Source organism: Melospiza melodia, chromosome 17 (genome assembly GCF_035770615.1).
Source record: "Melospiza melodia melodia isolate bMelMel2 chromosome 17, bMelMel2.pri, whole genome shotgun sequence".
Classification (NCBI taxonomy): domain Eukaryota; kingdom Metazoa; phylum Chordata; class Aves; order Passeriformes; family Passerellidae; genus Melospiza; species Melospiza melodia.
The window spans coordinates 11848061-11919019 of record NC_086210.1 but is presented as its reverse complement, the minus strand read 5'-3'; the positions used below and the strand labels follow the sequence as shown (position 1 = coordinate 11919019).

The 70959-nt window shown below is 52.7% G+C and overlaps 1 protein-coding gene across 1 annotated transcript; it reads left to right on the top strand.

The window, feature by feature from the left end:
• Window positions 1–39438: 39438 nt before the first annotated feature.
• LOC134425999 (A.superbus venom factor 1-like) lies at window positions 39439–67518 on the top strand. Its single transcript, XM_063170993.1, has 40 exons — window positions 39439–39556; window positions 40594–40786; window positions 41753–41912; window positions 42889–42959; window positions 43042–43136; window positions 43220–43302; window positions 43413–43503; window positions 43902–44004; window positions 44368–44488; window positions 44847–44962; window positions 45521–45667; window positions 47688–47900; window positions 48235–48429; window positions 49432–49590; window positions 50351–50480; window positions 50887–50958; window positions 51588–51788; window positions 52614–52728; window positions 53289–53374; window positions 53795–53934; window positions 54016–54228; window positions 54918–54984; window positions 55401–55487; window positions 55572–55775; window positions 57073–57148; window positions 57228–57387; window positions 58114–58209; window positions 58298–58448; window positions 59387–59550; window positions 59951–60109; window positions 60794–60944; window positions 61060–61111; window positions 62015–62102; window positions 62449–62535; window positions 63394–63499; window positions 64247–64336; window positions 65136–65222; window positions 65848–65931; window positions 66193–66328; window positions 67221–67518. The coding sequence occupies exons 1-40, from the start codon at window positions 39459–39461 to the stop codon at window positions 67360–67362; spliced, it is 4989 nt and encodes a 1662-aa protein (XP_063027063.1). The 5' UTR covers window positions 39439–39458; the 3' UTR covers window positions 67363–67518.
• The last annotated feature ends 3441 nt before the right edge of the window (window positions 67519–70959 follow it).

Genomic DNA, 70959 nt, shown 5'->3' with positions numbered 1-70959 from the left:
AAGAAAGAAGATCCCTCTGGAGTAGTACAATTCATCAGCAACCTCCAAGTGGCTGAGGATCCATCCCCATCAGAGCAGCAATCAACAGAAATGGGCACAGCTTTGTGGCTGCCACAGCTTTGGCATGGGCCCTGGGCCTGGAGAAGGAGTAGGCCTTGAGGGGCCCAAGGTTGGGGCTCTTGTGCTGCCCTGGGCAGATGGGATGGCAGCAGGGGCTGCAGAGCTCTCAGCACCTCAGCCCGAGGGGAGCAGGGCAGCCAGGAAGCCTCCTTTGGCCTTGGCCAAGCACCTTCCCCCATGGCTGGGGCTGAGCTCTGTGGCAGCTGCAGCTGCTGCTGTGCCCTTGCCAGGGGCTGAGACCGTGAGGCAGTGCACAGAGCAACCTGGCCGGAGCAGAGTTGTGGGGCCAGAGCCAGCTGGGCTGGTCTGGGGAGAGGCCCTTCGTGCTGCCCAGAGCTCAGGACAGCTGGCAGAGCTTGCAGGGAGCTGGGCTGGACTCAGAGAGCCTGGCCCAGAAACCATCAGTGTCCATCTCAGCCTGGCTGAGCGTGCAGGGGAAGGACTCAGGCCAGGCCTTGTGGGGCAGGGCCCGCACCTGTGCAAGGCATTGAAAACAGGCAAGTGGCCCAGAGAGGAGGCTGCTCTGTGCCCTTGGTGGCATGGACAGAGCAGAGAGGGAGCCCAGGACATTTGTCAGTGCCAGCCTCTGTCCCCATGTGTTGGCAGCCCTGGCTGCTGAGCCCAGCTTTGGCCTGGGCTGAGTTTGGCTGTGGCCAAGTTCCATCCTCCTGCGGGGCTCAGGGTCTGTTCCCAGCCATGGCCAGCCCTGACTGCCTCTCTGCTGGTCCAGAGCCCGACAGAGCCTGGGGCAGGACTGTCTGTGCAGCCACACAGCCACGGGCTCTGCAGGAGCTGGCAGAGGCTGCCCAGCAGGGAGGCCATGGGGCACAGAGCCCCAAGGCTGCTGTGGGCACCACAGCACAGGGGCCATTCCCAGCCGCAATGCTCCTGGGCTGGGCCTGCACAGGGGCTGGGCCACCATGGCTGGGCCAGCACAGGGCAGGGCAAGGCTGGACCTGCCTCTTCATCCTCTCTCACACATGAAATGTTTCAAGCCAAGAATCTCCTCCAGTCTGTCACGACAGGCAGTGTTGGAGGTGAAATCCCACTTCTGGCCATGGGCACCTGGAGGACAAGGACAGTTCTTTTCCATAGGAAGAAAAGCAGAGACCCCCAGTGTTTGGAAGGCAGGTGAGAGCCTCACTAGGCCAGCCAGACTTGTCAGAAATGGCAGATTTTGTCTGGGAGCAGAGTTTGGATTTCAAGAATTTTTGAGGTGGAACCCCAATATCACCCATGGGCTCCTGGAGAAGCGGGACAGTTCCTTCCTATGGGAAGGAATGTACGGAGCCTTTCCCAATGTTTTGGGGACAGATGGGAGGTGACCCTTGTGAAACTACTGCAAGACAGTCTTGTCCTGGCAATATTCCTATGGGAACAATCCCTGGATATAAGGAAATTTGGAGGTGAAGTCCTAATTCTGGACATGGGCGCCTGGAGAGGAAGGAGAGGTTTTTTTCCATAGCAAGGAAAGATCGGAGCCCCTGTGTTTCAATAGCAGATGAGAAGAGACCCTCAGCCTGCCAAGGTCAGCTGGAAAAGTCAGGCAGCTCACAGGAAGCCAAACCAGCCAGACCTGTTCCATGTTCCCTTGGTTTTATGGGGTCCAGCAGTGTCACAATGGACCCTTGGTACAATGGAGTCCCACAATGTCACAATGGCCTCCAGGCTCCACAAGGCCCTGAAGTGTCACAAAGGTCCCACTGATTCCATTAGACCTTGCAGTGTCACAATGGTCTCTGTGGTTCCCCAGGCCCCACAATGTCTCATGACTCTTCTGTTCCATGAGCCCTGCAATGTCCCAATGGACTTCTGGACCCTGGGGGTTTGCGGTGCCACAATGGTCTCCTTTGGTTTCTCAGTGTCAAAGTGGTCTGCAGATGACACCAGGCCCTGCAGTGTCACAACGGACCTTTGGTTCCATGCAGCCCTGCAGTGTCACAAAGCCCTCTTGTTTTCACCAGGCCCCACAATATCACAATGGTCCTCTTTGTTCTGTGGGGACCCCCAGGGTCACAATGGTCTCACTGGTTCCATGAGGCCTCACAGTGTCACAGTGCTTTGCTTTTTCCATGGGACCTCATAGTATCACAATGGTCTCCACGATTCCATGGTGCCCCTCAGTGTCACAATGGTCCCTTGGTACCATGAGGCTGTGAAGTGCCTTAATTGTCTTTGCATGGTTCCATGAGGCCTTGCAATGTCACAATAGACCTTTGGCTCCATGGGGTCTTGCAATGCCACAATAGCCCCTTGGTTCCATGACACCCCAAAGTGTCACAATGGTCTCCACGGTTCCATGAGGCCCCGCAGTGTCACAATGGACCCTTGGTTTGATGGGGCCTCTCAGTGTCACAATGATCTCTATATTCCTTGGAGCTACGGTCCCCTACGGAGTCAGTATGGTCCCCTTGGTTCCATGAGGCCCAGCAATGACACAGTGCTCTCCATGATTCCATGAGGCCCCACAGTGTCACAATGGTCCCTTGGTCTCACAGGGCCCCACAGTGTCACAATGGTCCCTTGGTTCCATGGCCCCGTGCTGCTGCGTTCCCCCTTCCCCTTCTCAGGCTACCCTGCCAGCTGAGAAATGCTTCTTGGGCCTCGCCCTTGGCCAGCAGCCCCTGGGCTCAGCTCCTCTGCAGCTCATCACAAACACTGTCTGCTCCAGGCACTGCTGCTGCCCAAGCAGCTCCTGCTTTCTGTAGGAGCAGCCCTGGGAACTGTTTTTGTTCCCTCGGTGGCACAACGTCACTGTTCTCACACTGCCAAAGAAAGCTGTTGATGCCAAGGGCAGCAGGATGAACCATTGCTGGGACTGAAGCCTCTCTCATGGGGCCCTACAAACAGCGCTCCAAAAGGAGCCCCTTGTAGTGCTCCAAAAGGAGCCCCTTGGAACTCTCAGAGGCCAGTGACTGCCTCTGAGTGGGGCCTCTCCCAGCTGGGAACTCTCCCGTTTGCTGCACTCAGGGATTCTTAACAACAACGGAGCTTGGGCCGATCCCCCCACTCCTCCATGCTCAACCCTTCACCTGCTGGGGAGATGCCAAAGGATCCACAGGGAGCATTTCCTGCCCTCAGAGGAATTTCTCCCAGGTGCCTTGCACTGACTCTTGTGTCTGTGTGCACACAGGAGTGCCTGTGCTGGGGAAATGTGGCAGAAATGCTGCTCTCTGAGGGGTATGAGTGCCTTGGATAGCTGTGTCAGTCAGATATCCAGATATCAGTAAGATTAAGTCACGAGGTCTAAGCTAAGTTAAATGCTCCTAAGAGTTGTTCTTTTGCTAAGTTGTTACATTTAATTTAAGTTATTACCTAAGTTAAATATTGTTAAATGTTATTCCTCTGTTAAATTGCTAAGTCATAGGTTTTAAGATAGGTTAAATACTGTTAAGAGCTGGTTTTGGTTAAATTGTGACTTTTAAGGTATCAGTTAAGGTTAAGGTATAAGTTAAGTCCCGTTAAGCTTGAGCTCTGTTGAGCTTTTAGGCCGTATATGTTTTATCCTTGCCCTCACTGACCTGTTGTCACACACACACACAGAGAGACACGGACAGTTCTCAGTTCATTTCTGGTTTGATTGCCTGGATTTGGTTTGCTTTTGTTGTTGCTTTGTTTCCTTGGTGTGCCTGAAGTGTCCAGTCAGGAGCAGAGTGACTCTTGCCAAGGAACTTTGTGCTGCTGTCACTTAATATTAAATCTGGTTTTTGCTGATCCCTTGCTGGGAATTTTTTCAATGCTTTCAAGGCCTGGTTCGTAACAGGGTGAAGGAGCCCTGGCCCAGGCTCTGGCCCTGGGGGACATGGGGATGCTGCCAGGGGGTCCCTGTCCCCCTGTGCCACCCCCAGGGCCCCGGCCCCCTGTCCCCGTGTCAGGCACTGGGGTCGATCTCATGGAACATCCTCTGGGGGAGACCGCGGCACCAGGGGCGAGGGGACCCAGGGGGACAGGGGACCCCACTGTGCATGAGCAGCATTGGACTTCTCTGGGGGGAACTGTGAGGGGGGCTGGGGCAGAGTGACCTCCCCAGTGACCTCACACAGCCCCCATGATGTCACACAGCCCCCGTGATGTCACAGAGCCCCTGTGATATCACACCCCCTGTAATGTCACACAGTCTCTGGTGGTATCATACAGTCCCTGTGATGTCACACAACCAACTCTATGATGTCACACAGCTCTTGTGATGTCACACAGCCACCTGTTATGTCACACAGCCCTTGTGATGTCACAGAGCCAATTCTATGAAGGCACCCTGTGATGTCATACAGCAGTTCTGTGATGTCACAGAAAACGGTAATGTCGCAAAATCACCCTGTGACATCACAATCTGTTCTGTGATGTCACAGCCTGCTCTACGATGTTACACAGCCACCCAGTGATGTCACAACCCATTCTCTGATGCCACAGAGCCACCCTCTATGATGGCAGAGTCTGCTATATGGTCTCACATCTTGCTCTGTGATGTCACAGCCAGCTCTGTCATGTCACAAAACTCTCAAGAAATCAGTTACATTGAACACTGAAGTTTCTTGTACTTTGAAGAGATCCCTGTCAGGGACACAACTGAGAAAGTGTCCCCAGGTTCCAGCTAGAGCAGAACACTGGAGGCAGTGATGACAGGTGGGGACAAGCAAGGCAAAGGTGTCTCTGGTGCTGAGCAAACCTGGATGTGTTTCAGGAATGCAAAGGGCCAAGGCCTGAGCCCCAGCCCCTGGCCAGGCAGATCCTGTCCCTCCCTCAGTGCTCAGGGCTCTTCCCGGGATGGGCACTGGGATGTGGGGATGTGCAATGCCAAAGGCAGGACCATGGGGAGGCCCCTGCCAGGCTGCTGAGCAGGGACAAGGAGGCAATGAGGCCCCCGGCCTGCAAGGGTCACTTGTCTCCTGCTCCTGCCTCAGGCCCAGGGCCAGCAGCCATGGCCAAAGTGCTGCCCAAGTTGGCTCTGGCAGGGCTGCCTTGCAGCTGCTGCCCATCCCTGTGCCCTGTGCAGCCCAGGCTGTCCCCCGGTGTCCCTGCCCTGTGCCTCTGTCCCTGCAGGCTGTCAGAATCCCCCGGCTGCCCCATCTGGCTGGGCCCTTCCTTTGCTGACAGCTCTGTCTCCTGCCTGCCTCTGCCTGCCCACACAAAGCCTTGGGCTGATGCCAAAAGGGTTAATTCAATTTTTACTGTGCCTGTGAACTTTTAGCACAGGAACAAGGCATGCAGGGGCTGCTTTCCCAGCAAGGATGGTCGGAAGAGAAGACATCTGGCTCAAGAATGCATTGATAGAAAAAAGAAGGACTAAATCTGGGAACTTGGGGCTGGTTTTATGGTAATGCATAAATTGTAATACACGTTTTGTGGTGCTGGTAGAATTACATGTCCACATAAGATTAGGAGTTATCCCTCACTAAACCTCAGGCCTGAATAAATGATTCCCTCTTAAATAGCAAAGTAGTGTTAAGGAGCCTTATTCTGATATTTCAGAGACTTGGTGACAGCGAGGCCTCACAGAACCAAGGAGTCAGCTGTGACAATGAGCAAACTCATGGAACAAGGGTCCATTGTGACACAGTGGAACCCCATGGAACCAAAATCCATTTTGTCACACTGGGGCCACATTGAACCAATGGTCATTGTGATACTGCAGATCCAAGGAGACCAAGGAGACCATTGTGAATTTGAGAAAACTCTTGGTGACCATTCTGATCCAACAAGGCCTTGTGGAAAAAAGGGTCTGTTGTTAAACTATGTGGCCTCATGGAACCATGAGCCATTGTGGCACAGCATGGCCACATGGAGCCAAGGGGCCACTGTGACACTGGATCCAAGGAGACCATTGTGACTGAGGAACCTCATGGAACCAAGAGTCCATCGTCACACTGTGGGGCCCTGTGGAGCCAAGGGGACCACAGTGACTTTGTGGGGCCTCATGGAACAATGGAGACTGTTCTGACACTTTGGGACCCACTGGAACCAAGGAGCCATACCAGCATGGCAGGGCCTCATGGAATCAAGGGGACTACAGTGAACACTGTGGGTCTCCATGGGATGAAGGTTCCAGTGGAATCAAGGGTACCATTGTGACACTTTGGGGCTGCATGGAACCAAAGGTCTATTGTGACGCAGCAGGGCCTCATGAAACCATGGAGGCCATTTTTACACTTTGAGGCCTTGTGGAACAAAAGGGTCATTTCAGAACCCTCTGGAGCCAAGGGGACCAGAGTGACACTGTGGGGTTCAGTGAAACCAATGGTCTGTTGTGACACTGCAAGGCCTTATGGAATCATGGAGACCATTGTGACGCCTAAGGCCTCAGTGATCCATGGGGCCATTGTGAAACTACAAGGCCTCATGGAAGCAAGGAATTATTGTGGCACCATGGAGCACTGGCAGGCCAAATGGCAGTTGTCACACTGTGTGGCACCAAGGAGCCCATTTTGACATTACAGGGCCCCATGGAACTAAGGATTTGTGGAACAGTGCTGGAACATACGGAACCAAAGGTCCATTGTGACATTGAGGGGCCTCATGGAATCCTGGAGGCCATTATGATACTTTGAGGCCTTCTTGAATCAAGGGGCTCTGCAGGGCCTCATGGAACCAAGGAGACCCTTCTGACATTGTGGGTCCCCATGGAACCAAGGGTCCGGTGTGACACCATGGAACCAAGGAGACTGTTGTTGGCCGTTGTTGGCAGTACAAAAGCTTATGGAACCAAAAGTCCTTTGTGACATTGTGGGGCCTCATAGAACCATGGAGATTGATATGACACTTGGGGACCCACTGGAACCAAGGGGCCACTGTAACACCACAGGGTCTCGTATAACCAAAGCAGCCACTGTGACACTGCACAGCCTCATGGAGGCAAGGGACCATTGTGTCACTGTGGGCCCCCATGGAAGCACAGGGTCGGTGTAACACATCCAGGCCTGGTGGAACCAAGGGGCCATTGTGATCCTGGGGAGCCCAAGAGAACCAAGGGGCCAATTTGAGATTCTGTGGTCTCATGGAACCAATGGGCCATTGTGGCATTGCACAGTCCCATGGAAACAAGGAAACCATTTTGACACTGCAAGGCCTCATGGAAGCAAGGGGCCATTGTACCACTGTGGAGCCAAGGAGACTACTGTTATGTCACTGGGCCTCATGGAAAAAAAGATCTGCTGTGATCCTACAGGTTCTCATGGAACCAAGGGGTTATTGTGATGCTGCAGGACCCCAAGGATCCAAGAACGTGGAACAGGTCTGTCTGGCTGGGCCTCCTGGGGGCTGCCTGACTGGTCCAGCTGACCTTGGCATATTGAAGGTTGTGGCAAACAGACGTAACACACATACAGTCTTTTGGACGGCATAAATATGTTCATGTGAGTGTAGATACCTTTTCTGGAGCGGTCTATGCTTCTGCCCACACAGGAGAATCATCTATTGATGCTATTAAGCACCTCTTACAGGCTTTTTCTTTCATGGGCATCACCAAGGAGCTGAAAACTGATAATGGGCCTACTTACAAATCCAAGGAATTCGGGAGCTTCCTGCAGCAATGAGGAGTAGAGCACAAAACTGGCATCCCTTACTCCCCTACAGGTCAAGCCATTGTAGAAAGAACTCACCGTGATATTAAAAGGGTCCTGGACCAGCAACAACAGGTTCTGAAGGTGGAACCTCCCCACATCCGGTTATCCAGGGCGCTATTCACAATCAATTTTCTGAATTGTTCTTTTGACATCCTGAACCCACCCATCCTACGCCACTTTGGGGGGAGCAATCATAGGTTAATGAAAGAAAAACCTCCAGTTTTAGTAAAGGACCCTGAGACTTGGAAAATGGTGGGACCCTACAAATTGGTTACTTGGGGACGTGGATACGCCTGTGTTTCCACCCCCTCTGGTTTAACGTGGGTTCCTTCCAAATGGGTAAAGCCCTATGTTCCCAAGGTCTCAGAGAAATCTACAGAAGCACCCCAGGTTGCTCATGCTGCCTGGAGAAGAAAACGCCGCACGTGTTCTCTGGAGGAAATTCCATTTAAGCCTCCTATCTGGAATAGTTTATAATATATGTTTGTTTCAAGTTTTTGTACCAGTTTAGATCCCACTGTTCGTGTGTAGCCTCGAGACGCCATGAGACCGAGCCTGCTTCTCGTCCTACTCGTGATCATCCCACCTGCGATCTCCTGCATAGTCCCTCAGCCCAAACCACATATGGACTACCTTGACAACGGCTCTCAGACATCAACAGAGAAACTGACAACTGGCTGAATGGACTGTTCAAAGGCTGGGGACTCTCAGGCTGGTTGGGATCTATTCTGAAAGCTGTGTTTTTAGTGCTGTTTATTTTAGTTATAGTTATTGTAGTTTTTAGCATTGTTTTTGGACTAATCAAATGCATGGTGCTCAAGTTAATTTCAAGCTCATCTCCCCCTCCTGAAGTCTACCATTTGGAAGCCCTCAGTGCTCCAATGGATGACCTGGAAGCCTCAGTGGAAAACACTGACCCTCCTGTAGAGGAAGAACTGATTTACCAACCATGGTTTGGCAATCATTCTGCACCACAAACACAGTCCTCTTCTTTTTAAACAAAACTAGGGGGAGATGTTGTGGTGTGCTGTAATGTCCCATTTTAGACTTCCAGGTCACTTCCCCAGGTGTGCCTATACCTCTCTCCCTTCCCCCTTGCCCCCATGCTGAGTGAGTCCTGTCAATCAGGCTTAACATTCCAGCAAGGCGTCGTGTGGTTGGTCAAGTTCAAAGGATGCCCCTATACCCAGAGGTCATTGGCCTATCTGGGTGTCATCTTCCCCTGAGACCCTGCCCCTCTCACATGGTTGGTGGCTCACCTGTACCTCCCCTCCCCCTGCCCCTGAGCTTAAAAGGTGAATGAGACCATGCGGTCAGGATTCTGTTGGAGCAGTTGCTCATGTTCAGACCTCTGTAACCATGGAATAAACCTCTGGACATTAAACCCTCCAGCAGAAACCATCTCCTTTTTCTCTTCACCATCGCCTGAAGCCATTCCTCCTGAGGTAAACAGGGTTCCTAACAAGCCTGGACTTGTTCAGTGCCCAGCTGCAATCTCCGGCAAGCCAAGGTATCTCTGGGGTGATACACCGCAGTTGCTGCCTTTGGCCCAGCAGCAAGGGTCAGACTGGCCCAGGCACAATCTAACTGGTAATATTGTGATTCCTTTTCCAATATTTGGCGTCCCTGGGTGGGCTAAGCAACTCTGCAGCCTGAGACGGACTTGCAGTACTTCGGTGAAGCTTCTGGCAGCCGTGCATCCAGCTGAAAGGGGCTTTGGTTGCATCTACCTCAGCTAGAGACTTAGGGAATATTCCCAGAAGAAGTTTCGTGGACTGTTCGGTGCCTCTGGAAAGCCCAGCTCCTTTCTGGTGAGCAGATTTTCCAGAGGGAGGACAGGGGAGCCTCTCTTGCCCATAGAGAGGTCCTGTTCCGGTGAGGAGACCTGCCTGTACCCAGCCAGCTACAGTTTCCATTTCGGGTGAGTATCTCTGCTCTCGGTAGAGCAGGAGCTCAAAAACAGACTCTGCTGTGAGTTCTGTTCCTTTTTTTGCCTTTGCATTTTTGGCTGCGCAGCCTCACAGACAGGAATTCATTGCGTTCTAGCTTTTAGCTTTCTGCTGCATGTGTTACTCTCTTTTGGAATTCGCGCCGGAGTGGGAGCTCTCTGCCCTTCCCCCCGGCTCTGCAGCACAGCGTGCTCGGCTCTCTCCACGTGGCCGGGGGTTCTCTCTCTCTCTGTGCGGGGGAGGGGGGGCTCTCCACGTGGCCAGGGGATCTCTCTCTCTGTGTGGGGGAGGGAGGGGCTCCCCACGTGGCCGGGGGATCTCTCTCTCTGTGCGGGGGAGGGAGGGGCTCTCCACGTGGCCAGGGGATCTCTCTCTCTCTGTGTGGGGGGGGGGGTGTTCTCTGCACACGCAGCGCAGGGGGGCCCCGGTTTCGGCTTGCCACGTGGCGTGGCTGCTCTCTCTGCTCCGTGGGGAGGCTGCATTCCACGGCAGGGGAGGCTTTGTTTCTGCCTCAGCTCGGCAGGGCGTGCCCTACTGCTGCTGCCCGGGAATTTTAAAAGCAGTATATACAGCTGCATTGTGAAGCTTTTGTCTGCTCGTTATCGCTTTCCCATCTGTGTTTTTTTTTAGAAATCGGTAGCTGATTTTAGCTTTTTTTTGGTCAGGCGGGATTTAGTACTTTGCTTTTTTACATCTAACATGGGTTCGAAACTCAGCATTGTACAAAAAGGGATGTATTATAATATTGTTAGCATTTTAGACAGTGGTAATGTTAAGTTCCCAAAGGGAAAATTGAAACAGTTTATAAGATGGCTTTTCCTCCACTTCCCAAAAATCTCCCCTGAAGAAATCCACAATATTCAATTCTGGGATAAAGTTGGGAATGAATAGATAACCTTAGGACAATCTGGCAATGCACCCTCCGCTAAATTTGTGTTTTGGAGTTTACAAATTTGAACAGCATTGCTCAAACAAAAGGAAACGGAGAAAAAGCCAAATGTAAAGCCATGTACCTCTGCTCTCCCTGCGTCTCCCTCTCCTAGCTCTAAAACCCCTAAACCTCTTACCCCAAAACTTGGTATTTTAAAGAGAGGACACTCATTGGGAAGTCGACTCCCAGAGTCTGCTAAAATGCCTGAGTTGCCCTGTCCACAAGGCCCTGGCCAGGCTGCATGGAACTTTTCCCAATCCAGTGTCCCCTCCTCTGAAACCCACAGAACGTGTCAGCTTTCCAGAGAGCAGTGATGCCCAAAATGGCCCCCAGTCCCTAGGGGGTCCACAAGATGGTGGATGCCACGTGGCATCTTCCCAAACCTGGTCTTCTTCTTCCCAAAATCCTCTTAAGCATCCCGAAACTCCAGCCCCATCCCCCTCTCCTCCTGTTCCTTGTGACACCTTCCCCCCTCCCCCTCCCTTTCCTGCAATACCCTCAGCTCTGCCCCTCTACTCCTCCCAGGGGGCGTCTGCTGATGTGATGTCACCAGGTGTCCCCGCCCCCTGCTTGCCCCCTGACCCCGCCCCCTGTACCCGTTGCGTCCCCACCCCCTCCCCAGGTTCCCACGGTGGGGACACACCCACTGCCATTCCCCAAACCTGTATCTGTGATCCCAATGCTTCCAATTCAAGGGATACAGAGCAGGGAACAGCAGATTCAATACATAGTCCCATGTTGTCACTGGCTCCTGTTACCTTTCAGCCTGGTGCTCAGGGGGGAGCAGCTCCAACTGCTAATTGGAGTTCTTTTGGACGACAATTGATTAAAGAGATCTGTAAATCTCATTAAGAATATGGTCCACACAGTCCATATTTCCATGGCCTTTTAAATTCTGAATTGAGTAGGACTGTAGTGATTCCACATGATTTAAAACAGCTTTTTTCTTGTCTCATGACCTCCACGGAATTTAAATTATGGGAAATAGCATGGAAACAAATGCTAAAAGATGCTCTCCCAGGCTTGCATGCTGATCCAAACACAGCCAAAGACAACAGTGGCAACCCTATCACCATTGAGCACCTCTGTGGTGAGGGCCAATGATCTTCTCCCTCAATCCAAGCTACTGCAATTCCTGCAGAAACACTCGAGAAAGTAAAAGAAGCAGCTGAAAAAGCGTTCTTTTCCCTACAACCTGAGGGGCCTTTTGAGCCCTATAGTAAAATGAAACAGCTACCATCAGAGCCTTTTTTGAAATTTGTAGAAAGGTTAACTAGAGCCATTGAAATACAAGTTAAAAAAGAGAATGCTAGGGAAGCAATTTTAGAGGAAATGGCATTTACAAATGCAGATAAACCGTGTCAAGCGGCAATCCTGAGCCTTCCTATAGAACCTCCCGCCACCCTAAAAGATATGCTTCTAGTCTGTAACAGGAAAGTGCCTCTGATGAGTGTGGCTGAAGACACCAGACCAAGGCTGCTGCCAAGACCACCTCTGTGTGTCGCTGTTGCCAGCCCTGCACCTTTCCTCTCAGCACATCAGTACCCTGGGCAGTAGCGGAGACCAGCAATGGCTGAGCCCACAAAACCATGCCTGCTTTGTAACAACCTAGGGCACTGGAGTAACCAGTGCCCCCTGAAAAGGGAATTTGATGAATTTAGAAATGGCAGGGGAGGAGAACTACAAGCCCTCCCTGGGGGTCAACAACAACAAAAAAACTGAAAAGGGAGCGCCCGCCTGCCAGGCGTGCAGACACAAAAAGAGCAGGCCAAGGGAATAAGGGTAGCACAACAAATCAAGCGTGCGACAATATTAATGTTTGTGTAAGTGAAGCAGGTGCTTCAAAGACTGTATGATTTAGGTGATCCTGTGTTAACCATGTCATCTGTCAATGAGCCTTACAGGTTGCAGCTGACAGAGTCACTCCACCTGGAGGACACTGACTGGCATTTTGTCTCTGTCAATCCTGAACAGAAGGGTACTTGGAACCAAATTCATTGTAAGTACATCGTCATTGGGGACACCAAACACACACCACAAGAGATCGAAATTGCTCCAGGAATGACAACATCAGATCCTGAGCAATTTGTTCTCGGCCTGCATTGTTTCCACCCACCCCTGTTTCTTCCGAAGGGACAAATTGTTGCACAAGCTATCCCTGTGCCATCTTTACCTGAAAATATCAAAAAACAAGGGCCCACAGTCGCCCGGGTCCAAGTTATTGGGAAAGACAAACCCAAATTATGGTGTAATGTCAGTGGGGGTGGGGAGTCTAAACGCATTGAGATGCTTGTAGACACAGGTGCAGACTGCACAGTGATTCCAGTACAAGACTGGCCAGCACATTGGCCTTTGCAAAATGTTGCCGGTCACCTTCAAGGTGTAGGAGGTCTGCAATTGGCAAGACAATCCAAAAGCATTATTCAATTTGAGGGACCAAACGGACAATTGGCAAATATCCATCCATTTGTATTGGATTATTCAGAACCTTTGTTAGGGAGAGATTTAATGGCCCAGTGGGGTGTCACAATTGATATTCCAGACTCTCCACAGCATATTTGTGCAGCAGTCATTGAACAACAGCACCCCACCCAAAAACTGAAGTGGAAAACAGACAAACCAGTTGATGTGAAACAGTGGCCGCTCAGTAAACAAAAAATAAAGGTGCTTCAGGAACTAGTAGAAGAGCAACTAAAAAAGGGCCACATTGTGGAGACCATGTCCCCATGGAACTCTCCAGTGTTTGTCATCCAAAAAGCTGACAAAAAGAGATGGCGACTTCTTCACGACCTCCGACAAATTAATAATGTAATTGAAGATATGAGTTCTCCCCAACCTGGTATGCCATCCCCAACAATGCTTCCCCAAGATTGGAAATTAGCTGTTATTGATATTAAAGATTGTTTTTTCCAAATCCCCTTGCACCCTGAAGATGCACCGCGTTTTGCATTCTCTGTCCTTTCCATTAATATGGAATCACCTATGAAAAGGTACCATTGGACTGTTCTTCCTCAGGGATTAAAGGTCTCTCCAGCAATCTGCCAGTGGTATGTCTCTTCCCTGCTTTCCCCAGTACGTGCAGCCGCAGAGAAGGCCATCATCTATCATTATATGGATGATATCCTTGTGTGTGCCCCCAATGATGATTTAATCACACATGCGCTTGACCTAATGATCGATGCATTGATTGTTGCAGGGTTCGAGCTCCAGGAAAAGAAAATTCAAAAGATGCCACCTTGGAAGTATTTGGGCTTAGCAATTGGAAATAGGACCATTGTTCCTCAAAAACTAGAAATCAATCCAAGGATTAAGACCCTTGCGGATGTCCACAAGTTGTGTGGGTCTTTGAATTGGATAAGGCTGTGGCTCGGTCTGACTAACAAAGACCTTGCCCCTCTTTTCAATTTATTGAAAGGGGGAGAGGACCTGGGTGCTCCTAGGTCCATTACCCCAGAGGCACGGAAAGCTCTAGAAAAGGTTCAGATTGCAATGTCCACAAGACAGGCCAACCGATGCCGGCCTGACCTGCCATTCACATTTATCATCCTAGGTAAGTTGCCACACCTCCATGGAATTATTTTCCAGTGGGAGGAAAAACAAACACCTAAGGCAAAGGACACACCAAAAAAGGACCGGGACCAGAGGGACCCTCTCTTGATCATAGAATGGGTTTTCCTCAGTCACAAAAGGTCCAAGAGACTGACAAAGCCTCAGGAGCTGGTAGCGGAACTGATCCGAAAAGCAAGGACCCGGATCAGGGAGTTAGCAGGATGTGATTTTAAGTGCATTCACATTCCAGTTGAGTTAAAATCAGGTCAAAATACTATGAAAATACTGGAACAATTGTTTCAAGAAAATGAAGTGTTGCAGTTTGCTCTGGATTCCTACTCAGGACAAATTTCGGTAGCACGGCCCGCTCACAAATTGTTCGAACAAGATGTTCAATTTACCTTAAAACTGAGAAGTGCTCTAAGTAGGAGACCTTTAAAAAGGGCTCTAACTGTCTGCACAGATGCATCCGGGAGGTCCCACAAGTCTGTTATGACTTGGAAGGATCCTCAAACCCAGCAGTGGGAGACAGACATTGCTGAGGTGGAAGGTTCACCTCAGGTTGCTGAATTGGCTGCGGTTGTTAGGGCCTTTGAAAGGTTCTCAGAACCATTTAATCTGATTACAGACTCTGCATATGTGGCAGGAGTAGTATCCAGGGCAGATCAAGCAATACTGCAAGATGTGTCTAACATCACACTTTTTGAATTGCTCTCAAAACTGGTAAAGTTAGTGACTCACCGAGAGCAACCATTTTATGTGATGCATGTCAGGGCACACACTGACTTGCCAGGGTTTATCGCTGAAGGCAACCGAAGGGCAGATGCTCTTGCTGCACCTGCAGTGATGGCCACTCTCCCAAATGTTTTTGAACAGGCAAAAGTCAGCCACCAGCTTTTCCACCAAAATGCACCTGGCCTGGTTCGTCAGTTTAGCATCACTCGAGAACAGGCCAAAGCGATTGTGGCCACATGCCCAAATTGCCAACATGGACTCCCTACAGTGAGTACGGGAGCAAACCCAAGGGGACTGAACAGTTGTGAACTGTGGCAAACAGACGTAACACACATACAGTCTTTTGGACGGCATAAATATGTTCATGTGAGTGTAGATACCTTTTCTGGAGCGGTCTATGCTTCTGCCCACACAGGAGAATCATCTATTGATGCTATTAAGCACCTCTTACGGGCTTTTTCTTTCATGGGCATCCCCAAGGAGCTGAAAACTGATAATGGGCCTGCTTATAAATCCAAGGAATTCGGGAACTTCCTGCAGCAATGAGGAGTAGAGCACAAAACTGGCATCCCTTACTCCCCTACAGGTCAAGCCATTGTAGAAAGAACTCACCGTGATATTAAAAGGGTCCTGGACCAGCAACAACAGGTTCTGAAGGTGGAACCTCCCCACATCCGGTTATCCAGGGCGCTATTCACAATCAATTTTCTGAATTGTTCTTTTGACAGCCTGAACCCACCCATCCTACGCCACTTTGGGGGGAGCAATCATAGGTTAATGAAAGAAAAACCTCCAGTTTTAGTAAAGGACCCTGAGACTTGGAAAATGGTGGGACCCTACAAATTGGTTACTTGGGGACGTGGATACGCCTGTGTGTCCACCCCCTCTGGTTTAACGTGGGTTCCTTCCAAATGGGTAAAGCCCTATGTTCCCAAGGTCTCAGAGAAATCTACAGAAGCACCCCAGGTTGCTCATGCTGCCTGGAGAAGAAAACGCCGCACGTGTTCTCTGGAGGAAATTCCATTTAAGCCTCCTATCTGGAATAGTTTATAATATATGTTTGTTTCAAGTTTTTGTACCAGTTTAGATCCCACTGTTCGTGTGTAGCCTCGAGACGCCATGAGACCGAGCCTGCTTCTCGTCCTACTCGTGATCATCCCACCTGTGATCTCCTGCATAGTCCCTCAGCCCAAATCACATATGGACTACATTGACAAAGGCTCTCGGACATCAACAGAGAAACTGACAACTGGCTGAATGGACTGTTCAAAGGCTGGGGACTCTAAGGCTGGTTGGGATCTATTCTGAAAACTGTGTTTTTAGTGCTGTTTATCTTAGTTATAGTTAATGTAGTTTCTAGCATTGTTTTTGGACTAATCAAACGCATGGTTCTCAAGTTAATTTCAAGCTCATCTCCCCCTCCTGAAGTCTACCATTTAGAAGCCCTCAGTGCTCCAATGGATGACCTGGAAGCCTCAGTGGAAAACACTGACCCTCCTGTAGAGGAAGAACTGATTTACCAACCATGGTTTGGCAATCATTCTGCACCACAAACACAGTCCTCTTCTTTTTAAACAAAACTAGGGGGAGATGTTGTAGTGTGCTGTAATGTCCCATTTTGGCCTTCCAGGTCATTCCCCCAGGTGTGCCTATACCTCTCTCCCTTCCCCCTTGCCCCCATGCTGAGTGAGTCCTGTCAATCAAACTTAACATTCCAGCAAGGCGTCGTGTGGTTGGTCAAGTTCAAAGGATGCCCCTATGCCCAGAGGTCATTGGCCTATCTGGGTGTCATCTTCCCCTGAGACCCTGCCCCTCTCACATGGTTGGTGGCTCACCTGTACCTCCCCTCCCCCTGCCCCTGAGCTTAAAAGGTGAATGAGACCATGCGGTCGAGATTCTGTTGGAGCAGTTGCTCATGTTCAGACCTCTGTAACCATGGAATAAACCTCTGGACATTAAACCCTCCAGCAGAAACCATCTCCTTTTTCTCTTCACCATCGCCTGAAGCCATTCCTCCTGAGGTAAACGGGGTTCCTAACAAGCCTGGACTTGTTCAGTGCCCAGCTGCAATCTCCGGCAAGCCAAGGTATCTCTGGGGTGATACACCGCAGTTGCTGCCTTTGGCCCAGCAGCAAGGGTCAGACTGGCCCAGGCACAATCTAACTGGTAATATTGGGAGCCTTTTTCCAATATCCATCTTTCTGCATTACGCACCAAGTATAATCAGGTCCTTGAGCTAAAACAATTCCATGGATAGGTGTGCCTTTGCCTGAGGTGGGAGTAATCCAAACAGTCTTTCCTAAAATACCTTTCATGTTTACAACAGAGAGTTTATCTCCGTCCACTGTGTGCAGTGGTTCAGACTGGGCAGGACTGGCTCTATTTATGGACCCTCTGGTGTTGACCATCCAGGTGACTTTTGCTAGGTTCATTTCCCAATTTCTACAAGTCCTCCCCCATGAGGGACTTTAGGGTAGTTTTAAGTAGTTCATTGCATTGTTCAACTTTTCCAGCAGCTGGTGCATGGTAGGGGGATATGATATACCCATTCAATACCATGTTCCCTGGTCCAGGTGTTGATAAGGCCATTCTTAAAATGGGTCCCGTTGTCTGACTCAGTCCTCTCAGGGGTGCCATGTCTCCACAGGATTTGTTTTTCAAGGCCCAGGATGGTGTTCCAGGCAGTAGCATGAGGCACTGGGTAGGTCTCCAACCATCCAGTGGTGGCTTCCACCATGGTCAGCACGTAGTGCTTGCCTTGGCATGTCTGGGGCAGTGTGATGTAGTCAATCTGTCAGGCCTCCCCATACTTGTTCTTGGACCAACACCCACCGTACCAGAGGGGCTTCACTGGCTTGGCCTGCTTGATGGCAGAACACGTCTCACAGTCATGGATAACCTGAGAAATACTGTCCATGGTTAAATCCACCCCTCGGTCTCGTGCCCACTTATAGGTGGCATCTCTGCCCTGATGGCCTGAGGCATCATAGCCCATTGAGCTAGGAACAACTCCCCCTTGTGTTTCCAATCTAAGTCTATCTTTGACACCTCTATTTTTGCTGCCTGGTCTACCTGCTCATTGTTCCAGTGGTTCCTCATTAGCCCAACTCTTGGGGACATGGGCATCTACATGGTGGACTTTCACAGGTAGTTTCTCTAACCGAGCAGCAAACCTTTCCATTCATCAGCAGCCCAGATTGGTTTTCCTCTATGCTGCCAGTTGGCCTTTTTCCACCGTTCCAGCCAGCCCCACAGAGCATTGGCTACCATCCATGAATAAATGTAGCGGTAGAGCTTTGGCCATTCTCTCATTCTGCAATGTCCAGGGCCAGCTGAACAGCTTTGAGTTGAGCAAGTTGACTTGATCCACCTTCTCCTTTGGTAGTTTGTGCAACCTGTAATGTGGGGCTTCATACGGCTGCTTTCCAAATCCAATTCATCCCTATGATGTGACAGGAATCGTTAGTGAAAAGAGTGTATTGTGTTTCCTCTGGTGGTATTGGTTATATGGAGAAGCTTCTTCAGCACGTGTCACTGGTTCTGGTTTCTTTTCATCAGTGAGACCAAAGTTCTCGCCTTCCAGCCAGTTTGTAATTATCTCTAAAATCCCAGGGCGATTCAGGTTTCCAATATGGGTGCACTGTGTGATGAGGGCAATCCCTTTGCTCCATGTGGCCTCAGTGGCATGGTGAGTAGTGGGAACCTTTCCTTTAAACATCCACCCCAGCACCGGTTGTCGGGGTGCCAGGAGGAGTTGTGCTTCCGTGCCTATTACCTCTGAGGCAGCCTGGACTCCTTCATAGGCAGCCATGATTTCCTTCTCTCCGGGAGTGGAGTTGGCTTCAGAGCCTCTGTAGCTTCAACTCCAGAATCCCAGTGGTCGGCGCCGAGGCTCCCCAGGCACCTTCTGCCAAAGGCTCCAGGACAAGCCATTGTATCCAGCTGCAGAGTAGAGCATGTGCTTCACCTCTGCTCCTGTCCTGACTGGGACAAGGACAACTCCACGAGCAATCTCCTGCTTGATCTAGGCAAAGGCTTGTTGCTGTTCAGGGCCTCAGTGGAAATCATTCTTCTTGGGGGTGACCGGATAAAGAGGGCTCACAATCTGACTGTCTTCGGGAATGTGCATCCTCCAAAAATCTATGGCACCCAGGAAAGCTGGTGTTTCCTTCTTTCTGGTTGGTGTAGACATCACGGTGATTTTGTTGATGACCTCAGTGGGAATCTGACACCATCCATCTTGCCCCTTTACTCCCAGGAACTGGATCTCTCAGGCAGGTCCTTTGACTTTACTCTTCTTGATAGTGAAGCCGGCTTCTAGCAGAATCCTGATGATCCTCTCTCCTTTCTCAAATACTTCCATTGCTGTGTTCCCTCACACAATGATGTCATCCATGTACTGCAGGTGTTCTGGAGCTTCACCCTTTTCCAGTGCAGCCTGGATCAGTCCATGGCAGATGGTGGCGCTGTGTTTCCACACCTGGGGCAGTTGGTTCCAGGTGTACTGCAAGCCCCTCCTGGTGAAAGCAAACTGAGGCCTGCATTCTGCTGCCAGAGGAATGAAGAGAAACGTGTTAGCAATGTCAGCAGTGGCATACCACTCTATTGCCTTGGACTCCAGCTCGTACTGGAGTTCCAGCATGTCCGGCCCAGGAGTGCTCAGTGGTGGAGTCTCTTCATTCAAGGCACGACAGTCGACAGTCAATCTCCATTCTCTGTCAGAATTGCACACAGGCCAGATGGGGCTGTTGAAGGGTGAGTGGGTCTTGGTGACCACCCCTTGACTCTCCAGCTCACAGATCATTTTGCGGATGGGGATCACGGCATCGTGATTCGTTTGATACTGCTGGCGGTGCACTGTCGAGGTGGCAATTGGCACTCATTGCTTTTCCACCTTCAGGAGTCCTACTGCAGATGGTCTTTCTGATAGTCCAGTCAAAGTGTTCAGCTGCTTGATGTTTTCTGCAGCTATTCCAAAGGCCCATCTGAGTCCCTTTGGGTCTTTGTAATAGCCGTTCTGGAGGAAATCTATGCCCAGAATACACAGGGCCTCAGGGCCAGTCACAATAGGGTGTTTTTTCCACTCCTTCCCAGTCAGGGTCCCTTCAGCTTCCCACAGGGTCAATGGAAACAGGTTCTGTCCCCATGGTATCAGGGTACGCTGAGCACCAGTATCAACTAAGGTGTCATATTTCTGTGGCTCTGATGTGCCAGGCCATCAGATCCATACTGTCCAAAAGACCCGTATTTCCCATGCCTCTTCCTGGATAGAGGCAGGGCCCCTCTAGCCCTGGTTATAATTTCTTTCCTGGGCATACATACTAGAGGTTCTTTCAAGGGGATCTGACAGATCATACTCTGTAGCTGACCCAGAGCCTACAAGGGCTCCCTGGTGTTCAGAAGCCTAAGACAGGAAATGCCAAGTCATGATGACTGGATCTTAGAATCCCCCCTCTTCTGCCTTCAGACCCCTTGCTTATCTCTCTGTAAGACTATAGGTCACTTTCCTTTACTGTGTCCCTTACTAGTGGACATTTTCCAAAACCCCTGTACCCTATATAAAGAGCTACTTTTGCCCAGCTTGGCAGAAGAGCTGTCCCTGAGACCTTCGCAGAAGATTCAATAAAGACATCGCTGTGGAACCTCATAGAGCTTTCTCCTCTCTCTCCCTGCATCTTCCTGCCTGCAGCACCTAGCAAGCTAAGAACTGAAATCACAATGAGCTGATAATCACTAAAAGAGCTGATATCACTTAAGCTTGCTAAGGTTGCCTGCAGCAAAGAACTGCTTGGGAACTCAGACAGGTGGACAGGCTTGTGCCGGGCAGGACTGCGCTATGCGGACCCCATTGCAGCTCACTGGGGACACCTCAAAGCCCAGCAAGGGCCATATTAATACTCAGCAGCTCGGTTATGGAAGGTTGAGGCTACCTTCACTTTAGTGGAGTTCCCTTGGTAGTGTTTCCCTCCTTGAGTTGATGCACCCGTGCTGCCCGGACAGAAGTGGGTTTCCCATCCCACCTCCCCATGTCTTCCCCATGGTCACACAGAAAAAAACATAGGTTAGCCTGTGGTGTGTACCCTAGCTCTCTAGCTGGGGGATGTTTGGCTCTGACTCTGTGATTCGCACTGGAGCTGTATGGGAACTGTTCTTCCTCACCTCCTCCCTCATCTGCCTCATCTCCTCTTTGAGTTCTTGGACCATGACAGAGACATGAGCCTGCACTGGGCCATTGATCATACTTTCACAATTCCTAAGCTTGTTGGCAACTGAACCCACTGTCTCTCAGTTGGTATTGACATTAATCATTGCAATGAATGTGATGGCCCCAGAGATGGCCCCAGATTTGCCAGACTCCACAACATTTGCCCTGTGCACCTGGCCTTGTCAGGGTCATTATCATGCTGTCCATCCCTCCCAAAGAGTACCTCCAATACTGCCACTTCTCTCAGCTGTTGGATCCCTTCTTCAAAGGTCTTCCAGTGCATTCTATGATGGTGCTCCTGCATTTTCTCTCTGTGGACAAACCTCTCTCTGACACTCATTAAAAGCTGCTCCCAGAGGGAAAGGGACCCTGGCTCCCCTACTGTTGGAAAAGAAATGAAATTTAGCAAAATATTTAATTATAGTGAGTTGTGTGTGAACTGGTTTGTTAAAAAGTAGTTTTGTAGCCGTTGAAAAGTGTGTTGAGTTTTGTGTGTAACCTAGCAGGTAGTCTTAGGGATTTAATAAATAATTAAACTAGTGCAGGAAAGTAAGAATGCTAACCTGTCTGGAGGCAGCATGCAATGCTCTTAGAATAAGATAAGCAGAGGATTAATGATCTTGTTTGTGAACCAAGGAATGTATCACAAGGGGTCTGTGACTAGGCAAGGGGAACGGGAAACTGTTTCTTGGAGACTTTGTTGTGAATCGCATGTATAAGAGGGAAGCATCCATACGTGAATTTGGGGGCTCGGACTTTGGGACATGAGTCCCCCAAGCTCCCCGGGCCCTTAATAAAGCACCCACAAAACTTATCCGAGTTTTGTGTCATTTATCAATCGGGCAACAGTTTTCTGGCGACCGCGGCAGGACTCCAAAGGCTGCTGGGGCGGTTCGCGTCCCGATCCACTCCAAGCCAGCACCGAGCACTTCTTGGGGAGTAATCGGTCGTGCCCGAAACCCCCTGCCTGTTGGACAACTGCCAAGGTAAGCCCAAAGGTGCTTTATATTGGAAAAAGGTGATAATTGGATTTGGATTTGGTGGTTGGTAAAAAGCCTAGGCTCCGGCCATAAGACGTCTAAGGACGCAGGACCGGAACTCGCCTCCTGTATGTTTAAGGGAAGGACGGCGAGAAGGTATATTGGTTTAAGGTATATTGGTTTATTTGGATTAATAGTGGAATTAAAGGTTGTAATATGATGTCTTTTAAAACTTTTAAAACCTTAGTGCAAGCCAATGGTAAAATACCTGGAAATATACCATTAGGTTGTATATTGAAACAGTGGAAAAGTGAGGGGTATTATCAAGAATTGGATAAAAGCAAAATGATAGATTATTGTAATCATTGGTGGCCTGAATATGAGATTGGGGAAGCAGGATGGCAGGTGAATGGTACACTGGAATTGGGGATAATGGAATCTTTGATGCAATTTTTAAGGAGAAATGAGAAATGGGATGAAATACCATATTTGGATTTGTTTTTTTGTTTTATATCGGAAAGAGGAATGGCAAAAGGAATGTGGTATCTTGGTTTTAGAAGTGAATGATGAAAGGGAGTGTGTGGGATGTAAAGAAAGAAAGGAGCGTAATTTGTATCCTTCAGTCGAGGAAGATTTGTCTTATTGTATAGCACCTCCGAGGGTTCCGGTTGCTCCTAATGTGCCCCCTGCTCCCCCTGCGGATATAGCTATAAAAATGGGATCTAGTGAGAGTGATAGTGATGGTGGTGATGGTGAAAAGAATGAGAGTGTTAAAAGAACTCCGTTAGCAGGGCGGACTCGCAAGGGAAGGAAGGGGCAGAAGGGGCCACAGTTAATTGCGCCGTTAAGGGAAGCTGTGGGACCACAGGGAGAAAGGATACTTATAAAGGTGCCTTTCTCCCCCAGGGATTTGATAATATGGAAGCAATCAGCGGGGAGTTATCGGGAGGATCCTGAAAGGGTGGCAAGGGTGGTTAAAATGGTAATAAAGACTCAGAATCCGGACTGGAATGATTTACAGGTATTATTAGATACTATAATGGATTCCATGGAAAAGGAAATGGTTATTAGAGCCACTAGAGAAAAGGCTCGTGAGGAAATTCGGTTGAGACAACTAAATGAGACAGTTGATGAATTGGTACCAAGTGAGGAACCTAAGTGGGACCCAAACTCTACAGGAGGAATAAGGGCTGTAAAACGATATCAGGAATTGTTGGTGGAAGGAATTAGGACAGGAATACCTAAGACTATGAACTGGTCTAAGTTGTATTCAGTCAAGCAGGACAAGAATGAGTCTCCGTCTGCCTTTTTAGAACGATTAAAAGACATGGCTCGGAAGTTTACTTATTTAGATGTAGAGGATCAATCAGGAAAACTTCAATTGGCATAGTTGTTTATGGGGCAATCACAAGAGGATATTAGGAAAAAGTTACAAAAGCTGGAAGGAGAGGATACTAGGAGTCTGGAGAAAATGCTGGAGGTAGCGCGGAAGGTTTACAACAACAGGGAAAAAGAAACTGCAAAAAGACAACAAGCTAGTATTCTGGCTGTAATGCAACAGACAGGGGCAGGAGGAAGACCCATTAGGGGTCGAGGTCGGGGAGGAGCTAATCGTGGACAGAGGGGGTTGCCAAGAGGTCAGGGAGGATTTGGGTTTGCACCTAACATGGGGAGGTTGGATCCAAACCAGTGTGCGTTTTGCCGACAATTGGGACACTGGAAAAATGAATGCCCGGTTAGAGGAGGTATGGGCATGGGAAACATGGGATTAAGGACAGGTCCAATGGGGAATGCTCCTGTGGGAGGACTCACGGGAGGACCAGCAGAAGTCGCTCAAGCACTAGTTTTGGGAAACTATCAGAATCAAAGCTGACTAGAAAAGGATTTAAGGGTAGTTTTAGAAATAGATGGAAAGGATCAAGAATTTATGGTAGACACTGGAGCTACTTATTCTGTACTCAATAGACGATTGGGACCTTTGAGTGACACAAGGTACAGGTGGTGGGGGCAACAGGGAAGCTAGAGGAACAACCATTTTTACAACCTTTAAATCTTAGGTTTGGGGGGAAGGAATTAGATCACCAATTTTTGTATATGCCAAACTGCCCCACACCCCTTCTTGGCAGAGACCTGTTGTCCCGACTTAATGTGAAAATAATATTTGAAGGGGGAAGGGTGAAATTGGAAATACCTGAGGAACAAATAGCAGGCATTTTTGTGATCAAGGAAGTGGATGCCTCTCCTATTCCAGAAGAAATTGAGCAGGCTGTAGTACCCTGGGTATGGGAGTCAGGAGTCCCCGGAAAATCTAAAGCTGCGCAGCCAGTAAAGGTGGAACTAAAGGAAGGGGCCCGACCAGTGAGGATAAAGCAATACCCCTTGAAGCTTGAGGCAAGGAGGGGAGTAGCCCCGTTAATTAAACAATTTTTGGTTCAAGGAATATTACAGGAAGGTGAATCGGAGTATAATACTCCAATTTTTCCAGTAAAGAAACCTAATGGTAAGTACCGTTTGGTACAGGACTTAAAGGCTATTAATGAAATAGTGAAAGACATACATCCAGTTGTTGCTAATCCTTACACCTTGTTAACATCTGTATCGGAGGAGTTTAAATGGTTCTCAGTGATTGACCTTAAAGATGCCTTCTTCTGCATCCCACTGGCAGTAGAGAGTAGGAAATATTTTGCCTTCGAGTGGGAGAGTCCTGATTTTGGGAGAAAGAAGCAGCTTACGTGGACCAGAATCCCACAGGGATTTAAAAACAGCCCTACTATTTTTGGAAACCAACTGGCCAAGGAGCTGGAGGAATGGAAGATAACCCAGGTAACAATATCCCCATCCTTGTATGTAGTCCTGCAGTACGTGGACGACATTTTTCTGGCTACTAAGGAAAGGGAAATGTGTGTGGAATTAACAATTAAATTACTCAACATGCTTGGCCAAGCAGGGTATCGGGTTTCTAAGGAAAAAGCTCAATTGGTCAAAAATAGCGTTATTTACCTCGGTTGTGAGATCACACAAGGGCAGAGACTTTTGGGAGTAAACCGAATAGAGGCAATATGTGCTATTCCTTTGCCTCGTAACCATCAGGAATTGAGATCTTTTCTAGGAATGGTGGGATGGTGTCGACTGTGGATCATGAATTTCGGTCTCCTAGCCAAGCCACTGTATGAGGCCTTGAAGCAGCATCGGTTGGAGTGGACGACACAGCAAAAGAAGGCCTTCCAGGAATTGAAGCAGGCACTAAAGGAGGCCCCAGCCCTAGGACTCCCTGACCTGACCAAGGAATTCCAGTTGTACGTGAATGAGAGGCAAAAACTGGCATTGGGGGTCCTCACCCAGAAGGTAGGATCCTGGAAGAGGCCAGTGGGATACTTCTCTAAACAACTGGATTTGGTAAGTTCCGGGTGGCCCTCGTGTTTACGAGCCGTGGCGGCAACAATAATTCTTATTCAAGAGGCCCGGAAATTGACTTTGGGGGCAAAAATGAAAGTGTTTGTTCCCCATATGGTCATGGCCGTTTTGGAGCAAAAGGGGGGTCACTGGCTATCATCCAGTCGAATGTTGCAATACCAGGCTATCCTGAGAGAACAGGATGATATTGAAATAAGGACTACTAATCATGTTAATCCAGCAGAGTTTTTACGCAGTGACCAGGAGGCTGGGGGACTGGTGCACGATTGCGTAGAGGTAATTGAACAAGTATATGCCAGCAGACCCGACCTAAAGGATGAACCATTGGAAGAACCTGAATGGGAACTATACACTGATGGATCCAGTTTTGTCGAGAATGGGACTCGCTATGCCGGGTATGCAGTGGTAACATTAGATCAGGTAATAGAGGCAAAGGCTTTGTTACCTGGAACTTCGGCCCAGAAGGCAGAGGTGATTGGACTCACCAGAGCCCTGTATTTGAGCAAGGACAAAAGGGTTAATATCTGGACAGTTTCTAAATATGCTTTTGGTGTGGTTCATGTACATGGGGCATTATGGAAGGAAAGGGGGCTTTTGAATTCACAGGGAACCAACATCAAGCACTGGGAAGAAGTGCTACAGCTACTGGATGCGGTACACAGTCCCAAAGCAGTTGCAGTAATGCATGTTAGAGGACATCAGACTGCGGAAGGAGACATTTACAGAGGAAATCGATTTGCTGATGTTACAGCACGGCAAGTGGCACAGGAAGTATGGACTCAAATGGCATTGGTACCGGTAAGAACAAATCCGGCTACCCCATACCTGGATCAGGAGCCCAAATATTCAATAGAAGATGGAAAACTAATAAACTTGCTAGGGGCACAGAAGAATCAACTTGGGTGGTACGTTACACCAATGGGACAAATAGTGGTACCTACCTGCATAATGAAATTTATTTTGGAATCAGAACATAATAAATGTCATTGGGGGGCAGAAGTATTGGTAAATTTTTTGAAAATGAGATAATCTCTAATCAGATGTTAACAATGGCAAAAAGAGTTAATGCAATGTGTCCGGTATGTTTGAAAAATAATCCAGTAGTTAGGAGACAAATACAAATGGGAAAGTTGCAAGTCGGGCCACAACCAGGAGATTACTGGCAAGTTGATTTTTCTGAATTGCCTAGGGCACAGGGATACAGATACTTGTTAGTGTACGTATGTACGTTCTCAGGGTGGCCGGAAGATTTTCCATGTAGAACTAATCAGGCTAAGGAGGTGGTAAAAACCTTGTTAAAAGAAATAATACCAAGATTTGGAGTACCTTTAGGATTGTCATCAGATAGGGGTCCGCATTTTATAGCCGGGGTAGTGCAGGAATTAGCACGAATGTTAGATATAACCTGGAATTTGCATACCCCCTGGAGACCTCAGTCTAGTGGGCAGGTGGAAAGGATGAATCAAACCCTGAAAGGACAAATCAAAAAGATTTGCCAGGAAGCTAAACTGCACTGGCCTCAAGCTTTGCCTTTGGCCCTACTCAGGATTCGAATTAAACCAAGGGAAAAGGTAGGCGTAAGTCCATATGAGATATTATATGGCAAACCATATCATGCAACTGTATTAAAAGGGGAGGTACATGTGAGTGGGGACCAGGCGATTGCAGAATATGTTATGTCACTTAATAAGATCTTGAATTCTTTAAGAAATACGTTACAGTGGAATAGACCGCTCACGCTGGAGAATTCTGTCCACGACATCCAGCCTGGGGACCAGGTGTACGTCAAGAAGTGGATCACGGATCCGCTACGGGAATCATGGAGCGGACCCCACCAGGTGATGATGACGACCTACATGGCGGTGAAGGTCCAGGGGATGGATGCTTGGATCCATTACACCAGGGTAAAGAAGGCACCATTCCAATGGGAAACCCAGATAGTGTCTCCAACCCGGATGATCTTCCGCGCAAAGCCGCCTTCTTAATTATATTACTGCTAGTTATCATGAGACTATTACCCGTTCAAGGGTCTACTCTAGTACACGTTGAAGAAACAAAGGTTACAGTCATGGAAGGGATGGATGTTCAATTAACTTGTGTTATCTTTGACAGCCAGAAAGTTGAGGCCGGTGAAGTTATTGCAATATGGCAACGGGGGGCTGAAAGAAGCCGAGGCAAGATAGGAGTCAGTTGGGATCAGGATAAACAACAAGGAAACACGGTACTGAATCTTACCAAGGTAACCACAAACGATACGGGAGAATATACATGTTTGGTCAAAATACGGGATAGTTTTGATTACAAAAGAGTGAGTATGAGGGTTTTGCCATGGACAGGGAATCGTGCTGAAAGCATAAAGGTTAATCCAGTATCAATGGCAGTGGACATGTGGGATGGGCCACCTCTCAGAATAAATTGTTCCTTCCTAGTAAGATCAAGATATCAAAGGAACCTTTGGGTCAAATGGTGGAAGCAAAATAGGGAACTGACCTGGGACAGAATAGAGGAAGGGACCAGTTGGTGGGAGAAGGAAGGCAAAGGTTGTGGGTGGTCGAGTGTCACTAATCCTAGAATAGGAAATGCATGGTGGAGGCATGACAGAATGATGTTATCCTTACAGAGACATGGTAGAAGGAGTAGACAGGAGGTTAATGATACAATAGAACGAAATACTGAGCAGGAAAACTTAGTGGTAGGATTAATCAGAGATTTTGGGATCATGCAGAATGTGACTAAAATAACAGCTTGCCTGCCATTACCACAGGCTGCAGGTGAACCAATTCCCTGGAGAATAATACCAGTAACCAAAATGCCTGAAACATTCAAGAATGTTTCATGGTCCTGCCAGTCAGTTCCCAAACCAGTAGAGGTATGGAAGGATTTGTGTATGACCATTCGGGCTATGACTAGAGAGGAATGTGAAAAGAAATCCAATCATTATGGTTGGATTCAAAATACCAGGAGGTGTTTAATTGCAACCCCAATAGATGAGCCATGCAATACAGTACGAATAAGAACGAAATCCCAGCGAAATGAGATGAGTTGTCAGAATGTCACACGGAATTTTGACACCTGGAATAGTTGGAAGACATTATGGGGGCCTAGTGTTTTGGAACACTATAATTACCTTGGGGAAGTACAATGGTGCATCCAATGGTCAGGAGTAAAGAATCAGTCACATTATAGGGCCCTTATCACGTCTACATCTTCCCGAGAGTTCAGACCGCAGAAAGAGGATTGGAATTGTACTGAGGTTTTTACATGTGATACCCCGGAAGACCGTATCGGATTGGTACCGGTGAAAATGGCATTAAAGTGGGGATGCGAGTGTAGGGGGTATGATCACACGGTTAGCAGAGAGTCCATGGATGGACCTATAGATTGCAGATATACTACTGTGCATAGCCCTGGAAATTTATTCTGGGTGTTGGGACACGGACAGTGGACCACACATTTACCTCTAGATGGATCAGTAACACAAATCACCCTAGGGGTTCCCACATTGTGTCCATACTGGAAACAGAATAGATTGATCCAAAGGAAAGGACTCAGAAAGAGGGAAGAATCCCTAGAGGAGCAGTGGCATGAGCCTGGCTCAGGAGTACAATTTGGATGGATATTAGAGTCATTATTCCCTCCGGTAGCGACATATCAAAACAGGGAAATGTTCAACAATTTGTTAGGACAGACAGAAAGGTTGGCAGCAGCTACTAAGAAGGGATTTAAAGATCTAAATTTGCAATTGCAAGCTACATCAAGAATGACCCTACAAAACAGAATGGCATTGGATTTGCTACTGTTAAAGGAACATGGAGTTTGTGGTTACCTGTCGGTTTCTCAGCTGTTTAGGTGGCCCAGGGTGGCCTTGGACAGCCCGGCACTTCAAAGGACGAGAAGAGACTTCTGATCTTTTCTCGGTCTCGGTGTTTATTAATTGTTTATCTAAAAGATTTTCTTTCGGCCCAACAGAGGGGCCAGCACAGCAAGCCAGCCATGAGCACACTGCAAGCCCCCGGGGCGGTCACTTATCTTTATACCCGAAGTTACGTATACAATATTTATAATTTTTCCCCAATACCTTCTACCCTTATTAACCGGTGCACTTCTAGTAATAACCAATCCCAAAGTGCCACCATCACCACAGAAGATGGAGGCCAAGAAGAAGAAGAAGAAGAACAGGACACGCCCCAATTCCTCCATCTTACTTCTTTAGACCCCCCTGTACAGAAATCCTAAACCCTGTGTTTTACACTCTAATTAGCTTATCCCTTCACCATTCACCCAGTGAATTCCTCCTATCCTCATACAGGTGTCGTCTCCTGTGTAGGATCAAAGTCCTGCCACCAGACACTTCTGGCAACATTCCAGGACTCCCGAGCCCCCCAAGGGTGGTCTCGGCCACTCTGCAACTCAGTCCTGAGGTGCTGAGATCCCACAGTTACCTGAGTAGGAGAATAGATCATTGCTGTGTACACATTCCAAATGTTACACTTGAAGTTGAGAAAGATATTTCTCAACTGGCAGAAGTGGAAACAAAAACCAAGGAAATTGAAAAGGAAGCACAGCATAATTGGATAGGAGCAGTATTTGATTCTTTGGGGCTTCACCTGTCTGGCTGAATTACGTCTGCTATACAGTATGTACTAATGTTTTTAGTATTTTTAGTGACTATAGGGATTGTATATAGATGCCTCTTAGGTGTGATCGAAAAGGAAAAGAGGCGATCTCTCCGGTTGCTGAAGGCGATGACCCGCGGGCAGCAGAATGAAGAACACTCCCCACCTCGTTATGAAGATGTTACTGTTGATTGAGCATCCTTGCAGCAGGACTGAAGGATGCTCAAAAGGGGGGAAATGTTGGAAAAGAAATGAAATTTAGCAAAATATTTAATTATAGTGAGTTGTGTGTGAACTGGTTTGTTAAAAAGTAGTTTTGTAGCCGTTGAAAAGTGTGTTGAGTTTTGTGTGTAACCTAGCAGGTAGTCTTAGGGATTTAATAAATAATTAAACTAGTGCAGGAAAGTAAGAATGCTAACCTGTCTGGAGGCAGCATACAATGCTCTTAGAATAAGATAAGCAGAGGATTAATGATCTTGTTTGTGAACCAAGGAATGTATCACAAGGGGTCTGTGACTAGGCAAGGGGAATGGGAAACTTTCTTGGAGACTTTGTTGTGAATCGCATGTATAAGAGGGAAGCATCCATACGTGAATTTGGGGGCTCGGACTTTGGGACATGAGTCCCCCAAGCTCCCCGGGCCCTTAATAAAGCACCCACAAAACTTATCCGAGTTTTGTGTCATTTATCAATCGGGCAACACTACGAATACTTGATTCACACCTGAGTCCTGTGTCAAGGATCCCAAATTCCTTGCCTCCCACCATCCAGTTGCACACCTGTACCGATAAGGTCTCAGACCAGTAACCAGGTTGTATAAGCCTCACATCATACTATGTTTTTGTGTAGATTATAGAAACTTTCATATGTCAGGGATTCAGTGATGGTCTCAACTGTTGGCTCCCCTGTGATTTGTGAGGGCTCCTTTATCTGGGTACTCTGATTTCATCTCTGACTTCCTTGTTTCTACAGGGGTGGCTGCTGCTGGCTGTGACTGCCTTTGCAGTTCAGCTGGAACCTGGATGGTTGTAACATCTGTCGGTTCCACTGCTGCACCATCAGACTCTCTCTCTCTGAGGCGGGGGGGGGGGGGTTCTCACCAGCTGGGGAAATGTGCTCCTTCAGCATCTGGCTCATCTTGTGTATCTCCTTCACCAGAACCCCACTCCATCTGTGTGGTTCATTTTTGACATGGGCTGTGGGGCTAGGGCTGTTTCTTGGGCAGCATCCCTACTTTCTGAGGTAGGTGTCAGGGTAGTTATCCAGGTTAATCTTCCCTTATCTCTGAATGCTTAATAGAACAGGCATATCAGCAACACTAACAACTATATGGTATCATTAGCATTTAAAGAAGATTTGAACTCTTTGAAAACAGGTGGGGCAGATCCAAAGAGCTGGTTGAAGGGTTGGAAAAAGCTTTACCCCAGTGTCATTTCTTTACAGTAGGTACCAATATTAAAGTAAGCCCAAAACCATACAGTTAGGGTGTGGTAGCTTGAATCTGTGTGCCTGCTTTCTAGAGGAAGTTAAAAATCCATTAATTCCTCACCTTATTAACCCATAAAGCAAACCAGATAACAGCCACAGAAGCCTTACTTATGGGATTCATTTTTAGACAAGAGCCTGCAAATGGGAGAAATCTAGCCACAACCACATGCCACCCAAGCCAGGGTAAGCTGGATCACACAGTGACACTTAACGAGGTTTCTGTATCAGCACACAAAAATTAGGTTACTCAAGAACTGTTACTCCTTTTTCCCCCTTTTACTTTAAGTGCACTTGGGCCCCATGGTGTGCACCAAAATCTGTCTTGGTTTGAAAAGACGGTGTCTGCTAAGGAAGGCAGGAGCCTTTTTAAATGGAAAATGTAAACCCCCTCCCTCCAACTTAGTATGATTTTGAAATTAAGGGGTTCTCACGCAAAGTTATGGAAATATGAATAACAGTTCTTTACTAGGAAAATTAAAAATATAAATGTAATAGTACAAAAAAACCCCAAACCACTGACAGAGTCAGAATATGACCTGACACCCTGTTGCTCAGGGTGTTGGTAAGCAGTCTGATTAAACGGTGGCTGCAGTCCTCCTGGAGGGACAGATGGGGTCCTGTTGAAGCAGTGATCCTGTAGAAGAGTAGTTTTCCCCTGACGGTCTGGTGATACTGTTGATGGGCCTGGTCTTCCTCTGGGAATCCAGTGTAAAAAAAGGCTGCTATTCTGGGAATCCAATGGGAAAAGACAACTCTGGTGTTCCAAATTTCAGATTCTATTTAGGTAGGAACGCTTGACTCCTCCCCCTGGGTGGAGCATCTCACAATGGGGTGATGCAATTTTATCAGTCAGGCTCAATGGCCCATTAACAGAAGACATCTCCCTGGAGGGAGGATGGGTTGTGAAAGAGATAAAGTAAACTGCCCAATTAACAGAAGATAACTCTGACATATGGGAAATAGAATAAAAACATCTTACAGCCCAGGATAGTCCCATATTCCCATAGTCCCATTCCCAGTCCCTGTCCCCATTACTGATCTCATTCCTAGTCCCTATCTTGCTTTTCTAGTCCCATTTCCAATCCAGGTCCCATATTACCAGTCCCTGTCCCCATTCCCAGTCCTGTAACCTCTTCCTGTCCTGCATTCCCAGTCCTTATCCCCATTGTGGGTCCCTGTTCCCATCCCCAATCCCATTCCTGGTACCAGTCCCTGTCCCTATTCCTGGTTCCAGTCCCTGTCCATATTCCTGGTCCCATTCCCAATCTCTGCCCCCATTCCCAGTGCCATTTCCTGTTCCTGTCCTGTATTCTTAGTCCCAGCCTCCATTCCTTGTCCTGTTCCTAGTCCCTGTCCTCATTCACGTTTCCAATCCTGGTTCCTGTCCCAGTTCCCGGTCCCTGTCTCCATTCCCAATCCCTTTCCCAATCCCAATGTCAGTCCCTGTTCCCATTCCCTGTTCCTCTCCTCCGTCCCCTTCCCATTCTTGGTGCCTGTCCCCATTCTTGGTCCTTCTGCCCATTTCCAGTCCCTGTCCCTTTTCCCAGTCCCGTTTCCAGTTCCTCTCCCCATTCCCTGTCCCATTCACTGTCTCTGTCCCATATTTCCATTCCAGGTTATGGATTTTCACTCCATATGACATATTTCCAGTCCCATTCCCAGTCCCAATCCTGCATACCCACTCCCTCTCCCAGTTTCCGGCCTCTGTCCCCATTCCTGGTACTGTTTCCCATCCCTGTACAGATTCCCTGTCCCCATTCCCGGTCCGATTCCCTGTCCCTGTCCCCATTCCTGGTTCAGTTCCTGATCCCCGTGCCCTCTCACCGGATACTGCCACCATTGCTCCAGCCCCTTGTATTCCCCCCTTACAAGGTGGCTGAAATTCTCAGTTAAATTCCTAAGTAATCCCTGCAGGGCCTTTTCACAGTGCTGTCCAGAGCCAGCGGGACCTCCCCCTCACTTCCTAAAATTCCTCCTCTAGTTCCAAGACCAGGATCTGTGCCCATTCCAAATCTCCAATGGGATCTGTGCCCATTCCTGTTCTACAACAGGTTCCATGCCCATTCCCAATCTCCAACAGATTCTGCGCTCGTTCCTGGTCTCCCTGTGCCCATTCCCAATCTCCAACATGATCCATGCCCATTCCTGGGATTATCACAAATCTTCAGGTTTATCTCAAAAAATGCATCCCCTCTGGATCATCACAGCTTCTCAATCCCTGCCTTCTTTTTCTGTTTTCCACCCTCTTTTCCACCCTTTTCTCCCATTTTCCATCCTTTATTCCCTCTTTTCTGCCTCTTCCTCTTGGAAAAAGAGGTGGAAAAAAAGCAGAAAAATAGCAGAACAACCCTGGGAGCAAGAAATTAAAATATTATTTAAACAATCAATTAAAAACAGAGAAAAAATGAGGGGAAAAAAGTCATCAAAACCCACCAAAGGCCAGAGAGATTTTTAAAATTTGCTGTCAAAATAAAGATGGAATTTGTCCCCAAAATTCCTCCCCAAAAATAGGGAAAAACCCAAGGCAAAGCAGCTCCATGCACCATGAATCTGATGGAAATCCAGAAGAACCAAGGAGCAGGAGGAATGGGAGGGGAAAAGAAATGAAGAATTGAGAGAAAAAATGTGGGGAAAAAGAAAACCAACTGAGCTGGGGAACAAAAGGGGGAAAAGGAGGACAAAAGGAAGAAAAGTGGGGGAAAGAGGGAGAAATGGGGGAAAATGGGGGTAAAGAGGGATAAAAGGGGGAAAGGAGGAAAAAAGCGAGGGAAAAGGAAAAATGTAGAAAAAGAAAACAAGGGGAAAAAGAAGAGGAAAAAGAGGGAGATAAAAGAGAAAAAGGAGGGAAAGGAAGAAAAAAAAAAGCCTCACTTCAGCAGCCACCCAGTCTCTGGGGACACCCAGCGATGTCACTTTGATCCGATGTGCTCCCTGCTCAGGATCACACTCTGGTCCGTGTGCCCCCCAGCCCAGTGTCACCCCAGGTCCCAGTGTCTCCCCCGTCCCAGCAGCACCCCTGTGCCCGTGTCCCCCTTGCTCGGTGTCATCCCCTGGTCTGTGCCCCTCCTTGTCTTAGGTTGCAATGCAAGATGTAACCAGCAGTATGCATTCTATCACCATCTGTTGAAACCAGGGGGAGCAGTGCTCTTTATCTCTTCCATGACCCATCCCTCATAACTCCAGGGGGAATATCCTCTATTAGTGGACCAGCTGTTAAAACCAAGTGGGGCAGTTTTCTTTATCTCTTCCATAACCTCTGTCCAGGGGAATATTTTCAATTAACGGGCCATTGAGTGTTACTGCATGACTGATAAAATTACATCATCCCATTGTGAGAAGCTCCGCCAAAAGCGAGGAGCCAAGCATTCCTAACTGGATATAGTCTGAGATCTTGAACACCAAAGTAGCCTTCTCCCACTGGATTCCCAGAGAAAGACCAGGCCCATCTGCACCACCACAGGACCTTTGGAGGAAAACTGCACCCTTCTGCAGGATCACTGCCTCAACAGAACTACATCTGTTCCTCCAGGAGGACTGCAGCCACCATTTATTTGGAATGCAACAAACACCCTGACTAACAGGGTGACAGATTGGATTCAGACTCTGACAGTGATTTTTTTGGTACTGCTGCATTTTTTATTTTATTTTTCCTAGCAAAGAACTGTTATTCCTATTTCCATATCTTTCCCTGAGAGCCCCTTAATTCCAAAATTATAGTAATTTAGAGGGAGGGGTTCACATTTTCAATTTTGAGGGAGGCTCCCGCCTTCCTTAGCAGACACCTGTCTTTTCAAACCAAGACAGGCAGCGGGACCATCAAACCCAACCTGCTCAACCCTTGTTTCCACCAAACTGGGATTTCCCATTTCCAGACCTTGGACTGATGCAAGAGGAGGAGGTCATGAGGAAGAGGAAGATGGCCTAGAAGGCTCAGGCAGGTGAGGAGGAAGTCAGTGCCCCTTTCCCCCTCTGTCCTCCTCCATCTCCCAGCCCAGCACGGTCCCCGGCTGCAGGACAACCCTGCTGCCAAAGCTGTCCTGCTGGGGACGCACTGGGGGGATCTCCTTGTCCTTCCCTGTGGCACGGAGGCAAATCCCATCCTCTACTTGTCCTTCCTCCCCCAGACCAGGAGCTAAGCATGGAGACCAGGGAGGACAAATCCCCACAGCAGAACCTTGTGGAAGAGGCTGTTTTGAGCAGCTCCACAGCACAGGAATCCAACAGGGAAGAAAAGCCCTGGGGATCCCTCACGAGGAGGGGCTGCAAACGCAGATCATGGGGATCTGAGGAGGAAAGACCCACTCTGGGCCGAGGAGACGGCCGGAGCTCAGAGCTGAGGGTCGATGAGCAGCAACAGGTAAGGAAAAGCCCCACAAGAGCTTCAAATGTGGGAAGAGCTTCAGCCAGAGATCCAACCTGATCCGCCACATGAGAATCCACACGGGGGAGAGGCCCTACATATGCGAGGAGCGTGGGAAGAGCTTCAGCCGGAGATCCAACTTGACTGTTCCCCTGAGGAGCCACACCGGGGAGAGGCCCTACGAGTGTGATAAATGCAGAAAGGGGTTTCAGACCAGCTCTGATCCCCTCAGGCACCAGTGCACTCACACAGAGGAAAGGCCCTTCTACTGCCCTGACTGTGGGAAAGGCTTCAAGTACAACTCCTATCTTGTCAGTCACCAGCACATGCACACCCAGGAGAAGCCCTGTGAGTCTCCCAAGTGTGGGAAGAGATTCACCCAGAAGTCGAACCTGATTGTCCACAAGAGGATCCACACTGGCGAGAGGTCTTACGAGTGTGAGGAGTGTGGGAAGAGCTGCCAGCTCTCCCACCTGATCTACCACCTGAGGAGCCACACTGGGGAGAAGCCCTACGAGTGTGATAAGCGCAGGAAGAGGTTTCAGACCATCTCTCATCTTGTCAGGCACCAGCACATTCACACGGAGGAGTGACCCTTTTGCTGCCCTGACTGCAGGGAGGGCTTCAGGGACAACTCCACCCTCGTGATCCACCAGCGCATCCACTCTGGGGAGAGGCCCTATGAGTGTCCAGAGTGTGGGAAGAGCTTCTCACAGAGCTTCATCTTGAGCAGACACCAACAGAGCCAGCACAAAGGGAAGCCCTGCAAGTGCCCCGCATCCAGGGAGAGTTTCATGTGCTCCTCCAGCTCCATCCCCCATGGGATCCACACTGGATGATCCCCAGTGACCCCCAGTGGGCAGAGCCACGGTGATCCATGGTGCCGGTGATCCATGTTGGGAAGACACCTGGCTGGGGGGCTCCACACTCCACATCCTCCTGGCTCCCCATGGGCACCTCACCTGCACACATCCACAGCCCAACATCAGAAATCCCTTGTGGAGAGCTGATTTGTTGACCTCTGACCTCAGAAAAATCTCCCTTTTTGCATCTTCTGGTTTCATCAAGCAATACTGGATGGCCTTGGAGGTCGTCTCCAACATAAATCCATCCTTTTAATTCTGTCTGGCCCACGGGCATCTTCCACAACTAAATGGGGACAGACTGGGGCAAATCCCTGATTTTGGATCCTGTGAGGTGGAAAAGGTACCCAAGTGGGTTGATTCTTCTGTGTAAGTCTAAGGGTATGAGGAAGAGACCTCCAGGGAGTCAAGGGCAAGTGAAGTTTCACACAGCTTCCAGATTCAGGGAAAGTACAAGTCCACTTGGACTCCTTCATCCACTTGATGGCTGTTGTATGAAAGGATATTAACAAAAAATTCAGTTTACACACATATTTATGGGGTCTCCCACAGCCTTCTGGCAAGAATGCCTAATTGGAGGTTCCTTACTGGCATTGGGAACACCCCCCTCCATAGCTGGATTCCTGTTTCACACTCACACTAAAGCAGAAACCAAACCAAGTCAATGTCCCCATCCCCATTGTCCCCATTGGGACTCTCACCTGTGACATCTGTGGCCGGGGACAGATGTCCCGTGGTGGCACGGCACGGGGCAGGAGGATGTTGTCATCGTCATTGTCCCCATCCCCATTGTCCCCATTGGGGCTCTCACCTCTGACATCTGTGGCCGGGGACAGATGTCCCGCGGTGGCACGGCGCGGGGCAGCAATGCATTAAGCAGGTGGAACAGCAGGGCCCCATCGCCCAGCGCCTGCGCCAGGTCCCACACCTGTCCCCCAGGGCTGCTGGCCCGGTGTCCAATGGGCAGGACGCATGTGGTCACCAGCCAGTGGGCACATTGCCACCACACCTCCATGGGGACACAATGGGGACGCCTGGGCAGGAACTGGTGGGAGGGACTGCTGGGGAGGTGCGTCCTGGTGGGATAAACTTCAATGGAAGAACTCCAATGGAGGTGGGTCCTGGTTGGATGAACTTCTGTGGAGGAGGTGGTGGAGGTGGGTCCTGGTGGGATGAATTTCAGTGGTGGTGGGTCCTGGCAAGATAAACTTCTGCAGAGGAGTCAATGGAAGAAGGTCCAACCATCAGCTTCTGGCCAGGAGCTGATGGAGATGGGATCCTGGTAGAGATGAGATCCTGGTGGAGATGAGACCCTGGTAGAGATGAGATCCTGGTGGAGATGAGATCCTGGTGTCACTCCCCTATCCAGAGCAGCACCAGCTGAGGCCCTGCCTTGTGTGGCCTTGGCAGGACCGCGTCCAGTGAGGAACCCCTGGATGACCTCTGGATGACCCCTGCATGACCTCTGGATTACCTCTGGACAAACCTCAGCACCTCCAACCACTCCTGGGCCACCTCCTACGGCTCAGGAGGTCCCTTCCCCCCCCGGAGGTGACACAGGGGACAACAGAAGCTGGGCCCGGGTGGTGGCTCCAGGGTGACTTTGTGTCACAGCGGCGGCACCGGGCAGGAGCTGCCACCAGGGGGATGGTCACCACATGAGGACAACGGGGGGATGTGGGACACGGGGAGGGATCTGGGCTCCTGGGGCTTGGAGAGGGGACAAGGTCACAGGAGGGGTCCAGATGAACCAGACATGGTGCCCCAGGAGGGTCCAGGTGAGCCGGACATGGTGGACCAGGGCATCCAGGAGGGTGTCCAGGACCTCTCAGGGGTCTCAGGATGGACCCAGGTGCCCAGGTCCAGGAGGTGACCCAGTTGTCCAGGTCTTACCAGGGGTCCTGGAGGTCACCCAAGACCTTTCAGAGGTCTCAGGATGGACCCAGGTTTCCAGGTCCAGATGGACCCCAAGGGTCCAGATCCTACCAAAGGTCCAGGAGATGACCCAGGACCTTTCAGGGGTCACTCAGGTGTCCAGGTTCCGGTGTCCAGGTCCTACTAGGGGTCCTGGAGGTCACCCAGGTCCTTTCAGGGGTCACCCAGGTGTCCAGGTCCAGGTGGGCCCCAAGTCTCCAGGTCCCACCAAAGCTCCAGAAGGTGACCCAGGACCTTCCAGGTGTCACCAGGGTGACCCAGCTCTCCATGACCTATTGGGGGGGGGGGGGGGGGCGTTCAGGGGTTCAAGGAGGAGGATCCTCCCCACCCCCCAGCCCTTTACTGTCCCCCGCTGTCCCCGCTGTTCCCCCACCGCGGTGTCGCGCCCCCCCTCGGGTGTCCCTGCGATGTCCCCGCGATGTCGCAAGCCCCGCGCTGGCCCCGCGCCAGCTCCTTCCCCGAAATGATGAACGACCGCCCCGCCCCTCCCCCACCCGAGGCTGCGGGACCCCTCTCCCGACCAGCGCCACCCCCACTTTGTCACCAGGGTCCCGGCGGTGTCACCCCCTCCTCACCCAGGTGGCCGCAGGCGACCAAAGGTGGCCGGAGCTCCACCCCCACCCCCATCCTGACCCGTCCCCATGGGTGGAGGCGGGGCTCGGGTTACCCATTAACCCCCGCCGGGGCCACCCCCATAAAGGGACTCCCCCCGTGTCGCTGTCGCCGTCGCTGTCCCTGTCCCCTCCCTGCAGCCATGGGGGCTCCGGCGCTGCCCCCTCCCCCTCCTCATCCTCTTCTCTTCCTCCTCCTCGGATTCCTGGTGCTGCTTGGGACCCCCGCCCGCGCTCAGCTGTGAGATATTGGGGACCTCCACCCCAAACCCAGCCCCAACCATGGGACTCCCACCCAACCCCATCCATGGGACGCCCCCCACCCCCACCCCTGGGACCCCCACCTCACTATCCATGGGACCCCCCAGACCATGGGACCCTCCTCTCATTCGTGGGATTTCCCCCCCCCCCCCCAGTCATGGGACCTCCCCACCTATCGGACCCCCACCCACATGTCCGTGAGACCTCCAAACAATGGGACCCCCATGGAATCCCCTTTTTTGGGACCCCCTCATCCATGGGTGCTATGGGGACAGATTTTGGGGTTTCTGGGTACTCTTGAGTTCCCCAAGGTGATTTTGGGACAGATTTTGGGGTTTCTGGGTGCTCTGAAGTCCCCAAGGCTTTGTGAGGCCCCCAAGGTGGTTTTGGGACAAATTTTGGGGTTTCTGGGTGCTCTGAGGTCCCCAAGTTGATATCGGGACAGATTTTGGGGTTTCTGGGGTTTCTGAAGTCCTTAAGGTGTTTTGGGGGACAGATTTAGGGGTTTCTGGGTGCTGTGAGGTCCCCAAGGTGTTTTTAGGACAGATTTTGGGGTTTCTGGGTGCTGTGAGGTCCCTAAGGTGTTTTTAGGACAGATTTTGGAGTTTCTGGGTTCTGTGAGGTACCCAAGGTGTTTATGGGGTCCCCAAGGTAATTTTGGGACGGATTTGGGGGTTTCTGAGGTTCCTAAGGTGTTTTGGGGGACAGATTTTGGGGTTTCTGGGTGCTCTGAGGTCCCCAAGTTGATATCGGGACAGATTTTGGGGTTTCTGGGTGCTGTGAGGTCACCAAAGGTTTATGGGGTCCCCAAGGTAATTTCAGGACAGATTGGGGGTTTCTGAGGTCCCCAAGGTGTTTTGGGGGACAGATTTAGGGGTTTCTGGGTGCTCTGAGGTCCCCAAGGTGTTTTTGGGATAGATTTTGGGGTTTCTGTGCCCTGTGCCCCCCCAGAGCCCTGTGCCAGCCCGTTGCTGTCCCCAGCATGACCATGGTGACCCCGGTCATTGCTGTCCCCAGGGTGACCCTGGTGACCCCGGCCATGCTGCGGCTGGAGACAGACGAGCAGGTGCTCCTGGAGGCCCCTGGGGTGACCACAGCCACCCAGGCCCTGCTGCTGGTCCAGGACTTCCCCCAGAAGCGCCAGGTCCTGTTCCGGACCAATGTGGCCCTGAGCCCGGAGCAGGGCATGATGGCCATGGCCACCATCAAGGTACGGAGTCACCTTGTCACCCTGGTCACTGTCACCTCCCTTTGATCACTGTCACCACCCCCCAGTCACTGCCACCATCAAGGTACGATGTCAGCCCCTCTGGTCACTGCCACCACCCCCCTGGTCACTGTCACCTCCCCCCGGACAGTGTCACCCCCTCTAGTTGCTGTCACTCCTGGTAAGTGCCACTCCCCCCCCCATTGATCAGCACAGGTCACTGTCCCCACGGTCACTGCCTGGGATGGGAAACGGGAACTGACCCCTGAGCGGGGGTGGGGAATGGCCAGGGGGTGCAGTGATCACTGCTGGGGACAGAGGGGTGGTCACTCCTGGTGTCCATGGGGATGGTCACCTCCAGGTGTCCCCACAGATGTCCCCAGTGTCCCTGTGGATGCCCCAGTGTCCCCAGTGCCCCCTGTCCCCAATGTCCCCAGTGTCCCCAATGTCCCTGTGGATGTCCCCAATGTCCCCTGTCCCCAATGTCCCCAATGTCTCCTGTCCCACAGATGTCCCTGTGGATGTCCCCAGTGTCCCCAATGTCACCCTGTCCCCAATGTCCCCAGTGTCCCCAATGTCTCCAGTGTCCCCAGTGTCCCCAGTATCTCCAGTCCCCGTGGATGTCCCCAGTGTCCCTGTCTTTCTGGATGTCCCCAATGTCTCCAGTGTCCCCAATGTCCCCAGCATCCTCAATGTCCCCAATGTCTCCAGTGTCCCCAATGTCCCCAGTGTCCCCTGTCCTCATGGATGTTCTCAATGTCCCCAATGTCCCTGTCCCACTGGATATCCCAAATGTCCCCAGTGTCCCCTCTCCCCACTGTCCCCACTGTCCCCACTGTCCCCAATGTCCCCCGTCCCCAATGTCCCCAATGTATCCCGTCCCTAATGTCCTCAATGTCCCCTGCCCCTCTGGATGTCCCCTGTCCCCATGGATGTCTCCAATGTCCCCAATGTCCGCACTGTCCCCAGGTGCCAGCCAAGGCACTGCCGCAGGTGCCAGGGAAGCAGTTTGTGGCGGTGACAGCACAGGTGGCCACGGTGACACTGGAGAAGGTGCTGCTGGTGGCCCTGCAGAGCGGCCACATCTTCGTGCAGACCGACAAACCCATCTACACCCCGGGCAGCACCGGTGGGACACCCTGGGGACACTGCAGGGACAGCTGGGGACTGCTGGGGACACCACAGGGAGAGCTGGGGACATTGGAGGGGATGGGGACAGCGAGGGAATGGGGACACTGTGGGGACATCACAGGCAGGGGGACACCCCCAGCAGCACCAGTGAGCAACCCTGGGGACACCGGGGGACAGCTGGGGACACTGCAGGGACACTGCGAGGACAACTGGGGACACTTCAGGGACAGTTGGGGACACTGCGGGGATGGGGACACTGTGGGGACATCACAGGTGTGGGGACACCTCAGAGGGCTGGGGACACTGCCTGGGCCACCAATGAATGAGTGAGGACACCTGGGGACACCCAAGGACACCTGGGGACACTGTGGGGATGGCGACACTGTGGGGACACCGAGGGGATGGGGACACTGTGGGGACATCACAGCTGTGGGGACACTTTGAGGGCTGGGGACACCGTGGGGGGTTGGGAACACCTCAGGGTGATGGTGGCGCCTCCCGGTGACACCTTGGAGCACTGGGGACACCTCGGGGTGCTGGGTCCTCTCTTCATGGCATCTTGGGGACTTGGTGGCACCTGGGGGTGCTGTGTCACCCTTCTGTGACACCTCAGGGCGATGGTGGCACTTTGGGGTGTCAGTGTCACCCATTTGGGACCTCCCTGTGATGTCCCCATTGGGACCCATTGTCCCTGCCCTGTCCCTGCTCACCTTGTCCCCTCTGTCCCCTCTCAGTGCTGGATGTCCCCACATGTCCCCTCCCCTTGTTCCCTTGTGTCCTCTCACCCTGTCCTTGTCCCCTCTCACTTTGTCCCCTCTCACCTTGTCCCTTGTGTCCCCTCCAAGTCCCCTGTGTCTCCTGCCAGTGCTGGCTGTCCCCAAGTGTTTTCTCACGTTGTCCCCTCACCTTGTCCCCTGTGTCCCCTCACCTTGTCCCCTGTGTCCCGTCACCGTGTACCCTGTGTCCCCTCCCAGTGCTCTGCCGCCTCTTCACTGTGAGCCACCTCATGCAGCCGGTGGCCAAGACGGTCATTGTGGAGGTCAAGGTGAGTGTCCTGGGGTGACACAGGTGGGTGACATGGGTGGGTGACACACGGGTGACACGGTGCCACCCATGTGTCCCCTCAGACACCCGACAACATCATCATCAAACAAGTCCTTGTGTCATCTCCGACCAAAAACGGGATCCTGTCTCTCACCCACAACCTGCCCGAGGTTGTCAGGTGGGTGTCACCATCCCCCGCGGTGGCCTGGGGACATCTCCTGGGTTGTCACCTCCCTGTCACCTCCCCGTCACCTCCCCCAGCTTGGGCATGTGGACGATTTCGGCCAAATTCGAGGATTCTCCGGAGCAGGATTTCAGCGCCCAATTCGAGGTCAAGGAATACGGTGGGTAAAAGGGTGAGGGGTGGGCTTGAGAACATTGGGGGCTGTCACCAAGGGGTGGCAGTGTCACTGATGTCACCGATGTCACCAATGTCACCACTGTCACCCTGCAGTGCTGCCGAGCTTCGAGGTGTCCCTGATTCCTGAGAAGAAGTTCCTGTACATCGACAGCCAGGAGGATTTCAGGGTGTCCATCCTGGCCAGGTGACACCAAAATGTCCCTTTTTGGGGGCAAAAGTGTCCCTCTGGGGTCACAGCTGTGTGGCAGACAGGGGACAGCTGGGCTTGGCTGATGGCCCTGGGGATGGCATGGGGACATGGTGGAGGGGGACACAGGGTGACACAGGGGGACAATGGTGGTGGCAGGGATGGAATGACAGAGATGGGGGGGCAGGATGGGGACATGGGGACAGAGTGACTCAGTGACACAGTGACAGGGTGACACAGTGACACGGTGGCACAGTGGCTGTCCCCAGGTACCTGTGGGGACAGGAATGGCTGTAATAGGAATGTGCAGGGGACATGATGACATGGTGACACGGTGGCACAGTGAAAGGTGACAGGATGGTACAGTGACACGATGGCACGGTGGCTGTCCCCAGGTACCTGTACGGGAAGCGCGTGGAGGGGATGGCCTTTGTCCTCTTCGGGGTCATGGTGGACAACGAGAGGAAGAGCATCCCCCAGTCCCTGCGGCGCATCCCGGTAAGCCTGGCACTGTCCCTGTCCCCAACACTGTCCCCAACCCTGGCACTGTCCCCAACCTTGTCCCGGTGAGCCTGGCACTGTCCCTGTCCCCAACCCTGTCCTACCCCTGTCCCCAACCATGTCCCCATGTCCCCAATATGTCCCCAGGTCCAGGCTGGCGATGCCAATGCCCTGCTGTCCCTCTGCTGTCCCTCTGCGGACCCTCTGCTGTCCCCCTGCTGTCCCTAACCCTGACCCCATGTCCCCAGTGTGTCCCCAATGTGTCCCTAGTGTGTCCCCAGTGTGTCTCCAGGTGCAGGACAGTGATGCTGACGCCCTGCTGTCCCTAACCCTGTCCCTATGTCCCCAATGTGTCCCCAGGTGCAGGACGGTGATGCTGACGCCCTGCTGTCCATGGCTCACCTGCGCGAGCGCTTCCCTAACCCCCAGGAGCTGGTGGGACACTCGCTCTATGTCACTGTCACCGTCATCACCGAGTCAGGTCTGTGTGGGGACACGGGGGGACATGGGGACATTGGGGGACACGGGGGGACACAGGGGGCCAGGAACAGCAGGGGACACGGGGGCATACGAGGGGACATGGGGGGACACAAGGGGACTCTGAAACAGATGAAGAGGATGCAGGAGACAGGGTAGGATGAGGAGATGGGGGGACACCTGCGGTGGGGGACAGGGACCCCAGGTGACATGGCCACCATGGTGTCCCCACAGGCAGTGACATAGAGGATGTCCAGAGTGGTGGCAGGGGGACATAGAAGAGACAGGGACAGCGAGGATGGGGAGCACCTGAGGTGAGGACAGGGACCAGAGGTGACACGGCCACCACGGTGTCCCCACAGGCAGTGACATGGTGGAGGCCCAGCTTGGTGACATCAAGATCGTGACGTCCCCCTACAGCATCCACTTCACCCGTACCCCCAAGTACTTCAAGCCAGGGATGCCCTTTGACCTCATGGTTGGTGACATCTTGGAGAAAGCGGTGGCCCAGGGTGGTGGCACGGGACCCACAGGATATCCTGGGGTGGGGACAGGGCACAACTGGGGGTGGAGGAGGAGTTGGTCCCTAAGTGATGTTCCTGTGTCACCTGGGGGGGGCTGGGGACCGTGAGCTGTCCCCGTGTCACTGGGGTGGCACTTCCTGGTGCCAGTGTCCCTTTGCAGTGCCACCACCCCTTCCCGGTGCCACCACCCCTTCCCAGTATCAGAGTCCCCTCCCAAGTGCCACCACGCCTTCCCAGTTTCCCTTTCCAGTGCCACCACCCCTTCCCAATATCCCTTCTCAGTGCCACCACCCCTTCCCAGTATCAGTGTCCCCTCTCAGTGCCACCAGCCATTCCCAGTGTCCCTTCCCAGTGCCACCACCCCTTCCCCGTGTCCCCTTCCCAGTGCCACCACCCATTCCTAGTGCCACCACCCCTTCCCAGTGTCCCACTCCATGTCCTCCCATAATGTCCCCACGCCCCCCAGTGTCCCCTCCAGGTTTATGTCACCACCCCCCCGGTGTCCCCTCCAGGTTTATGTCACCAATCCCGATGGGTCCCCGGCGCCGCATGTCACCGTCCAGGCCAATGGCTTCCAGGGCCAGGTGTCCACCCGGGGTGATGGCACGGCCAGGCTGGTCCTCAACATGCCAGCCAACAAGGACAGCGTCCCCATCACCGTGAGTGGGGACACCACTGTCACCTCACCGGGGTGGCCCAGGGCTGGGGAGGTGACCAGGGCTTGAGGTGGCTGAGATGGCCGGAGTGACCAAGGACAGGGGGTTTGAGGTGGCTGAAGTGACCCATGGTGGTGATGAGCAAAGGTCAGGACAGCAGGACTGGACATCCATGATGGTCATAGGATCATCCAGGACAGAAGGACTGAACATCCATGATGGTCAGTGGACCATCCATCCACTGGACTGTGGTGGTCAAGATGTCCAGAATGACCAAGGACCGGGGGGTTGAGGTGACTATGGTGGTCAAGATATCCACAGTGATCAAGGACCAGAGCTATCCCGGCCTCCACTGGCCAAGGAGAAGGATAGCCCAGGTCAGGCTGACCATGGTGGCCAACTCACTTGAGTTGACCAAGACATGACAGTCATCAAGGACCAGGTGTCAAAGAGACTGGTGGAGGTGTCCACAGTGGTCAGTTGTCCATGGTGGCATGTGGCCAGAATGACCAGTGACTAGGAACTGGGATGGCCAAAGCCAGGGAGACCAAAGTGGCCAAGACATTGAGGGTGGCCAAGGTCCAAGGTCAGGGGGACCACGGTGGTGGAGTGGCCAAATCATCCAAGGTAGTAAATGGTCAGTTTGAGCATGGAGATGGTCACCAAGGACCAGGGCACCAGGGAGAGGCAGAGAGACCATGACAGACAAGACCTTTGTGTGGCCAAGACCTCCATGATGGCCAGGACCTCTGTGGTGACCAAGACCTTCATGGTAGCCAGGATCTCCAAGGTGGCCAAGCCCTTTGTGCTGGCCAAGACCTCCATGGAGAGCAAAACCTCCAGGGTGGCCAAGACTTCCATGGTGGCCAAGGCCTTCATGATGAGCAACACACCTCCATGATGGCCAAGACCTCTATGGTGGCCAAGACCACCATGATGGCCAAAATCTCCATGATAACCATTACACTTCCATGATGGCCAAGACTTCTATGGAATCTCTATGGTGGCTGAGCCCTCCATGATGGCCAAGCTCTCCATGATGGCCAAGACCTTCCATGGTGGCCAAGACCTCTATGGAACCTCTATGGTGGCCAAGCCTTCCATGTTGGCCAAGACCTTTATGGTGGCCAAGACTGCCATGATTGCCAAGACCTCTATGGAACCTCTATGGTGGCTGAGCCCTCCATGATGGCCAAGACCTCTGTGGTGGCTGAGCCCTCCATGATGGCCAAAATCTCCATGATAACCAACACACCTCCACGATGGCCAAGACCTCTGTGGTGGCCAAGACCTCTATGGAACCTCAATGGTGGCCAAGCCCTCCATGATGGCCGAGACCTTTATGGTGGCCAATCCCTCCATAATGGCCAAGACCTCTATGGAACCTCTATGGTGGCCAAGCCCTCCATGATGGCCAAGACCACCATAGTGGCCAAGACCTCCATGGTTGCCAAGACCTTTATGGTAGCTGAGCCCTCTATAGTGACCAAGTCCTCCATGATGGCAAGACCTTTATGGTGGCCAAGACCTCTATGGAACCTCTATGGTGGCCAAGCCCTCCATGATGGCCGAGACCTTTATGGTGGCCAATCCCTCCATAATGGCCAAGACCTCTATGGAACCTCTATGGTGGCCAAGCCCTCCATGATGGCCAAGACCACCATAGTGGCCAAGACCTCCATGGTTGCCAAGACCTTTATGGTAGCTGAGCCCTCTATAGTGACCAAGTCCTCCATGATGGCAAGACCTTTATGGTGGCCAAGACCTCTATGGAACCTCTATGGTGGCCAAGCCCTCCATGATGGCCAAGACCTCTATGAAACCTCTATGGTGGCCATGCCCTCCATGATGGCCAAGACCTCTATGGAACCTCTATGGTGGCCAAGCCCTCCATGATGGCCAAGACCTCTATGGTGGCCAAGACCTTTACAGAACCTCTCTGGTGGCCGAGCCCTCCACACTGCCCCCAGCCAGGCCTGTGTCCCTCCCCGCTGACCGAGTGCCACCATGTCCCCTGTGCCAGGTGCGGACGACGCAGGCAGGGCTGCCCCCAGAGCGCCAGGCCTCACGGCAGATGACGGCCCAGGCCTATCACAGCCAGGCCGGCTCGGGCAACTTCCTGCACCTGGCGGTGGCCGCCACCGAACTCCAGCCCGGGGACAACCTGGCTGTCAACTTCCACCTCAAGACCAGCAACAACAACGTCCGCAACTCTGTCCCGTTCTTCACCTACCTGGTGGGTACCATGGTTGATCAGTGGTGCCCCCACCTTGACCACCTGGATGTCCAGGGACCTGGAGGATATTTAGATAAGCTTGGGGGGCCCTTGAGGGACTTGGGGGGCACCTAAAGGCCTTGGGGGACCTTTGAAAGGGTCTGGAGGACTCTTGAGGGACCCTTGAGCAATCTGGGGGACCTTTGGAAAGGTTTGGGTGGCCTTGAGGGACCCTTGAGGGATCTGGGGGACCTTTGGAAGGGTTTGGGAGACCTTGAGATCCTTGGGAACATTTAAGAACTTGAGGGGACATTGAAGGATGTCCAGATGGTCACCAAGCTTGGGTTCCTGGCAGATCATGACCAAGGGACGCATCCTCCGAGCCGGCCGGCAGCGGCACGAGGCCGGGCAGAGCTTGGTGACCATGACCCTGCAAGTGACGGCCGAGCTTATCCCGTCCTTCCGCATTGTGGCCTACTACTACGTCATGCCCGGCGAGATTGTGGCCGACTCCGTCTGGGTGGACGTCAAGGACACCTGCATGGGCTCTGTGAGTGTCCCCTAGTGGCCCCAGGGGTGTCAAAGGGGGTCTTGGAGGCATTGGATGGGCCTTGGTGGTGGCTGGAGCTGACCTTGAGGTGGCCCTTGAGGGGTCTGAGAGGCCTTGGTGGTGTTTGGGGGAGTCCTTGAGAGGTTCTGGAGGTCCTTGAGGGGTTTGGATATCCTTGAGGGGTTTGTGGGGCTCTTGAGGGGTTTGGGAGGTCCTTGAGGGGCTTGGGTGGCCCTTGAGGGAGGTGGGAGATCCATGAGGGGTTTGAGGGCCTTGGATGTGCTTGGGGGGCCCTTGAAGGAGCTGGGACATCCATGAGGGACTTGGGTGGCCTTGAAGGACCTGGGAGATCCTTGAGGTACCTGGGTGGCCTTGAGGGGTTTGGAAGGTCCTTGAGGGACTTGAGTGTCCTTGAGAGGGCTTTTGAGGGGCTTGGGGCACCCTTGAGGGACTTGGGAGATCCTTGAGGGACCTGAGAGGTCCTTGAGGAACTTGGGTGGCCTTGAGGGACCTGGAAGACATTTGGATAAGCTTGGGGAGCCCTTGAGGGACTTGGGGGGCACCTGAAGGGCTTGGGGGACCTTTGAAAGTGTTTGGGGGAGTCTTGAGGGACCCTTGAGGGGTTTGGGGGGCTTTTGAAAGGGATGGTGGGGACCTTGTGGGACCTGGGGGTCCTTGAGAGTTCTTGAGGGATCTGTGAAACATTTGGAAGGGTTTGGGGGACCTCGAGATCCTTGGGAACCTTTGGAAGAACTTGAGGGGACCTGAGTGGTCCCTGGTGGGAATTTGGAGTCACTTCTGTGGTTTTGGACACTCCATGAGGAGCTTGGACATCTCCTGGGTGACCCAGGTGGCCCTGGTAGCCCTGGTGGCCCAGTGATGGCCCAGCCCATGGCCACCAACTGCTCCTGGAGGTCCAAATTTGATGTCTGCCATGGTGGGGGAGAACAAAAGTGGCTTTTGGGGACATCTTGGGGACGTCACCTCCTGTGTCTGTGGCAGCTGATGGTGAAAGGGGCAACGGAAGGTGACAACCGTGTGCAAGAGCCGGGGACAGGGATGAGGTTGCGCATCGAGGGCGACCACAAGGCCCACGTGGGGCTGGTGGCCGTGGACAAGGGGGTCTACGTCCTCAACAAGAACAAGTTCACCCAGACCAAGGTGGGTGGCCCTGTCCTCGATGTCCTCAAGGGGTGGCCATGGCCATTCCCAGTATCCGTGGGTGGTGGCTGCCATGGTTATCCCTGTCCTTGCTGTCCCATGGTGGTGGCCATCATGGTATCCCTGTCCCCATCATCCCCTGGTGGTAGCCATCACAGTTGTCCCTGATGTCCCATGGTGGTGGCCATCATGGTTGTCCCATGATGGGGACATCCCCATCATCCCCTGGTGGTGGCCGTGGAAAAGGGGGTCTACATCCTCAACAAGAACAAGTTCACCCAGACCAAGGTGGGTGGCACTGTCCTCGATGTCCCCAAGGGATGGCCATGGCCATCCCCAGCATCCTTGGGTGGTGGCTGTCATGGTTGTCCTTGTCCCTGCTGTCCCTGGATGGTGGCCATCACAACAGCCCCCGTCATCCCTGGGTGGTGGCAGTGGCCATCATGGCTGTCCTGTCACCTCTGGGTGGTGGCACTGGCCATCACAGCTGTCCCCATCATCCCTGGGTGATGGCAGTGGCTGTCACAGCTGTCCTGTCACCTCTGGGTGGTGGCAGTGGCCATCACTGCTGTCCCTGTCCCCATCCCCATTGTCCTTGGATGGTGGCAGTAGCCATCACAGCTGTCCTGTCACCTCTGGGTGGTGGTGGTGGCCATCACAGCTGTCCTGTCACCTCTGGGTGGTGGCACTGGCTGTCACAGCTGTCCTGTCACCTCTGGGTGGTGGCAGTGGCCATCACAGCAGTCCCCTGTGGGCACAGGTTTGGGACACGGTGGAGAAAAGTGACATCGGCTGCACGGTGGGCAGTGGCCGGGACAACGTCGGCGTCTTCGCGGACGCTGGCCTGAGCCTGACCACCAGCGTCAAGGTCACCACGCCCCAGCGGTCAGGTGGGGACAACTGTGGTGGCATCTTGGGGACAGGGGGTGACACCTCAAAGAGGTGGTATCTTACAGAGGTGGCACCTTGGGGATGGAGCAGGTGACATCTCAGGGATGGTGGAGGTGGCACCTTGGGGATGGAGCAGGTGACATCTCAGGGATGGTGGAGGTGGCACCTTGGGAATGGGGGAGGTGACAGGGATGGTGGAGGAGGTGGCACCTTGGGGATGGTGGAAGTGACGCTTCAAGGATGTGGCACCTCAGGGACCGGGGAGGTGACACCTTGAGAATGGGAAAGATGACCCCTTGAGGATGGGAGAGGTGACATCTCAGGGATGGTGGAGGTGACCCTGAACTTTGGGATGTGACACCTGGGACACCTTGAGGTCCTGACCAGTGTCCCCTCTGTCCCCAGAGGTCCTGTGTCCCCAGCCTGCCAAACGCAAGCGGCGCTCGCTGGCACTCGCCGAGTACAAGGGCACCAAGGGTAGGTGGCACTGGGGTGTCCCTTGTCCCCAGGGGTCACCAGTGTGTCCCTTGTCCCTGAGGCTGCCAAAGTGTCCCAGATCCTGAGGCACACCAGTGTCCCATGTCCTAAATGCCACCAGAGGAGCGTCCCATGTCCCTGAGGGCCACCAGAGCGTCCTATGTCCCTGAGGGCCACCAGAGTGTCCCATGTCCCTGAAGGCCACCAAAGTGTCCCATGTCCCAATCAATACCAGTGTCCCATGTCCCTGAGAGCCACCAGTGTCCCATGTCCCTGAGGGCCACCAGAGTGCCCCACGTCCCTTAGAGCTACCAGTGTCCCACATCCCTGAGGGCCACCAGTGTTCCATGTCCCTGAAGGCCACCGGAGTGTCCCATATCCCAGTCAACATCAGTGTCCCATGTCCCTGAGAGCCACCAGTGTCCCATGTCCCTGAGGGCAACCAGTGTCCCATGTCCCAAAGAGCCACCAGAATGTCCCACACCCCAAGGTCCCCATTCCAGAGCCATCAGAATGTCCCACACCTCTGAGGTCCCCGTTCCAGAGCAATCAGAATGCCCCACACCCCTGAGGTCCCCATTCCCAAGAGCCACTAGGGCCTGTCCCAGCCCTGTCCTGGTGTCCACCAGCGGCTGAGTACTCAGACAAGCTGCAGAGGAGGTGCTGCGAGGACGGGATGAAGGACAACCCGATGGGACACGGCTGTGAGCAGAGGAGCGAGTACATCCTGGAGGGCGAGTCCTGCGTCCGCGCCTTCCTCGACTGCTGCAGATACATCAAGGCCAAGAGGGACCAGCAGAACCTCTCACCCAGCACCGGCCTGGCCAGAAGCAAGTGTTGGGTCACGGAGGGTGGGAGAAGGTCAGGGAGGTTGGAGGAATCTCAGGTGGAGCTTTGGTGGAGTGTCTTAGGTAGGTTTTGGGTGTTCCTTGGTGGATCTCAGGTGAAGGTGAGCTTGAGCAGAGCTTGGGTGAAGGTTGGATGTTCTTTGGTGAAGGTCAGGCAAACCATAGATGTTCTTTGGGTGTTCCTTGGGTATTCCTTGGTGAAGATCAGGCAAAACTTGGGTGTTCCTTGGGTGTTCCTTGGGTGTTCCTTGGATATTCTTTGGGTGTTCCTTGGACTTTCCCTGGTGGAAGGTCAGGTGAACCTTGGGTGTTTCTTGGGTGTTCCTTTGATGTTCCTTGGGTGTTCCTTGGATGTTCCTTGGGTGTTCCTTGGGTGTTCCTTGGGTGTTCTTTGGATGCTCTTTGGGTGTTCCTTGGATGTTCCTTGGGGATTCCTTGGGTGTCCCTTGGGTGTTCTTTGGATGTTCTTCGGGTGTTCCTTGGACTTTCCCTGGTGGAAGGTAAGGTGAACCTCAGACATTCCTTGGGTGCTCCTCAGGTGGAACTTGGGTGAAGGTTGGGAGGGTCTTGGGTGGGTTTGGGGCATCCCTTGGATGAAAGTCAAGTGGCCCTCAGGCATTCCTTATGCGATCTTTGGACAACCCATCAGGCAATGCTTGGGTGGCAGTTGGGTGACCTTAGGCAAGACAAAGGGTGGCACTGGGTTGGTGCTGGGTGGCACTGGGGTGGTGTTGGGGTGATACTGGCTCCACTCAGGGGTCTCAGCCCTGAGGCCATGTTCAAGAGGTCCAATGCCACCACCCCCAGGCCATGAGGACGAGGATCCCTTCTTGGAGGACGATGAAATCGTCTCGCGGACCCTCTTCCCCGAGAGCTGGCTGTGGCAGGTGGAGCAGCTGACAGAGCCACCCAACGAGCTGGGGTGAGCTTGGACCTCCTGTCCTCCCACCACTCTCCCATTCCACAGTCCAGCCTGGGCACGGTCATCCTGTCCCCATCCAGCTTGGACATCTCTGGAGACCAGTTATGGTCACCCCAAAGCCAGACAAAGGTCACTGCTAAACTCCCAGTCCAGCCTCAGGGGTTCTTGGTCCACTCAGGGGTCATCTCCAAGCTCCTGGTCCTGCCTGGGGATCTGTGGGGCGGGGACATCTCTGGGGACCAGGGAGGTCCCACTGTGGGTTTGGGACATCTCTGGGGACAAGAAAAGTCCAGCTGTAGGTTTGGGACATATTTGGAGACCAGGAAAGTCCAGCTGTGGGTTTGGGACATCTTTGGGGACAAGGAAAGTCCAGCTGTGGGGCTGGGACATCTTTGGGGAACAGGGAGGTCCTGCTGTGGGTTTGGGACATCTTTGGAGACCAGGAAAGTTCCGCTGTGGGGCTGGGACTTCTCTAGGGACCAGGAAAATCCCATGGTGACACCCCCTGAGCCTGGCCTGGGGTGGGCCATGACCCCCTTGGTCACTCCTGTCCTCTCCAGGGTCTCGGGCAAGACAGTGCCCGTGTTCCTGCAGGACTCCATCACCACCTGGGAGGTCCTGGCCGTCAGCCTCTCCCCCACCAAAGGTACGGGGTCATGGAGGACAAGAGAGTTCCTGGGGCCAGCAGAACATCCCCAAACCTTGTGGGGGGTCCCTGAGACCTGAAGGGTCCTCTAAGCTTGGGGATTTCACCAGGATTTGAGGGATCTCCAAAATCTGAGGGGAGATGCCTCAAAGTCTGGTGGCCATCCTTAGGATTTGAGGGATCTCCATGGAACTTGAGAGATCTCCTAAACTTTGAGATTCAAGGGGTCTCCTAAACCTTGGGAGGACTCTGTGGATCTTGATGGATCTCCTAAATCTTGTGAGGGCTCTGTGGGTCTTGATGGATCTCCCAAACCTTTTGAGGACTCCCTGGACTTCCAGGGATCTCTGAAAACCTCGGGGCTGCCTTGGGGACACAAGGAGTCCTCAACCCCAAACCCTCACATGTCCCCAACCCCAGGTCTGTGCGTGGCCACCCCCTACGAGATCACAGTGATGAAGCAGTTCTTCATCGACCTCCGCCTGCCCTACTCAGTGGTGAGGAACGAGCAGGTGGAGATCCGCGCCATCCTCTACAACTACTGGCTGCATGACATCACGGTCAGTTGGGGACATTTTTCTGGGGACACCAAACATCACCCTCTCCAGACCTCAGGGGTGACCTCCTTTGTCAACGTCCAGGTGCGCGTGGAGCTGGTCCACAACCCCGACCTGTGCAGCCCCTCCACGGCCAAGCGGCGCTTCCAGCAGGTGCTGCGGATGAAGGCACAGTCCTCGCGCGCCGTGCCCTTCGTCATCGTCCCCCTCAAGCTCGGCCAGCTGGACATCGAGGTCAAGGCATCCGTCCGTGACCGATTTGTGGGTGACGGGGTCAAGAAGAAGCTCCGAGTGGTGGTGAGTGGCCACCGGTCGCCGTGGTGGTGGTGGTGGCATCTGCATTCTTGAGATGTTCCCAGCATGGTGGCATCAATGGTGGCATCCCAGCATGGCGGCATCCATGATGTTCTCCTTCAGTAGTTGGGTGACCACCATGGGTGGGCCAGGTCCATCACAGCAGAGGGGGGTGGTGGATGGTGGCACGTCCAGTCAGCCGTGGTGGCACCTAGGGGTCAGTGTGTGTGGCCAATTTGGTTTGATTGCATTATTGATTTGGAATTTTTAATCAATATCTTCATTAATCACCTGGATGGGATCAGGCTGACCATGGGATTTAATGTTTCTAATCAAAATCTTCATTGATGATCTGGGTGGTGTCACCAAGGCCAGGATGACCATGGGGCTTGATGCCGTCATTGATTTGATATTTTCAATCAATATCTTCATTGATGATCTCAATAGGGTCACCAAGCTCAGGCTGACCATGGTGGCCACACAATGAAGTTGACCAAGACACAAGAGTGACCTTGGGGTCTCCAGGATCTCAGTGACCTGTGTGACCCGGTGTGGCCTCCTGGGCTGGTCCCCATGTGTCACTGGGGGTACTGGTTTATACTGAGAGGCCTCTCCCAGTGGTCCAGAGGGGTTGGGACGGGGAGGACCCCAGACCCAAGCCCACCCTCACTGCTGGACTCTGCCCTGGACAGCCTGAGGGGAGGCGGCTGGAGAAGACAGTGAAGATTGTGGAGCTGGACCCGCAGGACAAGGGAGTCAGTGAGTGACATCTCTGGGGAGGTCCCATGGTGGCTTTGGGACATTCTGGGGATCAAGGAGGTCTCACGGTGGCTTTGGGACATCTTTGGGGACCAGGGAGGTCCCACAGTGGCTTTGGGACATCTTTGGGGACCATGGTGGTCCCATGGTGGCTTTGGGACGTCTTTGGGGACCAGGAAGGTCCCATGTGGGTTTGGGGCATCTTTTGGAGACCAGGGAGGTTCCACCGTGGGTCTAGGACATCTGGAGGGATCAAGGAGGTACCTCCAAGCTCAGGTTTGGGACAACTTGGAGGACAAGGGACATCCCACCATGGAACTGGGACATCTCAAGGGACAAGTGACACCCTGATGTGGGGTGGGGCTGGGCCACCTCAGGAGAGGATTTGCGGTCACCACATCCACTCCACCCCACAGACGGGGTTCAGGAGGAGCAGGTGAAGGCCGCCGACCTCTCGGACATTGTCCCCAACACCGAGTCAGAGACCAAAGTCAGCATCCAGGGTGAGCACCATGGAGATGACACATGGGGACAACCTGGTTGAGGGGTGGGACATCTTGAGCGTGACACATCCTCTCCTGGCCCAGGCAACCCCGTGTCCATCATCGTGGAGAAGGCCATTGATGGGGCCAAGCTGCAGCACCTGATTGTGACACCAAAGGGCTGTGGGGAGCAGAACATGATCTTCATGACGCCCACGGTCATCGCTGTCCACTACCTGGACAACACCATGCAGTGGGAGACCTTCGGCATTGATCGCCGGGCTGGCGCCATTGAGCTGATCAAGAAAGGTGGGAACGGCCCCAGAATGGAGGGATTGCCTTAAAATGGTGGGAACGGCACCAAAATGGTGGGAACAGCCCCAAAAGTGGTGGGAATGTCCCCAAAGTGGTGGGAACAGCACCGAAAGTAGCGAGAATGTCCTCAGAATAGTGGGAATGGCACCAAAAGTGGTGGGAATGTCCTTAAAATGGTGGGAATGCCATCAAAATAGTGGGAATATCCTCAAAACAGTGGGAACTGCTAGGGATGAGACTGTCCTCAAATGTGGTGGGAATGGCCTCAAAATGGTGGAATGCCCTCAAAATGGTGGTAATTGGCCTCAAAAGTGGTGGGAATGTCCTCAGAAGGGTGGGAATGGCACCAAAAGTGGTGAGAATGTCCTTAAAATAGTGGGAATGTCCTCAAAATGGTGGGAATATCCTCAGAAGGGTGGAACGGATCCAAAATGGTGGGAACAGCACCGAAAGCGGTGGGAGGGTCCCCAAAATGGTGGGAACAGCACCAAAATGGTGGGAATGTACTCAAAATGGTGGAATGTCCTCAAAATGATGGGAACTGCACTGAAAGGGATGGGACTGTCCTCAAAAGTGGTGGGAATGGCCTCAAAAGTGGTGGGAATGTACTCAAAATGGTGGAACGTCCTCAAAATGGTGGGAACAGGCCTGAAAGGCGTGGAAATGGCTCTTAAAGGCATGGGAACAGCTCCAAAATGGTGGGAACATCCTCAAAATGGTGGGAACAGCTTCAAAAGGGGTGGGAATGGCCCCAAAATGGTGTCAACAGCCTCAAAAATGGTGGAAATGTTCTCAAAAGGGGTAGGAATGTCCCTTGGTGTCTGCTCTCGGGTCACAGAAGGTTCCTGTCATCTGAGGTGGTACAGAAGGTTGCTCCTCTGGAGGTGACCTGGGTTGGGTGATGCCAGTTTGGGGTTTCCAGAGTTACTGGTGCACTGGGAGGGGCTCCAGAGCGGGTTGGTGTCCTGAGGGTTCCTCAGCTTGGGTGGGTGCTCTTTGTGTTGGCCAGTGGTTGGAGGACATTGGTGGCCTGAAGCCCACCCAAGCCACCCCTCATGTTGACCAACGGTTGGAGAACATTGATGGCCTGAGGCCACCCCTCATGTTGACCAACAGTTGGAGGACATTGGTGGCCTGGAGCCACCGACTGCCACCACTTGCATTGACCAGTGGTTGGAGAACATTGGTGGCCTGAGGCCACCCCTCATGTTGACCAACGGTTGGAAGACATTGGTGGCCTGAAGCCCACCCAGGCCACCCCTCACGTTGACCAACGGCCATCTCCTCACAGGTTACACCCAGCAGTTGGCCTTCCGCAAGCCCGACAGTTCATACGCCGCCTTCCTCGATCGCCCCTCCAGCACCTGGTGAGGGACCTGCTGCCACCACCACCACCCAGCCCAGGTGACAGGGACAGGTGTGACCCTCAGGTGTCCCCATCTCCAGGTTGACCGCCTACGTGGTGAAGGTGTTCGCCATGGCCAGGAAGCTGACAGACATCGAGCACGGTGAGATCTGCGGCCCCATCAAGTGGCTCATCCTCAACAAGCAGAAGCCAGACGGGGTCTTCCAGGAGGACGCACCTGTCATCCATAAGGGGATGATGGTAAGGGGACACCTCAACCATGTCAGTGCTGGTGGCCGAAGCTTGGGGCATTTTGGGTGGAGGATGGGAGGTTTTGTGTGGGTTTTGGGTGAAGGTCTGGTGAACTTTGGATGTTCCTTGGATGTTCCTTGGGTGTATGTCAGGTGAACCTCAGGAATTCTTTGAGTGTTCCTTGGTTGAAGTTTGGGTGGGTTTTGGGTGTTCCTTGCCTGGAGGTCAAGTGTTCCTTAGATGGTTTTCGGGTGTTCCTTGGACCTTCCTGGGATGAAGGTCAGGGGAAGGTCAAACATTCCTTGGGTGTTCCTTGGGTGTCCCTTGGGTGAAGTCTGGATGCCCATTTGGTGTCCCTTGGGTGTCCCTTGAGTGTCCCTTGAGTGTCCCTTGGATGTTTCTCATAAAAAGGTCAGGTGAAGGTCAGATATTCTTTGGGTGTCCCTTGTGTGACATTTGAGTGTCCATTGGATGTCCCTTGACTGTCCCTTGGGTGTTCCTCACCTAAAGGTCAGATGAAGGTCAAATATTCTTTGAATGTCCCTTGAGTATCCCTTGGGTGTTCCTCACATGAAGGTCAGATACTGTTTGGATGTCCCTCGGGTGACATTTGAATGTCCCTTGGCTGTCTCTCAGATTGGTCAAGGACAGATCTTTGGAATAAGCTGCTGGTGGACCACCAAATGTTTGGAAAACCCTGATCCCGAGATTTTTTCCCTCTTTTTCATCCCACAGGGAGGCTACCAAGGTGCTGAGCCCGAGGTGTCCCTCACCGCCTTCGTCCTCATCGCCCTGGAGGAGGCACGGGGCATCTGCAAGGACCACATCAATGTGAGTGACCCCACAGGTGACATTCCTGAGGTTCCAGACCATTATGAAAGCCACCTGAGATGCCAAATTCTCCATCCTTGGTTCCCAGAGCTTGGATGACAGCATCAACAAGGCCACCGGGTTCCTGGCGCGGCGCTATGAGGGACTGGCCCGGCCCTACACAGTGGCCCTGGCGTCCTACGCGCTGGCCCTGGCCGGGAAGCTCAAGAGTGAGAGGATCCTCATGAGGTTCTCCAAAGGTGACATCTCAACAGGGGTCAAAATTGGGGTGAAAGGAGGTGAATTTGGGTTCTCATGAGGTTCTCCAAAGGTGGCATCTTAAGAGGGGTCAAACCGGGGTGAAAGGAGGTGGGTTTGGGTCTTCAGGAGGTTCTTCAAAGGTGATGCCTTAGCAGGTGAAAATTGGCACCAGGAAAATTGGTTTTGGATCTTCAGGAGGTTCTCCAAAGATGACACCAAACCTGGGGTGGAAATTGGTCAAAATTGAGGTGAAGGGAGGTGGGTTTGGGTTCTCATGAGGTTCTCCAAAGGTGATATTTCAAGAGGGGTCAAATTGGGATGAAAGGAGGTGGGTTTGGGTTCTCATGAGGTTATCCAAAGGGGTCAAAATTGGCATCAGGAAAACTGGTTTTGTGTCTTCAGGAGGTTCTCCAAAGATGACACCAAACTTGGGGTGGAAATTGGGGTGAGGGGAGGTAGTTTCACCTGGGAGATGCAATTTGAGCTGAAAGGAGATGGTTTGGGATCATCATGAGGTTCATCAAAGGTGACATCTCCCCTTGGTGTGGAAAGGGTTGGAATTTAGGGTCAGGAGAGGTGGTTTTGGGTCGTCACAAGGTTCTCCAAAGTTGGTTTTGTGTTCTCCTAAGGTTTTCGAAGGTGACACCTCACCTTGGGGTTAAAAGGGATGAAACTGGGGTAAGAGGAGGCGGTTCTGGGTTCTCACAAGGCTCTCCAAATCTGGTTTTGGGTTCTCCTGAGGGTCTCCAACCTCACCTTGGGGTTAAAAGGGATGAAACTGGGATCAGAGGAGGTAGGTTTGGGTCCTCCTGAGGTTCTCCAGAAGTGGTTTAGGACCCTCCTGAGATAATGCCTCACCCGGGGCTGTAATTTGTGGCCGGGCTGAGGTGGCCATGGGGGTCCCTGGTGGCTGAAGGTGTCTCTGATGTCCCCACAGGTGGGGCCAGCTGGGAGGAGCACAACGCCCGCACCTACAACATTGAGGGCACGTCCTATGCACTGCTGGCCCTGGTGCAGATGAAGAAGTCCGAGCTGGCCAGGCCAGTGGTCCAGTGGCTGGCCCAGCAGAACTACTATGGAGAGACCTACGGCTCCACCCAGGTGGGACATGGGACAGCCCCGGCCATGCGCAGGGACATCCCTGGGACACCTGGTGGCGCTGGGGTTGACAGGGATGGGCGTTGTCATTTTGGGGACATCTTGGGTGGCACAGGAGCCAAAGGTCACTCAGAAGAGTTTGGGCGTGCTCCAGGTGATGTCTCCAAGCTCTGTTGACACGGGTGTCCCCTCAAGGTTACTCAGAAGGTCTTGTGGGTTCTCCACCAGTGTCTCCAAGCCATGGTGACCCTGATGTCCCCTCAGGCCACACAGGAGAACTTGTGTGTTCTCCATCAGGGTCCCCAAACCCTGGTTACCCCAGTTTCCCCTCAGGCCACCCCGGAGCCCTTGTGGGATCTCCACCCAGTGTCCCCAAGCCCTAGTGACACCAGTGTCCCCTCAGGCCACCATCCTCGTGTTCCAAGCACTGGCCCAGTACCAGGTGGCTGCGCAGGCCCAGGAGCAGCTGGAGCTGGATGTGTCGGTGCTGCTGCCGCGCCGCGCCAGCCCCGTCAAATACCGCATCGAGAACCGCAACGCGCTGGTGGTGCGCTCCGCCGAGGTACCTGTCCTTGTCATCTGTCCTTGTCACTGGCACCTGTCACCTGTCCCTGGCATTGTCACCTGACACTGTCATCTCTGGGTCTCCTCGTGGGATAATCCCATCCCATGACTATGGCCACCATTGTCCTTGTCCCTTCCATGTCCCCTCCTGTCACCTCTGTATCCTCTCCAGGCTTGGAATGCCCCAGGCTGGCCTTGTCCCCTCCCCTGCTGTGACCTGCAATGTCCTTGTCACCTCTCTGTCCTCCTGATCTCCGCGTCCCCTCCGTGTCCTTCAATGTCCCTGTCCCCTCTATCTCTGCAGCGCTGCCACCCCTTCTGTGTCCTGCCTGTCCTGTCCATGTCCCCACACGCCCCTGCACCTCTGCTTGTCCCTCCTTGGGACATCTCCTGTCCCTTCCCAATGTCCCCTGTCCCCTTCCCAATGTCACCTGTAGCTTCCCAATATCCCCTGTCCCTCCTGGGGACATCCATTGTTCCTTCCCACTGTCCCCTGTCCCCTTCCCAATGTCACCTGTCCCCTCCCAATGTCCCCTGTCCCTCCTGGGGACATCCTCTCTCCCTTCCCAATGTCCCCTCAGACCAAGGGCGGAGGGCGTGGGCAAGGGGACAACGACAGTGGTGACCATGTACCACGTCCCCAATGTCCCCAGCGTCCCCACTGTCCCCACTGTCCCCTCAGACAAAGCACAACGAGGACTTCACGGTCAAGGCGGAGGGCATGGGCAAGGGGACAATGACAGTGGTGACTGTGTACCACGCCAGGGTCCCTGAGAGGGAGGACAAGTGTGACAAGTTCAACCTGACTGTGGATGTGCAGGAGGTCAACAAGGGTGGGTCCCCAACTGTCCCCTCCCTGTCCTCGCAATTTCACCACCATCCCCTCCCCATGTTCCCTCTGTGAGTACCTCGTGTCACCTTCAATGTCACCTCTGTGTCCCCACCCAGGCAGGGAAGAGGAGGACATCATCAGGACAGTCAAGATCAACATCTGCACCAGGTGGGGACATTGGGGATGTTGGGGACACTGGGGACACTGGGGACATTGGAGACAGTGGGGACAGGGAGAAGGGGAGGGAGGGACATTGGGGACAAGGAAGAAAATGGGGACATTGGGGACATCAGGGACAGGGGGACAGTGGAGACATCCAAGAAAATGGGGACACTGGGGACAGGAACAGCAGGGAAAGGATGGGAACGTTGGGGACATTGGGGACAGGATGGGGAATGGGGACACAGGGGACATTGGGCACACTGGGGACATTTGGGACACTGGGGATAACTGAGACAGAGAAGAGGTGTTGGGGACAGGGACACTGGGGAAAGGATGGGGACAGCAGGGACATTGGGGACAGTGGGGACACTGGGGACATCAGAGACAGGGAGAAGGGGCGGGAGGGACATTGGGAACAAGGAGGAAAATGGGGACATTGGGGACATTGGTGACAAGGAGTAAAATGGGGATATTAGGGACAGGGAGGAAAATGGGGACGTTGGGGACAGGGACAGCAGGGAAAGGATGGCGACGCTGGGGACACTGGGGACATTGGGGACATTGGAGACACTGGGGACAACAGAGACAGAGAGGCGGTGTTGGGGACAGGGACACCAGAGAGAGGATGGAGATATTGAGGACAACATGGGAACATTGGGGAGATAGTGGGGACATTGGGGGCAGGAATATCAGGGAAAGGATGGGGACATTGGGGACAGTGAGGACAGGATGGGGAGGGGGATGAAGGGACATTGGGGACATTGGGGACACTAGAGACAAGGATGGGGGACACTGGGGACAAAAAGCACTCACCTTGTCCCATGGGGGTGTTGGGGACATCAGGGAGGGGACGCTGGGGACACTGCAGGGGTGGGGACAGGCGGGGTGGCCTCAGCTGTGTCCCCACAGGTACCTGGACACCGTGGATGCCACCATGTCCATCCTGGACGTGTCCATGCTCACAGGATTCACACCGGATGTGCAGGACCTCAGGAGGGTCAGTGTGGGGACATGAGAACACTGTGGGGACACCAGGGGGACATGGGGACACTGCGGGGACATGGGGACAGCAGGGGACAGCAGGGGACATTGCGGCACCGGGGGGTGGGGGGGGGAGACGACAACACACGACATGGGGACACTCAATGTCACACTGTCCCAAGTGTCACGCTGTCCCCGTTGTCCTCCATGCCCGATGTCACTCTGTCCCTGATGTCACTCTGTCCCCATTGTTCCTGGTGTCACACTGTCCCCACTGCCCCCAGTGTCACTCTGTCTCCGCTGTCATCAGTGTCACTCTGTCCCAAATTTCCCCAATGTCACTGTGTCCCCGCTGTCCCCAGCTGTCCGAGGGTGTGGACAGGTACATCTCCAAGTTTGAGCTGGACCAGGACAAAGAGCGGAGCAATGTCGTCATTTACCTGGACAAGGTGGGGACACTGGGGACACTGGGGCCACGGGGGTGGGGACAGGACTGGGGTGATGACAGAGACAAGATGGGACAAAGGCAGGATGGTATGGGGACAGGGACAGGGACAGGGAGAAGGTGGGACAGAGGTGGGGACAGGATGGGACAGGGACCAAGGTGGATTGGGGACATGAGCAGGGACAGGAGGGTGACAGTCGTGATGATGAAGGTGGGGACACGGGGGACACTGGGGACAGGAGGGACACGGGGACAAGATGGGACAGGAATGTGAGAGGACAGGAATGGGGACAGGGACAGGACAGGAACAGGGATCAGGATGGAGTTGGGGACATGGGCAGGGACAGGAAGGGGACAGGGCTGTGACAGGGACACAGCTGGGGACAAGGGTGGTGACAGCAACAGTCTCAAGGTGGTGACAAGGACAGGGATGGGTGGGGACAGCATGGGGACATGGCAGGGGACAGGACCGAGTGTGTTGTGGAGGTGACTCACAGCCTGTCTGAGTGCCACCCCCATGTCCCCTCTCCCTGTTCCCTGTCCCCATCCCTGTCCCCTGTCCCCCCATGCTGTCCCTGTTCCCGTGCTGTCCCTGTTCCCATGCTGTCCCTGTCCCCGTGTTGTCCTTGTCCTCATGCTGTCCCATGTCCCTGTTCCCGTGCTGTCTCTGTGCTGTTCCCTGTCCTCATCCCTGTCCCTGTCCCCGTGCTGTCCCCTGTCCCTGTGCTGTCCTTGTGCTGTCCCCGTGCTGATCCCTGTCCCTTGTCCCTGTCCCTGTCCCCGTGCTGTCCCCTGTCCCTGTCCCTGTCCCCCTGCTGTCCCCTGTCCCTTGTCCCTGTCTCTGTCCCCGTGCTGTCCCCAGGTGTCACACAGGGCCCAGGAGTGTTTCGCCTTCAAGGCCCACCAGAGGTTCCAGGTGGGGCTGATCCAGCCAGCGGCCGTCAGCATCTACAGCTACTACAGCATAGGTGTGTCATTGTCATTGTCATTGTCACTGTCACTCTCACTCTCACTGTGTCATTGTCATTGTCATTGTCACTGTCACTGTGTCACTGTGTCACTGTCATTGTCATTGTCACTGTCACTGTGTCACTGTGTCACTGTCACTGTCATTGTCACTGTCACTGTCACTGTGTCACTGTCACTGTCATTGTCATTGTCACTGTGTCACTGTCTACAGCTACTACAGCATCAGTGTGTCACTGTCATTGTCACTGTCATTGTCATTGTCCCCTCTGTCATTGTCCCTGTCACTGTCACTGTCACTGTCCCCTCTGTCACTTCTCTCACTGTCACTGTCACTGTCACTGTCCCCTCCCTGTCACTATCACTGTCACTGTCCCCTCTGTCCCCATCCCTGTCCCCTATCCTTGTCCCTGTCTCCATCCTTGTCCCTGTCTCCATCCTTGTCCCTGTCCCTGACCCCTGTCCCCTGTCCCACTCCTCTGTGCCCTGTCCCCTCCCCGTCCTCACCCCATCCCTGTCCCTGTCCCTGTCCCTAGTGCCACCCAGGTCACCTGGGTTACCTCTGTCACCTGTGTCCCAATCTCCTTGTGTCTCCCTGGCTGATGTCCCCTGCTGTCTCCCCTGCTGTCCCCACTGTCCCCCACTGTCCCCTGATGTTCCCGTGTCCCCTAACATCCCCAGCTGTCTCCACATCCCCTGTTGTCCCCAGCAGTCCCCAGCTGTCCCCTGATGTCCCCGTGTCCCTGCAGACGATCGCTGCACCCGGTTCTACCACCCGGACAAGGAGGGAGGGAAACTGAACAAGATCTGCCAGGGGGACGTTTGTCGCTGCGCTGAAGGTGACACGGGGACACGTGGACACAGGGACATGGGGACAGGGTGGGACATGTCATGACCATGATGGGGACATGTCCTGGCCATGGTGGGACATGTTGATGTGATGAGACACTTTATGGCCAGGGTGGGACACATCATGCACATGGTGGGACACATCAATGATGAGATATCACATGTCACCATGATGGGAACGTGTCATGGCCATGGTGGAGACATGTCCTGGTCATGGTGGGACACATTGATGTGATGGGACACTTCATGGCCCTGATGGGGACACGTCATGGGCATGGTAAGGACATGTCATGGTCATGGTGGGACACATTAACGATGAGATGTCACATGTCACCATGATGGGGACATGTCATGGTGGGACACGTTGATGTGACATGGACATGGTGGGACACGTCATGGGCATGGTAAGGACATGTCATGGTCATGGTGGGACACATCAATAATGAGATGTCACATGTCACCATGGTGGGGATATACCCTGGCCATGATGGGACACATCACGGCCATGATGGGGACACGTTCCTGCTGTGGTAGGACACGTCATGACCCTGGCTGGGACACATCATTGATGAGATGTCATATGTCATGACTCTGATGGGGACATGTCCCTGCCAGGGTTGACCTTGTCCTGGCTGTGTCCCCGTGATGTCCCCGTGATGTCCCCATGATGTCCCTGTGATACCCTCATGATGTCTCCATGATGTTCCCGTGATGTCCCCACAATGTCCCTGCGATATCCCCATGATGTCCCCGTGATGTCCTCGTGATGTCCCCACAATGTCCCCACAGAGAGCTGCTTCAAGCATCAGGAGGAGCCTGGGGACATCACCGTCAACCAACGCATCGAGCGCGCCTGCGAGCCTGGGGTGGACTTCGGTGGGAAATGGGGACACTGGGGACATTGCGGGCATTGAGGACATTGAGGGCATTTGGGACATTGGGGACATTGGGGACAATGGCAACATCTGGGACACTGGGGAATTGGAGACTTGGGGAATTGGAAGAATTGGGGAATTGGAAGAATTGGAGACATCAGGGACATCGGGGACATTGGGAGCAATGGGGACCTCAGGGACGTTGGGGACAATGGGGAAAATGGGGACATTGGGGACAATGGAGGCAATGGGGACAATGGGGCATTGGGGACATTGGGGACAATGGGGCATTGGGGGCAATGGAGACATTGGGGACATTGGGGACATCGGGGACGTTGGGGACACTGAGAGCATTGGGGACATCAGAGATGTTGGGGACAATGTGGATATTGGGGGGCAACGGGAACATTGGGGACCTTGGGGACAATGGGGACATTGGGGCATTGGAGACATTGAGGCCATTGGGGACAATGGGGACATGGGGTGATATGGGGTCATGGCAGGTGGCGTTAGGGACATTGGGGACTTGGTGGGGGCAGGGAGGGATACGGTGGGAACAGGGGACACAGAAGGGCCACCCTGGCAGGGGTGACTGTCCCCATTGTCCCCAATGTGTCCCCTGGCAGTGTACAAGGTGAGGGTGGTGGCACAGGAGGAGACCCCAACCTACGACAATTACATCATGGAGGTCCTGTCGGTCATCAAGATGGGTACGGCCACCTCGGGGGGGACAAGGCCACCACAGGGGGGACAAGGCCATCATGGGGGGACATAGCCATCATGGGTGCACATGGAAGGAGGACAAGGTCACCTCAAACGAGGTGACATGGTCACCTCAGGGGGACACAAGGCCACCATAGAGTGGCCAAGGCCACGGTGACACAATGCCATGGTGACACGGTGCCACGATGCCATGGTACCATGGTGACACGGTGCCAAAGTGACACGGTGACATGGTAACACTGTGACAGGCACAGACGAGGACCCGGCCGGCAGCAACAGGACCTTTGTGAGCCACCAGCAATGCAGGGAGACCCTGAGGCTGCAGAGAGGAGAGGACTACCTGGTCTGGGGACAGGCCAGCGACCTCTGGGCCAGCGGCAGACAGTAGGACATGGTCCCCACTGTCCCCTGGGTCCCCATTGGCCACACTGGCCCCATTGGCCCTATTGCCCCTAAATCCCCATTTTCCCTATTGTCCCCATTGTCCCCTGAATTCCGGATGTCCCTATTGTCCCATTGTCCCCACTGTCCCCATTCTACCCACTGTCCTCACTGTCCCCACTGTTCCCACTGTCCCCATTGCCTCTCTATCCCCATTGTCCCCACTGTCCCCATGTCTATCCCTACTGTCCCCATGTCCCCCTGGCTGTCCCTGTGTCCCCAGCTGTCCCCGTGTCCCCAGCTGTCCCATGTCCCCAGCTGTCCCCTGTGTCCCCAGGTACAAGTACCTGATCAGGAAGGACACCTGGCTGGAGGAGTGGCCCTCGGAGACCACCTCTATATCCCCACTGTCCCCACTGTCCCCTATGTCCCCACTGTCCCCATGTCCCCATTGTCTCCACTGTCTCTATATCCCCATTGTCTCAATTGTCCCCTATATCCCCATATATCCCCATGTCCCCCTGGCTGTCCCCATGTCCCCAGCTGTCTCCTGTCTCCCCATTGCCCCCTATATCCCCATGTGTCCCCATTGCCCCCATTATCTCCACTGTCCCCATTGTCCCTATTGTACCCATTGTCTCTATATCTCCATTACCCATAAATCCCCATTTCTCCCATGTCCCCATTATCCCCATTGTCCCCACTGTCCCCATGTCCTCCTGTCTGTCCCCACATCCCCAGCTGATCCCGTGTCCCCAGGTACAGGTACCTGATCAGGAAGGACACCTGGCTGGAGGAGTGGCCCTCGGAGGCCACCCCTATATCCCCACTGTCCCCACTGTCCCCATGTCCCCCTGTCTCTCCCCGTGTCCCCAGCTGTCCCCTGTGTCCCCAGGTACAGATACCTGATCGGGAAGGACACCTGGCTGGAGGAGTGGCCCTCGGAGGCCGCATGCCAGGACGCGTTGCTCCAGCAGCGCTGCCAGGACTTCGTCGAGTTCTCTGAGTCCATGACGTTCTTCGGCTGTCCCAGCTGAGTCCCCGAGATGCCACCACCCTGGAGTGCCACCACCCTGGGGTATCATCAACCCGCCGGTGGCACCCAGTGCTGGGGTATCACTGCTCTACTCCTGTTGTTTTTTGTCCCCTCATGGTTTTTTGGGTTTTTGGTTAAAAAAGTAATTTCTCAGCAATTGGCTTTGGTGTCCTTGAAGGGGGGACATGTGGGGGGGAGTGGGGACATCAGAGAGGACATGGGAACATGAGAGGGGATATGGGGACTTCAGAGGGGTCATGGGGATATGGTAAGGGACATGGGGACACCATAGAGGACATGGGGACATCATAGGGGATGTGGGGACACCACAGGGGACATGGGGACATCATAGAGGTCATGTGGACACCACAGGGGTCATGGGGACATCATAAGGGACATGGGGACACCACAGAGTTCATGGGGACATGGTAGGGAACATGGGGATATCATAAGGGACATGGGGACATCATAAAGGACATGGGGACACCACAGAGGACATGAGGACATCACAGGGGTCACCCCAGAGACACTTTTGGCTTTTTCACCCCAGAGACACTTTTGGCTGGCTGGGTGTGTGGTATTTCACCCCACAGACACTTTTGGCCAGCTAGGTGCTGCAGCTGGGCATGTGGAGACAAGTCCAGGCATGCAGGAGCTCGGGTGGTGCTGGGATGGAACTTCCCACCATAACAGGGTCTGCTCCTCAGTTTACTTCTGCTAGAGAAGCTTTAAGGTGATGGTGAAGGAAAGGAGCCGGTTCTGATGGAGGGTTTGGATCCAGAGCTTTATTCTGGCCCACTATCCAGCAACAGCTCCAACAGAACTCCCTGACCCCGTGGTTGCTGTTCATTTTAACCCCAGGGAGAAGGGCAGGGAAGGGGTAGGGATCCCACTAACCAGGTACAGGAGGGGAGGTCTCAAGGGACGAAGGATACCTGGAAGGCCCAATGCCCAGGGGTAGAGGGCATCCTTTGGATCTGCCAATCACTCGACGCCCTGCTGGAATTCCAGGATTGACAGACAGTGCTAGGAGGGGACAAGAGAGGGGGAAGAAGAGGTGACTGACACACCTGGCAGGGAATTATCAGGGGAGGGACCCAAGGTTCTGAGATAAACCCTGAAATCACAACGCAACACTGAGGGGCTTGTGGTGTCCTTGTCCTCCATCTCTGTGCTCCAGGCGATCTCAGGGTGTTCTCCAGGCTGGGAACAGCCAAAGCAGCTGCAGGATTTTGGGCATGGACTCTGCAGGAAGTTTTGTGTCTCTGCTTTGGTGCCGTGTCTGGTATTCCGGGTCCTTGGCATGTGCAATTTCCCAGAGCTGGTGATGGGAAAAGCTGGGTTTAGGTGGGAAAAGTCGGGTTTAGGTAGGAAAAGTTGGATTTAGATGGGAAGAGATGGGTTTAGGTGGGAAGAGACAGGTTTAGGTGGGAAGAGAAGGGTTTAGATGGGAAAACCCGGGGTTAGGTGGGAAGAGCCGAGTTTGGGTGTTGCTTTCGGACAGTGGGTAAAACATTGGGAATTCTGCTTCTGGCAGAGGTTCTGCAGCTTCTACAGAAATTCCCCTTTGTGCTGCCCTGTAGCAGCGTGCAGCTACAATGATGAGATTGTGTCCAGGGAGGCCACAGCTGACAGCAGGAGAAACAGACAAGACAAACTCCTTCGTTGTTTAGCACAGGACTCCATTTTATTTCCCCCCCCATCCCGTGCTGTGGTAGTGGGGGCAGGAGGCGGAGGCCTGGGAGCCTGAGCAGAGCCCCAGAGAGCTGAGAGCAGAGAGAAAAAAGAACAAAGCAGCCCCACGGTAGGGGTTTTATCAGGTGTCCATGGGAGGAGCCTTAGTGTCAGATTACAGCCTCCTCAGAACAGGAAAGCTCCACACTGCCCTGGATGAATCCATGTCTTGGCTTGAAAAGATAGGAATCTGCTAATGGGAAATGGAAAATGTAAACTTCTTTCCTCTGAATTATTATGATTTTGACATTAAGAGGCTCTCAGGGAAAGATATGGGAAAAAGAATAAAAAGTTCTTTCCTAGGAAAATTAAAAATACAAATGCAATAGTGCAAACAGAAAAAAAACACTGACAGAGTCAGAATCCAACCTGGCACCTTGTTGGTCAGGGTGTTGTCAGCAGTCTGATTAAATGGTGGCTGCAGTCCTCCTGGACTGACAGATGTGGTTCTGTTGAGCAATGATCCTGTTGAAGGCTGTACTTTTCCTCTGAAGATCCAGTGGTGTTGTAGATGGGGCTGGTCTTCCTTTAAGAATCCATTAGAGAAAAAAGCTGCTCCTCTGGGAATCCAGTGGGAAAGGTTGGCTGTGGACTTCCAAATCTCTGATTATATCCAGGTAGGAATGCTTGTTTCCTCCCTCTGGGCAGAGCTTCTCACAATGGAATGATGTCATTTTTATCAGTCATGCAGTGAGATTCAATGGTCCATTAACAGAAGATATCTCCATGGAGGGAGGATTAGTTGTGGAAGAAATAAAGAAAACTGCCCAATTAACAGGCAATAACTGCCCCACCTCTAACTGACAGGAATAGAATACACACACCCATTTCCCACCTAAGACATTTTCCACCCTTTATTCTATTTCCATCTGCATCACAATGAAATCTTACACACAGCTCTCACTTAAAACTAGATTTTCCTGTGGTACATAATGGGCTTCTCCATCTTTGTGCATTACCCACCAAGTGTAACCAGTAGAGCATAAACAATCCCACAGATGAGTTTGTCCTTGCCTGAGGTAGGATGAATCCAAACAGTCTTTCCTAAAATACCTTTCATGTGTACCACAGGGACTTAATCTCCATCCACTGTGTGCAGGGGTTCAGACTGGGCAGGACCAGCTCAATTGATGAACCCTCAGGTGTTGATCATCCAGGTGACTTTTGCTAAGTTCCTTTCCCAGTTTCTAAAAATTCCTCTGCCAAGTAGGGAAAGTCTTCAGGGAAGTCTTAAGTAGTCCATTGCACCGTTCAACTTTCCCAGCAGCTGGTGCATGATAAGGGATATGATCTATCCATTCAATACCATTTGTCTGCCCCAGGTGTTTGTCAGGCCGTTTTTGAAATGGCTCCCACTGTCCGAGTCGATTCTCTCAGGGGTGCCATGTCTCCACAGGATTTGCTTTTCCAGGCCCAGGATGGTGTTCCAGGCAGTGGTGTGAAGCACAGGGTGAGTCTTCAGCTGTCCAGTGGTGGCTTCCACCTATTGTGAGTTGGGGGTTATGTATAAATTGTGAATGGGATGGGATTGTTTGGAACATGTTTGGAGTTGTCTTATTTTTTAGTATTAGTTTTATTATATGTTCATGATAATGGGAAGATGCTATTAGTTTACATCTTGGGTAGCAGACTAAGAACTTAATGTTACAATTTACTTTAAAAGTTTTTTGACTAATTACACGAAGTAAAAGTATATGACAGTAGTTCTACCTACTATAAGTGTACATATTTTTGGTAAAAAAAAGGTTTGTTTATTTTGAATACATACTCCCTTGTAAGTTTTAAAATACAATGTATAGAGCTTTATTATTAAGCTTAGAACTTCTTAATATTTTGTTAGATTTTTTTGTAGCTTAGGGAGTTA

Coding starts and splice junctions, on each gene's coding strand:
- LOC134425999 (XM_063170993.1), top strand. CDS start 39,459: ATGGGGGCTCCGGCGCTGCCCCCTCCCCCTCCTCATCCTCTTCTCTTC. Junction 39,557..40,593: donor ACCCCCGCCCGCGCTCAGCT/GTGAGATATTGG, acceptor TGCTGTCCCCAG/GGTGACCCTGGTGACCCCGG. Junction 63,500..64,246: donor CTACAGCTACTACAGCATAG/GTGTGTCATTGT, acceptor GTGTCCCTGCAG/ACGATCGCTGCACCCGGTTC.